The sequence below is a fragment of the Polistes fuscatus genome, unplaced genomic scaffold (assembly GCF_010416935.1).
Source record: "Polistes fuscatus isolate 324 unplaced genomic scaffold, CU_Pfus_HIC Scaffold12, whole genome shotgun sequence".
Classification (NCBI taxonomy): domain Eukaryota; kingdom Metazoa; phylum Arthropoda; class Insecta; order Hymenoptera; family Vespidae; genus Polistes; species Polistes fuscatus.
The window spans coordinates 98,751-164,858 of record NW_025113020.1 but is presented as its reverse complement, the minus strand read 5'-3'; the positions used below and the strand labels follow the sequence as shown (position 1 = coordinate 164,858).

The 66,108-nt window shown below is 31.9% G+C and overlaps 3 protein-coding genes and 1 pseudogene across 3 annotated transcripts; 2 read left to right on the top strand and 2 right to left on the bottom strand.

Moving 5' to 3' along the window:
- The first annotated feature begins 14,951 nt into the window (after nt 1–14,951).
- On the top strand, nt 14,952–15,974 carry LOC122513525. The gene has a single exon (XM_043629933.1). It carries the CDS (start codon nt 14,952–14,954, stop codon nt 15,972–15,974), a length of 1,023 nt encoding a protein of 340 aa, XP_043485868.1.
- A 10,032-nt stretch (nt 15,975–26,006) lies between these two features.
- Nucleotides 26,007–27,491, bottom strand: LOC122526711 (annotated as a pseudogene).
- Nucleotides 27,492–29,651: 2,160 nt separating this feature from the next.
- Nucleotides 29,652–31,313, top strand: LOC122526691 (cytochrome P450 4C1-like). Its single transcript, XM_043650234.1, has 6 exons — nt 29,652–29,721; nt 29,793–29,908; nt 30,484–30,552; nt 30,647–30,815; nt 30,888–31,067; nt 31,128–31,313. Exons 1-6 carry the CDS (start codon nt 29,673–29,675, stop codon nt 31,286–31,288), a joined length of 744 nt encoding a protein of 247 aa, XP_043506169.1. The 5' UTR covers nt 29,652–29,672; the 3' UTR covers nt 31,289–31,313.
- Nucleotides 31,314–38,936: 7,623 nt separating this feature from the next.
- LOC122513524 (craniofacial development protein 2-like) lies at nt 38,937–39,710 on the bottom strand. Its single transcript, XM_043629932.1, has one exon. The coding sequence runs from the start codon at nt 39,708–39,710 to the stop codon at nt 38,937–38,939; it is 774 nt and encodes a 257-aa protein (XP_043485867.1).
- Nucleotides 39,711–66,108: the final 26,398 nt, after the last annotated feature.

Sequence of the window (66,108 nt, the reverse complement as noted above, 5' to 3'; positions counted from 1 at the left end):
AAAAAAATAATTATTATATTTTTGACAATTTTTTATATTTTTTAAATTATTAAATTTTGTCAATGTATCTCAATGGAAAACTTTTCTTAATAAAATGTAATAAAGGAATAATTTTTATTTTTTACCATGTTAGTATTACATCTGTTCGTGGCATGGATTTTCTATATCCAGATTTTGAATACAGTCATGAAGCTGTAATAAAAGTGAAAAGTGGACTGAGAGAGACAGAGAATAGAGAAACTATGTTTATTTCTCTCTGCATAGACTGTTTCGCAGGAAGAGAAGTACCTGTGTACGAATCTGGTACAGAACTTAAAGAGCTCGGTAGCGGCAACTCAACCTATCAGTTGTTGATATCCGTCAAATTTCCTAATTTCCTTTCTACAGCTCAATAAGACCGAAGAATAAAAAATTTACAATAATCATGTATTTATGCACACACACACACACACACACACACACACTATCTGTAATACATTTAATAACTAGAGACGGCTTTTTTTGAAACCTAATTTTTTTTAAATAGTGCAATGAATACATGCATACTGTAATTATGCAACTTTATAGACAGAATATTAAATCAAATTAACGGAATCTTAAAAATAATATATTATTATATATACTTGTTTGTAAGTCACTAAATTGAATTATGCTTAAATGCTCCTCCGTGGTATAATCTGATATTTTATTAAATATTTTTTTAACATGAGCTTTAGAAGCTGCATTTATGATCCGATAAGATGGTTTGTTCAAATGCATGATTATCGTTATCATAAATGTGGACAGAAAACTAACCAATATAGTAATAATGGCTCGACAATAAAAAAAGAAAATTTGTTCATACATGTTTTACCACGTCCTCCAAAACTGAAAGTAATCCTCCTTGATCTTTTATTCTCTACAAGCCCAAAAGACCTGATTTTGGATTAGACTCTCCCAGCATATGTCACACTCAAAATGCTTTGATACTTTTGCCAGCAATTACGACAACATTATTTTGCGTAATCAGATACACTCCATGAATCTTGATTTAGCTCGTTTCCCATCATTGAGGTTGGAGTTTAAGTTTCATTATCAGAATTGGTATTGATTCTTAAAACTTTCAGTTTGATGTCCAATGACTTGAATAACTGAGAAACATTTAAAATTTAGTTTCCATTGATTTACAAGTCTAAAAAATTTCCGTTGCATCGTGGACAATTATCTGAAATATAATTTTTAATATAATACTTATCTCTACTGCTTTAAAATAATTTTGCTGTACTCAATGTTAGAATATTGGCTGGTCGTCTTATACCTCACTGTTATTGTCTGTCAGTTATTCCTACTGTGTTTCTGCACTGAAACATCCTTTTTGTTGCTTTTTTGTTTATCCTCATTTCTGCTTTAAATAAATCAACGTATGAAAGCGAATAATTCTATACCCGATGAAAATGCAAAGCAGCCATTCGAGTCGCTAATAGTTGAACAATATCACTAATTTCGTTACCGCAAATCGATATTTGTTGGAAGCGATCCTTTCTATTTGTTTTCGTCGATTGTGCCACCTCCAAGGTTAGAAAAACCATTACTTCGAAAATGTTGATTAGAAGGGCTACTGTTTAGCAGATGAATATTTGCATTACACCGTACTTTTCGGAGATTTCATCTTGTGGGCCTACAAGAAAAAAGTAGCTACAGACTTCTAAAAAATTTACTAATATTATATATAATCATTTTCTTTCTTTCTTTAACTTGCATTTTAACTACTGATAATATGTACCAAAAGATCTTCTTAATCTAGCGAAATCGACATAATTTACGGTTATGTACTTATACTTGCAAAAAAATATATTTCGTATGTATTTAGCATATTTATATAAGTAGTATATAAAAACACCTTCTACTGATTGTGAATAAAAGATCAAGTTTTGATTTCCACCCAATCTTTCAATATTCCAACGAGCGTTGTCCGATCCCACCAATCTCTCTTTTCCTCTTTCTATCTATCTACGTATCCCTAATATTTCCTCGGTTAACGTTTCTACGATATATTTATTATATTTAGTCCCCATGAAGTAGGTACGTCGCGCCGCCAGCAGCAGCGTAGAGGTGTAAATGGTAGAAAAAAGCGATTGTTAATGAAGGAAATATTCCCGGCCAGCGGTGATCGCATCGGGCGCTTCCGTACGACCGCGAGTGTAACGAAAATTTCAAAATTTAAGAGCTTTTTGTCCTAATCCTATTAACAATCGTAGATGTAAACAGCATAATAAAGATTTCTTACAAGTTTTATTTGAATGTATGCGTGCTTATTTGCACGCATGTTTCATTGAAATGTTCTTTGTTTTTTCTTTCGATTTACAACCGTAAATACGTTAAAATTTTAAAGACGAGATTATTTCGATTTCTTCCTTACGTACGAATGATTAATTTTCTTTTAATTCTAATTGAAATAGCCCACACACATGTTCAATATTATTGAATAATATCTTTATTATATTATGCGTGATTATTTATTATTACGATAATAGATATATTATATTATAATCTTAATAAATTATAGAAATAAAATAGATTTATATCTTCCAGTCTAAAAAAGGAGAGATAGTATAAGAATATTATGTTATATAATATAGGTATAATATATATGTATTGTGTTTACTAATATATATAATAATAATACAAATTATATTACTGTATGAAATTAATAATTAATTTATAATTTTTGTTTATATATATATGTTGATTGATGATATTCATCGAGTATGGGCCGTCTTTAATAGTATTTCGTTAAATATTATATACTGGATTATATAAATATTTGTGATGATTTTAGCCGATCGAACTAAGTGTACTTGTCGATGTATTTTACGTTCATTATGAATTAATTGAAGTTTTCCGTGTATACTTCATGTATATATTTCACTGTATGCTCACGCAACAGTTAAAAATGTTTTGAATTGTTCATCCTCACTTTACTAACCTTCTCCTCTTTCTTTCCACCATTCGGGATGGAACGTAATTCTTATAATAATTCGAATGTGATAAAAAATTAAATTTTTACGTGACAAACATTTACGAATTGGCATTACAAATCGTTTTGAAATTTCATTTTCCTTCCGTTGTACCGTATATATACTTCCGTATATATATACCATATACACATTTCATTCGTAAATACATTCTACATTATATTCGCTGGCTGATGTCGATATAAAAATAGTAGATGTAATTGTGACAAATTTCTGTCGGAAAATTATCGATTTTCAATCGATATCCTTCTTTCCGTATAGTTCATTGACCAAGTAGTTAAAACGAATAAATAAAGGTAACCCCCGAAGAACACGATTATTTTGTTCCGTGTTCTTTGAAACCGTGTTGTTCGAGACTACAAAAACGGGATTCCGTTTTAAGTGTAAAAATAAAAACAGAGTTACGTTTAAAATTTTCTTCTGTTTAATATAAAAAACTAAAAATTTTATATTGTTTGAATTCATATTGGTAAAATCTTCTAAGAAATCTTGTATTACTTAATTAAAATTAATCTTTTAATTAGTTTTGAAAAAACGTTTTATCTTAAATTCTTAATATCAAAATAAAAGTGTCGTATCCATCTAAGATACTATATAAAATATTTATTATCTAATCTCTATGCAAGACTTAAATAACAATAAACGCTTTATTGTTGACAAAAATTTTTAAATAATATACTTACATATACATTTGTAAGTAATGTGTATGTAATGTGTATTTATTTAACACGTTCACGCCGGCGGCATATTTCTTGTTTCTTTCCCATAGGACGCTATAATTAAAGTTTTTCTCTCCATCGGACGGCAGCTAATCCAGAGCGTAAAACGAAATTTAATAAAAAAAGATTATTTTCAATGAATATACGTTAAATTTTCATTATTTTGATTTTCAACTATATGGAAATTATTTCTACTTACTTAAGGATCTAAATATTTCATCGTTTATTTGCATCGTTTAATAGCACAAACAAATGCGTACCACCGGAGGTACGCGCAGGCGTGTAAATGTGTTAACATGTTAAATTAAAATTGAGAAGTCGAAGAAGTGATTTTTCAAATTTCGCGATGAAAGTTATAATTCCCTAATAATTCTGAAGAATTTTGCCTTTGATCATAAGTCTCTACTTTATCAAACAAATGACATATATGGAAATAATTTTTTATATCAATAATATATGTAGTTTATTCTTTTTTAAAAGAATTACTCGAAAATGGAGTAGTTTGAAACCGTGTAATTCGGGAAAAGATATTCGCATTCTTAAAGTACCGTGATTTTCGGGGATTACCTGTATTTACCATAAACGTTTACGCTTACACATTACAATAATAAAAGCTCAGCCAGATGGCAACTCGTATTATTGCATGATTTAATATCAATTACAATCGGTGTAACATTGTTTTCGTCCATTACCCAGGAAGACCTGAGATGGATGACGTAATTCCAAAATCCTGTGATAGAATTCTACCACTTTCAAAAACATTCTCAGCAAATTATGAACCATCCAGTGTTTCTTTTAAAATCTTTTGGGACAATTTCGAATTTTGTTCCGGCTTCATTACGCAAGTATTTTTTCCAGAATAGAAAGAGATTTTACGTTACTCCAAACTATGTCTGGAATGGAATTATGGCTTTTTCTGAGAAGACTGTCTCAAGGACTCGGCGTATCTCTGAACACTTAATAAGCTCAGAGCCTCTTTGAATTGATTTTATTGAATGACCGAAACTTATGTTAAGGACATTGCGTACACATTTTGAATTTGGTGATTTTCAGATTTCAAAGTATTCGCAAAATATTTGTCATCTACGAAAAAAGATGCACTGATTATACTGAAAAACATTTAATAGTTTAATGATGTTTGTTATTGTTGAAAGTTGGACAATTATACGCATCACTGGGATGTACCCATGTGTGTGTGTATGAATGTTCATACGAATATGCGGGAGGGGATGAAGATTAGTAGAAGACTAGAAGAAATTAGTAGTCGTTTTTTTCTGCGGTAGAACATGTGCCCCTGTATGTAGATTATTCCGTTGATATGTTTTGTGTTATGACTTGTGTTTACTTTTATCTTTTGTAGTTGAATAAACGGTAAGTTTTTTTATCACCTATGTCCTTTCTATTTTATTGCTCCTAACGTCAAACTCTCACCATTTATGTATTTATTAATTAATTTAATAATAAACTTTCTAATTCTATGTATATTTGCTGTCTTATAAATGTTTACATTGCAATATTGTTTTTTATAATTTGATTGTTTAGTTCTAAAAATTTATAGGCTTGATATCAAACATTTTTTTTAAATAGTCTAATATACTCTATGTGACGTTTGTTGATCTATAGCTATAATTTTTAATTGGCCTAATTAATGCTTGATAGCATAGTATTTTTTAAGTTCGTTAAGGTAATTGTATTTGTAAAGATTGATACACATTTTCAAGACAATATGTGATATCAAAAGTTAAGTTTATTATCGAAATAAATGCCTAGATATTTTACAACTTTTTTATATGTGATATTGATTCCGGAGTCATCTTTCTTTTCATTCAAAGCAACGTTTTCCAATTTTGCTTTACAGTTTGGTAACAAGTAGATATTAATGGTGTGAATAGTATGTTCTCACATATTTGCCTTGGTTTTTTTTTAGTTTCCACAGATATAGTAAAATTCATAAATCTTGTTAAATAAATTTGGAAGATTAGACTTTTTACATTTGTAAACGTTATCGTTTAAGTCACTGGGCTACTTGGAAGATGACGGAACTTATAAAAATAAACAGACCAACAAAACGTTAAAGGGTTTTTCTCGGAATTGGCAAGCCATGGGTCGGATTTATTTTACCGGGAAGAATACCCTGATGATATACTACTAATATATCAAGTTACATCCGTAAACAGTATTTTGCAAGTGTTGATGCCTCTTTGCAAGAAGGAAAATATTGATTTTTTTTGTCGACAGAAATTATTACTAGCTATTTATAAAAATATGTTACAAATGGTTTCAGATCGATATTCGAAACATCATAATGGAGCTGACTTGAACGGAGCTATTTCTTATGTTTCGTCAAGTTAAAAAACTGAAAATGCGTTTTTATTTAATGCGTGGTTATTTGAAACTCTCTTATATCGAAATTAAGAGACAATCTTTTAATATACACGATGTTTAAAAGTTCGGACGATATTTTTAAAGTGTTTAAAAATTATTCTTTTCATTGAAACTCATATAATAATATTATGATCTATAAGATATCTTTCTCTTCAAATAAACATAGTTTTTAGAAATACTTATATTCCCTAAACCAGCCAATTATTATCATAAATTCTTATAAATTGATCGTGACAAAATTTCCTTTTTTTGTTACAAAAAAATTATTTTACAAAAAGGATGCATACGAAAATTTTCCTTAATTAAAAAAATATGTAATTTAAGACAATTATTTTAAAATCGTTATTATACTTAAAAAAAATGTATAATATAGATTTTTGCTCCTAAATAAATTATTTATAAAAGTATATATTTTCTTTCTTTTGTAAAAAGAATTATTCATTATTCCTTTAAAAATTCCTAGAACTTTATACTAGTTTAAAGCCTTAAGGCTCGCGTTACTTCTCAAGAATACTTAAGAAAAAAAATGGAGTTATATTGATATGGTAAATTATTCTTCTTATAAACACTGGGACGTACATATGCGTACGCTGAGTTTTCTGTTATATTAAAATTTTTCAATGGAAAAAAGGTTTCAATTATTTTCGTATATGTTCATTGATTTCAAATTAATTTCGTCGTCTTACAATCTTATTTTTTTTTAAATAAGTAAGATAAAAAATAGAAAATAATTTTAATCATTTTGTTTTCGCTTTAGAAAATGCTTCGCTCAGTAAGTTAAGATGATTTATTATAATATAATGAAGAATACCCTATTCGGATATTTATTCTTCTGAATTCCAATAAAGAGGTTTCATCTACCCTTATTATTCTCTTCAAAGATGTTTTTTATGTTTATCTAAAGATTCAAATAATACACGATGAGACGATAAAAGAAATTGTTTTCTCTCTAATAAAGTTTAGTCCATCCTACGAAAGTATGGACGTAGCCAAGATATTCCATATAACAATATACAGTTGCACTGCTAACTTTTAAAGCATCCCTAAAATGAGCAGTCGTCCAGGAAGGATTCGTTGTTATTAATTCCGATAAAAATCCTATACAATTACTGCTAGTTAAGGTATTTAATGGATACATATTAGGGTAATAAATATCATATTCAATAAAAATATTAAACCAGAATTCAATTGTCGCTAAACATACGTCAGGAAACTGATAATTATCCAACGACAGAACTTCTTCTGTAGTATTGTTAACACTTATGCCTTTTCTAAAATTTACCCATAATATGTGCAACACGACTTTCAATTTCCAATCCATTTTCAAAAGTATTCAACAGTGACCGAAAACTCATCAATAGAAGCGAATCTTAATATGCAAGTATTCAAATAACTCTCTATATTAATGTTAATCTTTGATTATTTATTAATCTCGTTGTACTCTGTTGCGATCGTAGATAACTTTAAAATATTTCAAATTGGAATAAGTATAATAGTTGTACTGCAGTGTGGAATTGATTTGATAATAGGTATCATTGTTAATAGCACTAATTAGAATTTCTCGTAATACATAAACAATAATATCTTATAAAAATATACGACTTTATCGTTAGTGATGGAATTTTATAAATGATTTGATTGTCGTTATTCTGACTGAATGTCCTTGTGCCAGCTAGTGTTGATAAACATTGATTTCAATATTATTGTAGAAAGTGTCACAAGTTCATTGCGTATCGAAGCGTAACCGTTTACTTCTATTAGTTTTTTATTACTAGATTGCGGATGTTAACGCAAATATTTATTTTAGATGGAAGAAAATAAAGATTTTGAATTTAAACAGAAGTTTATTACATCATTTATATTTATCGAAAATGTGTTTGTTATTTTGCATAATTTCCATATAATGCATATGCGTTAATTTTATTACATATTCCGTACATATGTAACAGCATATGCATTTCACTGTGTACATCTCAGAAATACGTTCTATCCATCATTGAGCTCTTACACGATAACGGAGGTCTAAAGTCACATCCATTCCTAAACTATCCTTGGGAAACGCAAATACAAATGTGCCGGAGTAGCGTGATTCGCACCACTAGTGAAGGGACAACACGACGTGAATTGTACCCCTCAGAATCTATAATGTTCTAGAGACAAAATTTAAAATGTAAATTATAAAAGTGAAAACAATGCCTGAAGAAAAAAACTTCTAGGTTTAAGCGGGAGCGTATAAAAGAACTTAAAGCTTGAGGACTGGTAAAATACGTTGTTATTTTTTCGCGACTTAAAATAAACTTTCCTCAAATTTTCAGGCTAGCACATACACACTCTTGACCGTGATATTTTATTAAAGAATGAAGAACGAGCAGCCTTAATGATAGAGTTATAGGCTAGGCCAGTGATGACGAACTTTTTTGGATGCGTGGGTCAAATTCGGCTTATCGTCGATTGCAGCGCTAATGCGTGGGTCAGCAGGAGGAGGCGAATCAACTTTAGGAACTTAGAATCAAAAAAAGGCCATAAGTTCGGAATAAAATTTTAGTAATCTTATTAAGAAACCTTCTGATGTTTATGTTCGGATAGTTTTTTAAAGTAAGGTTTATACAGTGGTCTTCCTCTAAGATATCCGTCAGTAAGATATTACTTTCCCTCAATTTACTCTACTTCTCTATTCATTTTTCCCACTCTTGACGCAAAATAGTATCCCTTCTTTCTTTCTGTATTCCTTCTTCTTTTATAGCCTCATCTCTTTCGAAAGGAAAGGGGTCCCTCTTACTCTGTGAAATATTTTTCTCGGAACCAGAGCCACGAGCTTGATATATCAGGGGGGACCACTGTATTGCGCATTCATTAGTTTTTCACATTCCCAAGCTTATTTCTTTTCGTCGATTTTACAAAATTCATTTACAAGAATAATTTTTCACAGAAATACGTTGATTCAAATATCGTTAAAAGAGCAAGTTTCTTAATTGATTTAAAATTATTTGATAAACATTCCCATATATTTAATAGAATATTAAAAATTTTTAATATTGGTTGATTATCTACGCGTGGGTCAGCATCGGATTCGCGGGTCATAGGTTTGCCACTCGTAGACAAGGCCGTTCAACGGAACGTGTATGGGTCTGCAACCGATATCTTGAATAAACATACGTACATTAGGTATTTGACCGTATCTTTGGTTGATATAGCTGCTCCATTTATGGTCACAGGAGAATATGTGAGCTTACGCAGCGTGATGGTTATATGCGTCGATTTACTTTTGTTGATATTTACACGCCATTTCTGTGACATCAACTTTCTATTATTCGCATATGACGTTGAAGCATATCAGTCGCGTTGAAGAGATCGCAGTCCGATGATTACAAAGCTGTATAGTCCGCAAATATTGCCGTAGTTACTTCCTCTGAGGTAGGTAAGTTAGCAGAGTAGATTGCATATAGTATGTGTATTGGGTGTAGAATTCTCTAACATGGAGTTCTGTGGCGATTGTGATAAGCTAACGATGAGGAAGAAAAAAGGGTTAAATTAAAATAAAACACTTTTTTGAGCCAATAGAAAGTGTAATACTTCATTGGCTTGTCAGGAAAAAACTTTGCGGCTTAAAAACCCTGGTTGATGGATTCGATACAATAAGGAATGGCGTCCACCAAAGATTGGACACGCGGCTCATCTCTGGCTCGCTTCGTTTGTATATAGATACAATAATGAATCTCACCACTCGCTCGTCTATGGAAATGTAAAGAGTTCTTTTACACTTCGCTTACTCTCTTGATCGATGCGCGTATTTCGAATATAAGCTAAGAATCTACGATCTATACGAATCTTACAGCGAGGGTGGGGGTGGTGCCTTGGGTCTTGCTACGCGTAAGACACGGAGTCAATCGAGTTTGGAACTGTTCGCGAGTAAGATCGATTGTGTGTAGATACAGTCACCCTGTGTGTAGTTTTGTTCTAGTGTTAGTCTTGCGGTTAAAAGTTCAGATTATCACCATTTTTGCTATTGGCAACTTGATTTCATCGTGTAACAAATACATGTATATTAAAAAATATGATACTTTTAGTCTTGTTTTCTTAAAAATGAATTGTTATTTGATATAACTACTTGCGCAATGTATGATCCTGATGGACTCCTTACAACTGTTCAAAGGTTAAAATAAAAAATCTATTAATGTAGGATGAAAGAGATCGTTTCTCGGAAATGCATTTGTTTGTCTAGTTACGCGATGTTGCACCCAAATATCTCAAATATTTCTTATTGAAAATAAATTAATAATCTATAAGTTTTATAGTCAGGAATGGTCGGAAGGTTTCGAAAAGGACGGAAGAAAAAAAAAAAAGAAGCGATCTGTTGTTAGTTAGATCAGTTTAGTTTTGTTTGAATCAGCGATAGCTAATAGTTGGTAAGCTAATAGATGTGTAACATTATATCTGTTTAATTTACATAAAATTACTTTAATTTATTATTCACTATAACTTTTATTATATGTCTATATTAGCAAGAAGAAAAACTGACATCAGAATAATTAGGTACAAGACACTTTAAACGGTTGTACTACCTGCACAAGCATTGTATTTTTTTTCTTCACTAATAACAGTGTTCAATAAAAATAATTAGATAAAACTTTCACAAATCGCGCGAGCACTGTGGTTTCTTAAAATTATTTCTTTCGAAAATACTTTCGCGTGGTTTGTAGATTGTTGAAACGTTGTATGCAACTATCAAGAGGTATATGGTGCGTTAAATATATAATCAAGCTTATGTACTGATGAAATCCAATATTAAAACGGAACAAGAAATAACGTCATCCTCTCTCCCTTGACCCCTGCATTCCCTTTTTAGTCACCCTCGCGTACTACCCCATTTCTTCCCACCACACCTCACCCAAACCCTTTCACGATCTCATCGCCTCTTCCCTTGGCCCTGTGATATCCTTCTCTCCCCTTCCTTCGAAGAGCCCCTGTTCAACGAAGGCATTTTCACAAATCACGAAGACGTGGGATATCCCCCGCCCCCTATAATTACATGATGATAGTTATGATACTCGACGTATGGAGTTTCGCATCACTAAGTGTTACAGAAAAGTTAATAAAGAGTATGCATAATCGTTTACAAGATGTTATTCGTGCCAAAGGTGGTCATACTAAATATTAAAGACTTCAAAGTTATCCGTTCAAATACAACTATAACTATATAATCTAAAGAGTCGTAAGTCCATCCAATATTAATAATATGTCGGTAAGTTTTGTATAATATACTTATTATAATTAATAAAGTATATCATGGCAAATGTTCAAGAACTTTCGTGAGTCACTATATGTTTTAACGAGGAAATCAGTATATTATTTTCGCAATGTTTGCATGCAGTCATTGGCCATAGTTATTCGCCGAATATAAAGGAATGCGTCGTTTGTAAAACGTTCATAAGTTGAAAAATGGTATTTATTTGATCATAACGAGTTAATAAATTATGTGTTTTTTAATTTCGTTTCGTTTTGATGGAGTAAAGTTTCAATGACAGCGTGTTTATCAAATCTGTTATAACGTATCTTTTATCATAGTACACATTAAGAACCACTTTTTGTGGCTTATAATTTATAAGTTTTGTTTTATTATCGGAAGTGATTTTATTTTTAAGAGCATTTATTTCTTCTTTTTTGTTTAAAGTGAACTTTACTTGTATGTCTTTGAACTCTATATTTTTCACAACAACGTTTCTATTTATGCCTTTATTTTTTTAATAATTACGTCATCTAAGCGAATAGCGTACATTTTAGCCCTTAATTAAACACATTCAGTCGAAATTATACTATTTTCTTCTTTCATCGAACCTATTTTTTTGTAATTCGCGCGCGGAATCTCGTATTGATTTTTTCATAAGCATCCACGCATTTTAATTCGTAGATTAAGCTATCCATATGGGTTTACATAATTTTACAATTTCCCGATAAGCGAGAGATCATGTAATCGTAATGAAACTCGTATAAACGTAATTAAGGTATGTCTAATATGTACATTCTTATGTAAGAGGGTTTGAAAAATCTCATTATAATTTTATCTATTTCGACCGCAATATAAAATTTTCGGAAAAAATTACATACTTATCTACTGATAATATAACATAATAAAAATGAATTAAAATTATGTATAGACAAAAAATAAATTCCACGTTTTTAGAATATCCTTTCATATATATCTTGAATTAATTTTATGTGTGGATATAAAATTCTTCTTTTTCAAATATGTATTTAATTTGATAAACTAATAAATTTTTACGAGACAAAAAGTCAGTAATTTAAAATTTTATAAAATACATAATTTAATAGGAAAAATATTTAAATTTTCAATTTCGTCTTAAAGAGAATACGTATTCAATTTGATATACAAATAAATTTTTGTGAGGCAAAGAATTTATATCAATTAATTATTCTAATTAATTTTATGGCGAGGCACAAAATTAATTCATTATTTTTACTCTCAACTAAATAATAATAGTTTCTGTTAAAATGAATTATTTTTTTTTTTACTCAAGTTTCATTATTTTTGACAATAAATAAAGAAATGGCGTGCCATAAGCATCAAGATTCGATTTAAAAATGCCGCGCTTATACGCCGATATATAGATATACAAAACGCTCGACGCACGATGGCCAAAACGAAAAATTCTCGCTACCGAAAGAAAAATAGAAAGAGAGAAATATCGGTTTTCTTTCTCACTCGCACTCGTATACAAAACGCTCGACGCTCGATGGCCAAGACGTAAATTCTTGCTACCGAAAGAAAAAATATAAAAAGAGAAATATCAGAACGCTCAACAATCGATGGCCAAGGACAATAATACTCGTTATCGCATGATAAATAAAAAGAGAGAAATATTGGTTTGTTCTCTCACTCGCACTTTCATTCAAGACCGAGAGTCCCTAAGATTGCCGAAGATCCTTCGTTTGTGTATTAGTGCACACGGACGCTCGCACGCACACTAGCCCGCTCGCGTGTAAAAGCCGACTGAGAGGCGGGTCTTGCTTCCCCACTCTTACAATTATTTTCCCATCTTCAATCCAATTTTATTCGCTTATTTTTGAAAATACGAAGATAACTCATAGAACATTTTTTATGTATATTTTAATTCTCTACAACTTTAGTTTGAAACGTTTTTCGATTAAATGCCTAGATTCTAAGATAAAGCCATTTTTTACCCTTTTTTACCCTTTTTCTCAAAACCTCGGGATCAAATTTAAATAAAATTAGCACCATTCGATTCAGCGTCGTCAACTTACCCTTAGGACAAAGATGCACGCGTTTAGCTAAAAAACTGGAAGTTAGGCCCGCGTTGACTGGCCTACAAGCCCCTTTTACCAACTCACAGCTCAGGACCGTAACCGCGTGATCGGTAACCCGACGCATTATAATAAAAATTCATATATTGAAATCTTCACATTCAACATAATTTAAATTAATTCGCTTTCGAAGAATAAGATAATTAACGTCGATACAAAATGGAATCGGTAAAACGTCTCAGACGGGAACGAAAAATTTTGAAGGACGAATTAACTTATTTAGAAAACAGTCGGGGAAGGGAAATCAAAGACGGACGAACTAGTAGCTCGCTATGAACGTCTTACTAAACAAATAGACGAATACGAACGGTCGCATCGAGAGTGTATAGACTTCGGCCCTGAAGAGGACGAGGAATTTAACGATTTAGAGGATCTTTTTAACCGATATCATTCAATCGGATCTAAAATTAAAAAAAAGAGAACATACGCGGCTAACATCGCGAACGATAGCAGCATAATTTCAAACCAGACTAGTACGACCGAACGGCAGATTAAATTAAAACGTATCGAGATACCTAGATTCGATGGAAAGCTAGAAGAATGGTTGGAATTTAAGAAAGATTTTTTAGCTTTGATAGACGCGCGGACCGACATATCCGATTTAGAAAAACACGCGTAGCTTCGAGATGCATTGCATGGCTGTGCACTCGAAGTGATTAAACTATATTCCGTGAACGGGTCGAATTACAAACTCGCGTGAGAAACATTACTAGAAAAATATGATAGAAAACGCGTACTTCTGGCAAGACTTTTCGACGCGATTCTAGATTTAACACGTTCCGCGGACAATTCGGCAAGAGGGATTCGGAAACTCATAAGAGATACGGAGGCATATCTCAATATGATTGATTCATTTAACGAGCCTCATGCCCTACAAGTGCGCATCATCGAGCACCTTTTACCTCCTAGCGTTCGAGAAGAATGGGATCGACAACTCAATTCGGATGATTACCCTACCCGTAAGCAACTTTACAAATTTTTAAAAGAGATAGACCACCGATACAGTGCATCAGAGAAGCTAACTACGGATATCAAAGACGAGCCCCGCGAAAAACGTAAACGCACCGAGCCGACCGTGTTACGACCGCGAAAACAACAAATTACAAGACCCACGCGTACATTTCTCACGGATATTACACGGAAATGCACCCTTTGCAAAAGAGATTCTCACGCAATATTTCGTTGTAGTCGATACGGACGCATGACACCGCTCGAGCGATGGACGGTAGTAAAATCTCGGAAATTATGTCCAAATTGCTTAAGAAGACATGTAGGAAACTGTCAAGGTCCACGTTGTCAGATTTGCCGCAGACCGCATCATGCATCATTACATCGGACTAATACGAATAATCACGCGGAAAAATATGAAAGCCCGTCTCCAAAACAGGAAGCTATCGCGACCGCGTCTCAAGCCGATTCTAAACCATTATGACTTACGCCAATTTTTCACGCTAACCCGCGAAGTACACCGCCTTAATTACTCATGAGCGCGATGCGTCGCGTGAGAAGGGGGGACGGAACTTATAAGCAGTGCCGCGCACTATTGGACACCTGCGCAGCGCCGCACTTTATAACCGAAGACGTCGCGAAGGAATTACGTTTGCCGATTAGACCGTATTCAATTCCCATCAATGCCATTAATGACACGCGAACTCGATCGACGGGTATTATCGAGATAACAATTCAATCCTTAGACAATCGATATAAACGGAACCTTTCGTTGCTCATCGTACCCAAGATAGCCGACCAAGTTCCAAGCGAAGTCTTTCCTCGCGAACTTATTAAGATTCCAATCGATCGAAAATTAGCAGATCCTCAGTTTCACTTACCGCGACCAGTGGATATTTTGATAGGTTCCGGAGCCACGTTATCCCTCATGTCAGTTGGGCAATTTCGTTTGTCGCGCGCCCGCGGCGATCTAATACTTCAAAAGACGCAGTTAGGTTGGGTAATCGTCGGCGGAATTGACTCGGAAGAACCAAGGGAAAAATACGCACTGTTCGCGACAACAGAGTTGAGGGACCAATTAGAAAGGTTTTGGTTAATCGAGGACGCGATCGTGACAAGAACGGAAGGGACAAGGGAGGTAGATTGCGAAACCCATTACACTCAAAATACAAAACGCGACGAAACGGGACGATATATAGTGCGTTTACCTTTCCGCGAAGAAGGACACGACTACAGCGATCTATATCATATAGCTTTACGCCGCTTCCATAACCTTTGGAAGAAGTTGAACGCGAACCCCGAACTTCGGAAAGAGTACGAGCGTACCATGCAGGAATATTTAACATTAGGACACATGTCGCTTGTCGAGCACGACCCGACGAGCGGCTGTTATCTCCCCCACCACGCCGTTATTAAATCAACCAGTACGACGACAAAGATTCGAGTCGTATTCGACGCTTCTGCAAAGAATAGTAAGGGCATTTCCCTTAATAGTACATTGTTAGTCGGGCCTACGATACAGGACACATTGGTAGAACATCTACTAAGATTTCGTACATATCGATAAGTGTTAACCGCGGATATGGAGAAAATGTATCGACAGATATGGATACATCCGGACGATCGGCAATATCAACGTATATTTTGGATTTATAAGGATCGAATTCGTACGTTTGAGCTTAAAATGGTTACATTCGGTATAGCGTCAGCACCTTTTCTCGCCATTCGGACCATAAGGCAACTAGCGAAAGACGAAGGCGTCAATTATGCCCTCGGAGCCGAGATTTTAAATCGAGATTTGTACGTTGACGATCTCATCACGGGAACAGAAGATGTCGAGACGCTCGGGAAAATACGAGACCAGACCATCGAGATATTAAAACGAGGCGGTTTCAATATGCGGCAATAGGCTTCTAATTATCGGCCGATTCTCGATAAATTAGATACAAAAAACGTTAACGTCGAATTCTTCTCCGGAGAAACATCGATCCTAAAAACACTCGGAATTTCATGGAATGCACATTATGATCACTTGATCTATTCAAGTGCATCTTCGTCTGCATGTGCATAAAGGCCGTGCATATCGAGTTAGTCAGCGACTCGACAACAGACGCGTGTTTGGCCACCTTTCGACGTTTTACGGGGCGAAGAGCGATTCCATGCCACGTATACTCGGGTAATGGTACTCATTTTGTCAGGCAAACAACCAATTAAGGGATATATATGCGTTAATCGAATCGGACGAATTCAAAACAAAGATCCATAATTACGCGACCGACCAAAGAATCTCGTGGCACTTCAACCAACCCCCCCACTGTCACCTCATTTCGGAGGTCTATGGGAGGCCGCTGTTAAGTCGTTCAAACACCATTTTAGTCGGGTGGTAGGAGAACTCTTATTTACATATAAGGAATTGAACACATTCGCGATCGAGATCGAAGCCATATTTCGTCAGATCCGAACGATGCGACAGCTCTAACACCTGCACATTTTTTAGTAGGAAGACCTCTCAATATGTTACCGGAGGAAAACTATGAAAACATACCGACAAACCGATTATCGTCATGGAAGCACATTACAAAGGTGCGACAGGATTTCTGGCGACGGTGGCACATCGAATATCTACGCGAGCTGCAGAAAAGTCAGAAGTGGAATAATTCCCAATATAAACTTGAGAAGGATGCAATCGTCATCCTCATCGATAAGAACCAACCTTGTATGAGATGGCAATTGGGATGGATCGTAGACACTCATCCCGGAAAAGACGACGTGGATCGGGTAGTGACCGTAAAAACTACTCACGGAAACGTCAAGCGGAACGCGACAACCATCTGCCCCTTATTAAATGATAGTTGAATATTTTAAATATCTATGTTAGACGAAATATTGATACATAATGTAATTTGCGATAGATAAGCTTGTACGTACAAGATACATAAGTCGCCTGGACAGCACATTATAACGACGCTAAACAATTTACGACAAACCCATTGTAACTTAAATTAAGAAATTCACGCCACACCTACCTAGGTTAAGAATGTTATTGATTAGTACCCTCTTAACTGGGGGAGGTGGTACGATCGGAATCGATCATAACCGAAAATCGATTGTAACTAAAAAACGAGATTTATTGTGCGCGCACTAATCTATAGAGAGTTGCTAGTAACTAGCGTTCATAACCCCCACCACTCGACCGTCGAGTGAGTGCACCCTGCAGGTCCCATTACAAAAGACATTCGGTCTATTCTAACGCTGGACGCCTACGAGGACACTTGGAAACAAGATACTCGGAGACAACGAGCGAGAGGATTATTAGAGAGGCAAATAATTTACCTGTTAAGACGAATACGTTTTACAAATATTATATCGACGGTGGTGGATCGCAGAGGCGATAATTAAGGTGATATTTATATAATCACGATACCGAGACGTAGAGGCGATAATAACGGTGAGAGATATAATTTCTAATTCTTTCAACGAGATTACCCATCCGGGTTAATCGTGACGAGAAGCAGATCACGGACATAGTCCGTGATCCATCGTCGTCCATTGTATTTGATACCAACCAGGGTTTTTTGCCGCAAGGCTTTTTCCCTGACGAGCCAATAAAGCATTGCACTTATTGGCTCAACTAAGTGTTTTATTTTATTTTAATTCACCTTTTCACTCTCCTCATAATTAGCTTAATCCAATCGCCGGAGGACTCCGTGTTGAAGGAATTTTGGCAAATACAGACATTCAGCGTGTTTTGTGATTAATGAATTACTTTTAATTTAAAATTTTTGTTTTTTTTTTAACAATATTTTTGATGTTTTAAGCCAATACTACTATACTACTATTATACAACTAGTATACTTTTATCTACTTTTAGTGCATTTCAATTACAATGATAAGTTTAATAATAATTACATAATTTTATTTTCTGTTTTGTTTCATTTATACATTCTATTAAACTGTAATTAATGGCCTTTAGGAAGCTTAAGTTCTAGGGTTATTAAAATATAATTAAATAAATAAATAAATAAATAATACTTTGTTGTTTTTTATTGCAAACTTCGATGCGATTACATTAGATACGAAATCAAACATATTAAAGAGTAATAAATGATAAACTGATCGTATTATGGGAAACCAATTTTCATGACAAATAAAAGGAGTTCACCTGTCAATTTTAGATTCTCTTTTATTAGTTCTTGAAATGGTGAGAACATCCAAATTTGCTCAGGATGATTTCTTATATAGAACATACTCCTTAGCTTTAATTCCGAAATGTTAAATCTATCTGCGAGTATAAGAAGTTGAATAACATTGTTCAGGTTCATATACCTTACTGCTATATTCATTAATTCCTTATTCAAAGATTTCATTTTATACTTATGCGTTGCTACTATTAAATTTATAATAAAATCTTCTCCAAGTTTTTTAAAATAAATTTTGCCCGTGTTACCAAGCGAAAGATATCTCAATATGACCTGAAATATCACTGGATCCATTTTCTCTTTGCTCTTATTAAATAACAAAATTACATTAATTTATTCCGTATTCACCACCGTTATCTATAACCTTCTCCCATTTTCCTGGCAATTTATAAATTCATTATTATATATAAAATTTTACAAACATATTTATAGATATCAGTTCGCACTAAATTTAAAGGAGTTTATCGGCATACTTCATGCTTTTCATTTCATGTTGCTATTCGCGCGCATCGTAAATACCGGGAAACTGTTAATTTTGTGTTGCTGTACGCGCGTATAGTAAAAATTCACACTCATCATTTTTTCTTAAACGCGCAAAAAAAAGTATAACTTCAAAAATATTGAAGAAAGATTAGACGAGGAAAAAGAAAAATAAATCCGTTATGGAATTATCGTGGCGAAATTTTACAATTTCAATTATTCAAAAAGAAATCATTTTTATTTATTTGTGTTATTTTTCGTATTTTGTGTCGTTTTAATATTTATAATTATGAAAATAATATATATTCTCTCTCAAAAACAAGAAAAATAACAGATATTTATAGAAAAGTATTAAACTTGTTACCGTGTACCGAAAACGGTGCACTTGTCCTAGAAACGAAATCTTCTCATAAACAGCATGTAAGGGAACGTGTTAAACGAAACGATGGATGATCGAGGACGAATTTACTATTGCTTTTCCCTTCTATTATTAATATCTGTATTATTATTATATTTTGATTATTTTCATTCAATTATTATACTATTAGGTTGGTGCATATGAAATGTCGGATTTTCCTTACATGTCCTCCCCGTTTTCGTTATTATTTTATTTTTGGCATAAATTCATTTATAGTCGTACCGTCGACAGCAAGAGTCACATTTCAACAAAAATGATTTTCTCAAAAATGTTTTATTTTTAAATTTTTTTTAAATTTTATAAAGAATATGAATTTAACCGATATTCGTGTAATTTTTTAATATGAGTATAAACTTGGTAATAATGCTGCAAAATCTGCACGTGGTGAAGACAAACCAAGTGTTGGGGAATAATACTGGTAACGATCGAAAAGTGCATCGTTAGTTTGAAAAACTTCGGTCTCGTGAATTTTACCTTCAAAACGAACCTCGTCAAAGATTCAAAACGTCAGTGAAAAACGATATTTAGAAACGAATTCAACTTTATTTACAAAAGAACTTCCTACCAGAATAAAAATTGATCATACAACAATATTGCGACACCTTTCTGAAATGGGCAAGGTGAAAAAAATGGATAAGTGGATACCGCACTAATTAACCGAGCGAAATAGGCTGGATCGATTAAACGTATTCTCATCATTACTAAGCTAATTTTTTCAAATGAATGAAAATATGAAATTTTGCCGCACCTATCTTATTTATCGGATCTTTCGGTAACTAACTTTAATTTTTTTAAACCTTTACAACAATTTATACGTGCTAAACAATCTAAAAATGAAGACAGTTTGAAAAAGTCTATATCAAAGTTTATTGATTCTGAAAATCAGAATTTCTTTAAGACCGAAATCTTTGCATTATAATCTCGTTAAGGAAAGTTTAATGAAGCGAATGGAGCATATTTTGATTAAATAAACAGCTTTTGAAAAAAAGAGATACGCAGTTTTATATATTCACTTAAAAATCCGACATTTCATACGCACCAACTTAATACAATAATTTGATAGAATTGTAAATGCACATAATCTCCCGAATCACAAATTAATTATCGTCGAATCATGTGTGTGTGCGTGTATGTTTGTACTACTTTTTACGTTATATTTCTAAACTGAACTATCTCTTTCCACGTCATTCTTCTAAACACTTTATCGACCGTTAACCTATTAATCAGCATTTCGATTACCAGCGCTTTTTGACCGCTAGCCTATTAATCGTCTTTAAGATTGCCAACGTTTATCGACCGCTAGCCTATTAATCGGCTTTTAAATATCGACGGTTTTCGTACAGTTGGAAAATTAGCCGATATTGGGAGTAAATGTATCTGCGACTAAGTCGGTACTTAGTGAGTGGCAGCCTCAACTACGAGCGGTTAATAAAGTGTTAACGTAACTTCGCGTAATGCCTACTGTCCCCCTCTATCCTCTATCGTCATTTCTTATCGGAATCCTAACTTTGCGTTATCGCGGATAACAATTAATCATATGACAACATTGTTATTTGTTACGTTCGGCATATGCACCTGCTCAACATACATACTCTCTTGTTCACTCATACTCACACTATTACAACACTAGAAAAAGAAAAAAGAACATTTTCTGTATCTTTTATTCTTGCACAAATATATACATCTTTTGAATTGCTCCTATTCTCACACAGTTTTGTATAGTATAATATTTAATCAAAATATTACGAATATAATTATTATACAGATATTAATAATTACAGGAGGAAAGAAACAATAAATAACAGCCTTGATCGTTCTTTTTTTATCTATGACTCATTGTCTATCTGCTTCTCTTCTTATCTGCACTTCTACATTTTCTATTCTTCACTTATCATTTAACAAATCATTCGCACACATACGCTCATATCAATCCTTTCTCTCTCTCTCTCTCTCTCTCTCTCTTACATTCACGCTCGTTCGTCTCATTTCGTCGACATTTTTTCACGCCACAGTAACATTCGTTGTATAAAAAAAAACCATCATCTGCAGATAATTATTCCACGTGAAATATGTCTAATTCAATGTGAGTAAAAATTATTATCAATTATTTTTTATATTATATAAAATTGTTAAAACTGATTTTGAATACTATATTATTTTGATAATTTATAGAAGGTATTTAACTTCACACAACAATTGCTTAACGGCGCATCGTCATCGGCTGATGCAATCATCGATGAACCGAATACCGCCAGCAATTACCTCGTATTCTTACGAGAAGATATCCCCTTGCTCAAAGTTATAAAATGTATCTAGAAGTGGGAATCTGCGTGTCTCACTATCCTCAATTCATCTAATATTAGGTAATAATGAAGATATGAAATAATTTTCGATATGCATACATGGATAGATTTGATACGTAAAAGATATATAAGATAAATGAGAATAGACCAATCGGTCGATATTGGCAATATGATAACTGTCAAATGTGCACATATAAAAATTCAATTGTTAAAATTTGCTAGTGATTCATCATAATCTACATGCCTATATATAGAGAAACGATGCATCAAATGAGTAATTACGAATGCTGCGTCAATAGCACGTATTATATTTAACGGAAAATCTGACATAGTTCAAGCAAAATTTAATGAATTCGCTGAAATTTTAAAGCAATTAGCCGTGTTTAAACAATCGATAATATTAATTACAGTAAAATAATTATGGCATACAATAAATTTGATAAAAGTTCATTATCGATTGCGAATTAGCAGTCATATGTAGCAAACAATGATGTTGGAAAATTAGAAATATTTTAATTATTTATTGCGGAGACGAGACATTTTCTTGCTAATCGTATCCGGTGGCCAGGCCGCATTAACATTTTCCTTTTCTTTTCATCAGAACTGAAATCGTTCATTTTCATTAAAAACCGCTTTAAAACGCCTCGACGATCATTTAGCAACTGCGTGATATCATGACAATGACCGTTAATTAGGACATATGAAAACGAGATATCGTCGTTCGTCCGTATTGTATTAATCAACATTTTGCACGAATTTTTATAAAATATAATTTATTGGAAATATATACTATTTATAAAATATTCGATTATAAAGACATATTAAATAAGGAATAAATACATTTGTAAAACATCATTTAATATCTGATGAAATAAATTTTGAGTTAATATTTGAAGAATAGTTATTTAATTGAATGAGTTAATATTTGAAGAATAGTTATTTAGCATCGTAATGCCAGTTACAAAATACTAACGTTTCAACAAATGGACAACGTATTAATTTGTTGATGTTAATTTTAACGCTGAAAATTCTGATGTACTCATCAACTGTTTATGTGAAGATTTAAATCTTTTAACATATAACGATTAATCAGTTCCTACAATCCGACATGGTACTACAATTGATGCTGTATTTATACGACATTTAGAAAACGTTTATAGTAGACAATTTGTATCATATTTTAGCTATTATAAGTCTCTTGTAACTCACATGCTTATTGAATCACAATCAGACCAACTAATGCATGTGAAGTAATGAATTTTCAACATTTATAAATTGTATATATAATAATAATATAGTAATAAAAGTTTTTGAAGTTATTTTAATTATGTGAATAATTAACCAGAGTTTTTATGCCATAAGAGTTTACCCTGACGAGCCAGTAAAGTATTATACTTTGTAGAGGCTCTCAACCAAGTGTTTTATTTCTTATTTCTTATTTCTTATTTTAATTAAACCCTTCTTCTTCCTCATGGCATAAATAAATAAATTAGATATACTTATGAATTAAACCTTTATCGAATAATTAACCAGAGTTTTTATGCCAAAGAGTTTACCCTGACGAAGCCAGTAAAGTATTAGACTTTGTAGAGGCTCTCAACCAAGTGTTTTATTTCTTATTTCTTATTTCTTATTTTATTAAACCTTCTTCTTCCTCATGTGCATAAATAAATAAATTAGATTATACTTATGAATTAAACCTTTATCAATTGGATTTAATATCTTAATTATTATTTTATATCGTCTTTTTTACAAATGTGAATATATTCAGTGGCGGGATAAAATGTTTGGAGTTATTTTTTTAAGTATTTTTGAATTTATTGAGGTTATATTTGTTTTGTACGTCAAAGAAGTATATCTTTTTACGTGCGTACATAAGTAACACACACTAGTTTTTTTAATTCAGGCACTGTGAAGGGTCGTCACTGCAGCAGTGGGAAGACTTTTTTGTGGAGCCTTGAAAGATTGGGAATAACTCGCTGAATTTTCATATTTTGGTCCAAAAATTTTATCATGTATGTATTTATTATAAATCCACAAATATCCTTAAAACATTTCATGCATTAGTTTTCTCTACAAAAATTCCCAAAAATCATCTTCTTTCGTCACGCGGTCACACTAATGGTGCCCCTTAACAAGATTTTTTTGTAGTATATCCTGTCATATTGCTAAGGTCCTTTAACATACCTTTTTGTATATTTTCGATCAACTTGTTATAACATCAACTGATTACGATGGCTAGTAATATTTTCACAATTTTTCATCCGTACAAAAATTAACATTAATATATTATTAATTATTTCACAAACGTTAAGCTTGACAACACTTTTTTTTTCTTCTTTTTTGTTTTTCTTCTTGGATGAACAAATGCAGTAGTCATTTTTAATATACTTGTGCATATATAATAATAATTATTATATTTTCTGGTTGATCTTGGCTTTATATTAATAATAATTATTTCTATTTTATTGCTATAATACACTTCGTTCCTTATTTTATATTTCTCTTTCTCTCTATTCGTGTGAAAATTATTATCTACTTTATTTGTTTTTTTTTTACGTGTTTTCATTGATCTTTCATGTTTCTTAATTTTATGTATGAATAATTTTTTTCTGTTTTTGTACGCATAATAAAATATAAAATAAAATAATAAACTTATACTATATATGTGATAATTTGTTATTTCACTTTATTATAATTGTTGAAAATTATTAGAAAAAAATTAGAAATAAAAATTTGTAACATATTTCGCAAATTATAAAAGGAAAATTGATTACTTGAATTACAGTTAACATTTTATTTTAACAGGTATATAAAAATAGATAAATCTTCAATATATACTTACAAATATAACAATTGTAGATATTTTAATTATTAACAATTTTATATATAATATTTTTATATCCATGAGTTTTAACATTTATTGTACATTTAATAATATTTATTAAACGCAGATTCAGAGTGATATTTATCGTAAAAGCATTCAATAGTCCATCATGAATTATCATCAAAAATTTTTCATAAAATGATTCGATATGCATGGTACGCTTCGAAATTATTAAAAAAAATGAAAGAGAAATATTTTTAAACGTTAATCAGGTTTGTTTTCCAACAGATCTTTTAAAAAATTAATGTTTATGTAATAAGTCATCTTTTATTAATTGCGCAATAAGTTAAAAAATTTATTATTTCTAATTTTTTTCTAATAAATAATTTTCTCTTTCCTGTATATATTTAAAAAATAAGAAATATGAAAAAAAAATTTGAAAACAGATAGAAAAAAATTATTAAAAACAACTTCCCCCATGAAGGATCGAACAATAACTAGCGACACGAGAAACAAGAACGCTACTACTTACGCTAGTACGTCACTTGATAAATGGTTGAAATTAAGATAATATAAACATTTATACAACTAAAATCAAAACTTTAAAACCTTTTACCACGATAACACCCTAAAAGTATACTACTAATATACCAAAGCTCGTTAAAATCCGTGAGTATCTCAGTGTAAGGGTCCCCTTGTCAGTATTAAATACAAGATTGAAGTAATAAAATCATTGATTTATCAAAACAAAAAAAGAACAAAAAACAAGAACTGAATAAATTTGGAAAAATTAAAAATTTTCGGAGATTAAGAAATACAAAATATGTTCATAATTTTTTGCTAAATAATTTATCGATTAATTTACCGATAATTCGAAAAGGTATACAACAGTGTAACATGAAACATGCAACATTTCTAATGAATAAGATCATATAAAATTATTTAATTATACAATATTTTGATTTAAATATTTCTTATATTAAATTGAAATTTAATGAATTGATGGAGCAAGTCTTATATCGAACGCAGCGATCAATTCGTTTGGTATAACGTTTATTTGTATTCCACCTTGCAAAAAAACTTATTTAATTAGTAATTATATCATAATGTTAAATAAATGTAAAATGACATATATGAAAAGAAAACAAAAACTACAGATACATATGTAAAAAAATACAGAAAATAATCAATACAAATACTCAATATACATTAAATACTTATGAATCGTAAAAATCCTAATGTAGTAGACATGTAAATATCAAAATATTGATTAAATAATTAAAAATCAAAAAAAATGCTGTAAATATATTCAATACTACTAATAATGAAATAATACATTTTTAATTGTTTCTTTAATATAAATGAGCAAAAAATGAATGGAAAACGGAATACGTTGCTGTATACCTTCAATTGAGTGAGATTAATTGTCGTAACATCGCCATGTTGATATTTTCCAGGGACTTTTAATTTTTCTTTTTCCGACGCTCTTAAGTCCATAAATCGATCAATTATTACTCGGATTTTTTCTTCAACAGTATTATCTAACAATAAGGATTTCCAGTATAATGTACTTCTATGTGCCAAATAGATCTTTCACCGTTGAATATGTAGAATGTAACGATACGAGAAGTATCGATTCCTTCATCGAGAGCAAAACCGATATTTATAGCCTTAAAATCATTCGTGTGAACGAACTCCTTCATACCAAGTTTACCACCAATTTCTTCATCGGGTAAAAAAGGATATATGAATAGTTCTCTCGAAGCGTTGATTAGACATTTTCATACGTCTTACAGCTTCCAAATACTGTATTCCGACACATTTCATATTTTGACTGCTACGTAAGTAGATGTTTCCATGTTCGTCCATGTGAGCGTTGAATGATAGATATGTCCATTTATCCTAAAAAATGCATGTAAGATCTATATTTATATATATATATATATATAGTAATAGTATATATTTATTAGTGATTAAAAAGGTATAATGTTTGAAAATAATAAGAGATAGAATAGTAAGTATCTACAATCTAAACCAATAGTCTAATGCCACGATATATTAGGTGTAACCCTTTACGTCCGAAGACAACAGTTTTAATTAGCGAAGAACACCCGTACCCGACTTTTCGTCGCCTATCGTCGTCTTTTGTCCCTTCGCCGTCCCCCGTCGTCTTCCGTCTTTTCTATTACACCACACACTAGTCGTTTCAACAAAACTATTACGGACCGCCCACCCCAGTCCTTTCCGTCACCTATTTATACCCGACATCCCCTCCATCATCTCTCGTCATTTTCCGGCATTCTTTCTGGAAACTTCCCGATGATTCCCGATCACGAATAAAGGCCTCTCCCTGCACTTTCAAATCGAGAACGTTCGAGAGACTTCGACGTGGCCACACAAAGGTGACAAGTCCAGACGGTGTAACCTTACAACCTAAAAAAATACTCTTGTCTAACGCAACGGTCCCTTTTCCCATCCTCAACCGATGCATTCCTTCATTCCTTTTAACCAATCACACCCATACCATTACACATATGGCAGATGAACGCCCACACAAACATTAAATACTTATTTTTACACTTCCCAAATATTCCCCAACCCTACATGCATTTATTTAATTAGTAAATAATCGTTCAATAATCAATACTAATTGACAAATTTAAAGAGAGAGTCAGTTAATGAGCTTAGTAATCTCATAATATCTTTTCGCAAATTATATTACTAACCTCAAAGACAGGTACTACATCCATATGACTGTTCAAGAGAATAGAAGGTTCCGTTGGCTCCATACCCAACTATGTGAGAATCACGATGTGTTTTCCTGAATGTAGATGATATACTTTAACTGGTAAGTCGAGAGACTTTGTCTGCTTCTGTAAGAATTCAACGCAAGCATCTGTAATCAAATATTAGGTTGGTGCGATGAAATGTCGGATTTTAAAGCGAATATTTAAAATTGCATATCTTTTTTCAAAAGCTGTTTATTTAATCAAAATATGCTCCATTCGCTTCAATATACTTTTCCCAACGGGATTATAATGCACAGATGTCGGTCTTAAAGAAATTCTGATCTTTAGAATTAATAAACTCTGATATGGACTTTTTCAGACTGTCTTCATTTTTAGATTGTTTAGCACGTACAAATTGTTGTAAAGGTTTAAAAAATGAAAGTTAGTTACCGAAAGATCCTAAGAATAAGATAGGTGCGGCAAAATTTCATATTTTCATTCATTTGAAAAAATTAGCTTAGTAATGATGAGAATACGTTTAATCGATCCAACCTATTTCGCTCGGTTAATTAGTGCGTTATACACTTATCTATTTTTTTCACCTTGCCAATTTCAGAAAGGTGTCGCAATATTGTTGTATGATCAATTTTCATTCTGGTAGGAAGTTTCTATGTAGATAAAGTTGAATTCGTTTCAAAATGTCCTTTTTCACGGACGTTTTGGGTCTTCGACGCGGTTCGTTTTGAAGGGAAAATTCACGAGACCGAAGTTTCTGAAACTAACGATGCACTTTTCGATCGTTACCAGTATTCTTCAAAAACACCTGGTTTCCTGCACCACGTGCAGATTTGCAGCATTATTACCAAGTTTAACTCATATTAAAAAATTACACGAATATCAATTAAATTCATATCCTTATAAACTTAAAAAAATTAAAAAATTAAACATTTTTGAGAAAATCTGTTTTTTGAAATGTTACTCTGGCTGTCGACGGTACGACTATAAAAAATGAAGTTATGACAAAAATAAAAGAATAACGAAAACAGGGAGGACAAACGTTCACATGTAAGGAAAATCCGACATTTCATATGCACCACCTAATATATTCGTATATGTTAATCTAATAAGAACTAAAATAGCTCTGTTGCATTAATTTTTACTTGTTCATTTGGAAGAAAATTAAATAACCTCGTAAAAGCTCGAAAAATATAAAAATAGAAAAGAAGAAAATAAAATACTTGGGACGTTATGTGATTCAAAAAATGTGGGAACTAAATAATAAAATTTTCCTATTTACAAAATCGGACCCTTATATATTCTGTAGTTTTCTACTTCCAGCCTGATATGAAGGTAAAATGATTACATGACAGAAGAAGCTAATTTTTTCTTCCATTTTCGCTATATCCCTATACAATAAACCAATAGCGAAATTTGTTCGAACAAAAAAAAAATTTCTTGACAGTTTCTGATGACGAGCACGGAAATATTGATAAAGATGTTTGATTACACTGTGGAGGCCTTGGTTATCTTATGGATTGCTGACAAGTACGGTGATAGTTCAAGAAAATCATGAAAACTTCACATATTTCTTCATATATAATGATTTGTATCATTTGTAAGGTAAGAAATGGCAAAAACGGAGGAAAATGTTGACAACCCGCATTCCACTTTAAAATTCTGGAACATAGTGTTACTACTTTCAACAAAGAGGCACACTGCCTAGTTGAATCCCTCAAACAGAAGGACAAGGAGACGCTATTGTTAAAATTTACAAACATTCATTACGCAACATACACTAAACAATATGTGGTAAGTCGAGAAGTATCTCTTTATTTGTTGATATTTAAAGAAGAAACATAATTATGCAAGCTCACTTGTAGAAACTGCTCTCGGTACCTCTTTAAAGGAAAAAAAAGAATTGAGTCTAAGTATCGTGAAGCTGTTACACTTTCGGAGAAATCGTTAAATACAGGTAATTAATATTTCGGTTACTATAGAGTGTATTAGTCGATTAGGAGAAGGAATGTGATGAAAGGGAAATACTTTTGTTTTGACAGAATATTAAGACCTTGGTACTGTATACCATGTATATTTGGACTTTCTCAGTTGGTCGACTTCACAGAAAAGTATTAAACATTACACAGTTTTTTCAAAAGACGTAAGTTAGTCCCTCAAATCCGCAAAAAACTCAAACTAAATTACATGAATTCTTTAAAATTTTTCAAATTGCTACACTTATTATAGATAATTGCTGAAAGAAAACGATTTCACGAAAAAACTAAGGAAAATATTTACACCAATTTGAAGAAATGGATAATTTCGACACTTCCTTTCAAAACTCGGAAGAAACAAATACAAGTATTTTGTTTATCGTAATATAATAAATGCTTATTTTACGAAAAATTATTATTCATAAGTTCTTTTCACAGATTCGATACATAAAAAGAGACTCTCTATGCTCGATTTACTCATAGCCGCTTCTCTAAATGGTAATCAAATTGATGACGAAGGAATTCAAGAGGAAGTAGATACTTTTATGTTTGAGGTAAGCTCATTATTTAATTCAAATAATAAAAGATAATTAGAAAATGATAACTAAAAAGGGTTATTTCTGTTTTAATTATGTTGTACTTATTTCCTATCCTTATAAATTGTTCTCATTGCATGCAGGTGTTTAAAGCAACATATAACGCTTTGAAAAACTCTTAGGATATCTGTGTTGGATTGTTATCAAACAGCTCTTCTAGCGAAACATCTCCCAACTCACCGTTTTAAAAACATTTGAAAAAAACTCTATCTGCTATTTTTTAAAGATTTTATTTACAAAAGATTCAATTATTAAGCAATGCGTTTTAATTGCGATTTTGTTGAGGTAAAACTATTGAAAAAACACATGTCTGAAACAAGAACAACTTATCTCGCTTCATTTTCAATCGACTGCAAAATCTCTTATGAGTCAAAGGAACATTTATGTGTTAGGATTAGGTCCCTTTGGACAATGTTTAAACTACAAGAAACATTAAACGTTATCGTTGAAACTTTTCTTCATTAAAATCGGTACCCTATAGTAGCAAGGAGCAGAAATTTAGTTTTTAACCTAATGTGAGAAATTTGTTTTAGGGTCACGATACAACGGCAATGGCAATAATGTTTGCTTTGAGTCTCTTTGCAAAACACCAAGATGTCCAGGTATTCCTTCCAATTCAATAAATAATTAAAACATTGATCGGCAAACATTCGCGTAGTATTTTTGTTGCGTAATTAATAGAATATTTATTCGTAGCAACGTATAAGGGACGAAGTGAACACAATTATGCTTAAAGATAATTACAATCTGACGATCGCAGATCTTCAAGAATTTTCGTACTTGGATAGGTGTATAAAGGAATCACTCCGTTTATATCCAAGCGTTCATAGTATATTTCGTACTTTAACTCATGATTTGGCACTAAGTACGTAATATAGTTACATTTTACGTGGATTTTAACTTTATCATTCCAATGAAATAATTAATTCCTTTTTAGATAATTATTTAGTCCCATCGGGAGCGATATGCGCTGTTCACATATATAGCGTACACAGAAATCCAAGATTTTGGCCAGATCCCAATGTTTTCGATCCCGATAGATTTTTACCAGAAAATGTTAAAGGACATTATCCTTACTCATATATTCCATTCAGCGCAGGCCCAAGAAATTGTATTGGTATGTCGTAATTACAGCTAACAAATGTAACTTCCTATTTACGTGTTTATTTTATTACAGGTCAAAAATATGCAATGCTAGAGCTCAAACTGATAGTAGCTCATATAGTGCGAAATTTCTACTTGGAATCAGTCGATAGCATTGATGATGTTGAAATAGCATCAGGTTTAACTTTAAACTCTATCAAACCACTTCGAGTAAAATTTATTCCCGTTAAGTAATTATAATTTTGCATTATATTTTCCCTAAAAGCATGTATTTATATTGGAACACAACTATAGATAATCTAATTGCGATTGTTAGTTTCTTTTTGTTAAGGTTTTAATATTGCGATAGTTAAAGACATCGTTAAAAAGAATTCTTAGAGAGCAGTTAAAAAATCCGAATTCACACCACGAACGCTAGCTTACTAATATTTTATAATAATTCTATTATTATTTTTAATCGTATAAATTAGTTTGATAATTAATACATTTTTTTTAATAATCCTCATGTTTAGTATAATAGTATACACTATTGGATAAAAGTTTAAAATAATAACGTATTTTAAATGAAAATAAACAAGATCTAATTTCTAACAAGAGAGTAATTCTAACAAGAGAGCTATTTTTACATTTTGTATTTTTTTTTAAGAAACTGCGATATTTAGTTTTTCGTGTGTTTCTAATTTAATACTTGTTGATGATTTTTGTAGAAATTGTACGAGTTGTTCGAATAAAAAAGTTCACTTGGAAAATTGCCTTAAACTGGATATAAAAAAATGCTTAAATATCTTAAAAATTAATTCAATTTGTTAATATCTTATTTGATTTAATAACAATAAATTAATTCAGAATCTATTGATACATTCGATATTCACGAAAATTATTAAGTGATATTAAGCTTTTTACTTGCTAAGCTTTTAAGCTTAACCAAAATAATTACAAAACGGAAAGTATATAAAAATAATATAAATTACCTTTAAATATATACATATATATATATATTTTTCCTAGCTTCTTTTAGCAAACCTTCAGAAAATACTTATTAAAACTAATTGTAATGTCTGATGTATTTATCATTAGATAATATATTAAATGAATATGATATTTAAAAAACATCACTACATTTAACCTGCAGTTTGAGTTTATGTGCATTTTAACTGTAGTATACATTTATTTTATGTGTCTTTCTTTAAAACAGAAATTATAATAATATAAGAACTATTAGCTCCAGAAATGTTGTACACATTTATATTATTTAGTATATATTATTATGTATTATTATTATAAATATATTATTTATATATTTAATGGTTTGTAACTTTGGTTGGAATGTAAATAATCGCCAGCAATTTTATAACGTTTAAAGGGGTATTCTGATCTAGAAATTTGAAAAAATCGATTTTTTTTGTTGTTTTATATTTTCAAAGCTTAATCCTTTAAGAATGTGTCTTTAAGAGGATTTTTCAAAATTCAAATTATTTTCGAAGAAATAGCTGTTTTAGTGACCCGGTATCAAACCGGGTCGGCCGGAACGAATCTGACAAAAGACGTTAGGGGCTATCCGTCTACCTGTGATCGTTTCCTCGTAAAACCTTTTGTGCTTTTATATCAAGAAGGGCGGGGGGAACAGGTTTCTTTATCAACTATATTCTATGTAAAAATAATAATAATAATAATACTAATCATGTAATAATAATACCATTAATTAAAAAATAAACTAGGAAAATTAAAAAGTAACAAGGAATAATGATAATAAATAATAATAATTATAATAATAATAATAATAATAATAATAATAATAATAATATTTAATCATTGTGATAGGTAATCTGTAATTAATTATAAAATATGAAGAGTAGCATAAAAGACTGGAAACGTATTGTGCAATGTGAATTTATTGTGATTGTTTTGAAGTTATACTTCTTTTTCAATACTAAATAACGAGCGTAGCCTGACGAGGATTTCCTTCAGAATTCGTGAGGCACTCAACGTAATAAGGATTTATGTACCATTTATAAAGTTATAGATTCTTAGCGTATATTCGAAATACGCGGCTCAATCATTTCGAAAATATTGAAAATATCGAAATTTTGTTATCGTCTCTCCCCACTCTTTAAACCGTTGCTAATCACGCCTTGCTGGGCCTATTAAACAAAGAAACTCATCCTATTCTTCCTCTGGACGCCTACGACGACACGTTTTAAATAAACAGCGAAGAATTTACAAAGAAAGCGACGAACAAAGCGATTTAAGTTAGAAGCGAAATAAGAAAAGTATAAGTATTCCTTATACTTCCATAAACGAGGTGAACCTTTTTGTTAAATCCAATACAAGCGCAGCAAGCAAGAGGTGAGATACATGTTTAATCTTTTGTTAAAACCGCAATTCTTATTATATTTAATTTATCAACCAGAGTTTTTATGCTACAAGGCTTTTCGCCTGACGAGTCAATATAGTATTATACTTTGTATTGATTTAACCAAGAGTTTTTCTTTTGTCTTATTTGTTGTTTTATTTATTAATTTTTTTAATATTTGTATTTTATTTAAATTGTATTTAATATCTTTATTTTATTAAAGTTTTTATTGAAGTTATATTTTATTTTATTTACAAATGTAGAGTATATTGGCATTCGGAAAAATTGTAGTTATTTCATATTAAATACAATAAAAATGGATAAGTAAATGTTGTGTGGCTTAAGTTTTCAGATTCATTAAAGGTTGGCCAGAAAATCGTACAGATAGTTGCTTCGTTCGTTTGGTACGCCAAAGAAGTATAACTTCTTACGTGCGTACATAAGTACACACACCAGTTTTTTTTTTATGTATTCTTGAAATATTTATAAATATCTGATAAAAAAATGCATACTAAAAATATTGTTACGTCTGCACTGACGAAAATGGTTCAAGTAGTAAGTGCTAAGCCTGTTTTGGCCACCCTGCATTCACCGAGCTTAGCCGGGACCAGGTAAGTTCGTCTTCCCAAGATTGAATAGCGATAAAAGATGGAAAAAAGCAAAGATGCGAGGTAAATAAAGGTAAAGAAAGGGAAATAAAGCAAGGTGATAAAAATTATAAATTCCCGTAGCTCTGATTCACTAAGATATTTAATTATAAATTCGTTTACTTACAGAAAAATGAAGGCGTAAGATCCTTTAAGTAATTTCAAATCGGTTGCGATTGCTTCAGGAGTGCTTGGGCTGGTCATTGATTAGCTTCTTCCCCGATTAGCACACGTTTGTATAATACTCAAAGTAAAGAATCAAAAGTCGAAACTAAAATCGGAATGCAGCTAATAACTTGAAAACAAATTACAGCTAATTACTGAAAAACTAAAGTCAGAATGTAGGCGTGAGGGCAAAGTTCTCCTTGTATTTACAGGGACCAAAGATCCTGTCGTGGAGAGGATGGTCCTTTCCCCACCTTTTTGACGGAAGCCAACCCAAGAATTCCTGATGCATCACCGTTTCTAAAATATTCTTATGAAAGCTTACGTATTTTTCTTAACATTTCGTAGATAATTAATACAGTTTCTTATTCTTAAAATCAAAGTCTTATTTAATATTTCTTTTACATATTTTCATTGTTCGTTTCTATAGCATGCAGTAATTTTCCTTCTTTCAATATTCGAATCTTATTTAATTAATTTCGACGATATTCATATAATAATCCTTTTTTAAATATTCATTAACAATATTTCCATAGTTCCCTTTTTCATTTATTTCTTCATCGTACGAGTATACATTTAGGATTCGTATTTCAACAATTGTTTTAGTACTTCTGGGTTTCGAGAATTCAAATCTAAACTATTCGAGAACCTTTCATATTCTTCCTTTCGAATCGTTCGAGAAAATTCTACGCGTTTTTTTTAAGTCAGAATTGTTTAATGTTTATTCTATCGGTCGGGTGACGATTAGTTTTAATTTGACATTTATAAATGACAGTTAGGAAAACTCGAAGTGTCGGCTCTGGTTTATGTTAGGGTTCGGATATCCCGGCATTGACGGCAGTTTCAATGTCTTTCCTGGCGAGAATTCTAACAGAAAGTTCTTTATTAGGTGAATGGCAATGTATTCATGGCGACAATGGTGTAACGAAGACGATAGTAAAATGTTGGTCTTTTGATCTTAGATTTCACGTTCTTCGATCCTCCTGGCCACGCGGTCTACAATGTATTATGGTTAGCACGTGTTGAAGGACAAGAATTGATTGTAGGGGCCACATGGCTTGTCGAATTCTTAGGACATATTCCAGTGATTTACCGTGTTTGCTCTTGTATTGTTAGAAGATGTACGTTTTAATAAAATCAGCGTGGTTTCGAGAACAATTGTTACGCGCTCTTTATAAAGTAGTTTTGATAAGTTAATCCTTTATCAGTACTACTGCTGTAATTGTTTTGGTACTTACTACTAAAAATGATGTCAATTGAATTTGATATAAATCATTGGAATAATGTCTTTATTAAGTAATTTTATTCTACTGTGGAAAATTTAAGAAAGATATGCGTGGCGAGACATCACAATGTTGTTTGCCTTTTTTTTACGGCACTTCAAAAAGTACCTAAAATTCATGCTTCTAGACCAGAATACCCCCTTAACTACTGAAGCTTACAATTAAAAAACATTTGACATGAAATCAATACAAAAACAATTAGTAACCAAGAAGGTAACATATGGCATTGTATATTATCTGCCTTTCAATTAAAGAAAAATGCTTCTGGAGCGGCTGCAATGATATTGTCTGATTTAGGTGAAATTAACACAGAAATCCTGTAAAACATTGTCTTAATAGTTTCGAATTGGCGAGTTTAATCTGATGACAATTTATTTACAAATACCGTTATTTACCGTTATTAATAAAATTAGCTTATTAATTTGTACATCTTGTTATTTGATTAGTATTTCTAATTTACTCAGATTTTCGGAAATATCTGAGTTAGTCTAGATGATTAGCTCCTATGCGGCCCCCTCGGGCGAGACTATTATGCTGGCGCGCAATTCCGCCAACCCCTCTTTTGCATGTTAGTATGTAACATTATCGGAAGGTTTTTTGGTCGGTAGGCAACCAGATCCTGAGGTATATCCTCAGGCAGGCTGAATCCGACACTCCCCTGGGTACCGTACTCAGGGGACCTATGAAGGTTTTTCCTCCTGACAAAACAAACAAAAAAAAGGAATGCTTGGGCTGGTTTATGTGTTGGATCTCCACCAATTGGAACAAATTTATATTGGGATATGGAATCGAAGTGAACTTCATTTCAAAGATACAAAATAACACTTTAAGCAAAATTATTAAGGTTACTAATTAAGAAAAAGAACAAGGATGGAAGCTAATAACTAAGGAAAAGGAATAAGAATGCAAGCTAATAATTAAAGAAAAAAATGAGAATGTGAAAGCGCGAGGACAATGCCCTCCGAGTTTTTATAGGAACCGAAGATTCTTTGGTGGAGGGGATGGTCCTTGGCCCATTTTTCGACTCGCGACAGCACAAGCCCTCCTGATGCATCATCGTTTCTGAAATATTCTTACACGCAAGTACGCTTGAGTATAAATGATTACATAATTAGTTTTAATATTTCTATAGATGATTAATATAATTTCTTTTCCGTAAAGTCTGGGTCTTACAGAGAGACAATCAGTGAGCCACATTTCAGATTTTTTCAAATTTGCACACTTGTAGTACTCCATGAGAAAATTCATTGTGCCTTTAAACTTGGCGTAGATATTCAGCTATTTACGAAAAAACGCGGATTGAAATGCTTTAAAAGACAAATACAAAACCCGGACAAATCTTTAATAGAGGAAGCTGAAGCAGATATTTTAGAAAATTTTATCGAAGGGGCGGACCCAGACACGCGATTAGAATTTCGACATTACGCGCCCCGCGATTTAACCGACGCGATTATTAGGGCAGCGAGCATTAAACGGCGACAACGTACGATGGACTATGAAAGGCCAAATTATAAAAATTACCGAAATTCAAATCTACGGAGGAATCACGTGACGGACCTAGATACCCTGACCAAAACCTATAAGAAAACCGATAATACGATCACTATAAAATACAGAATACTGGCAACGACTACAATAGAAATAATAACCGACATAGGAATAACTGTTACGACGACAGGTACACTAAACAGGAAATGGACAGTGAAAATAGATACAATAACGACTCGAGACCGAAATCTTACCAACATTATACCCTCTACCCCTCTCTCCCTATCGAGAAATCCATACACTCGTTACCCCGAAAATCGATATAACAAATATCCTTCGCCAAACAATTACGATTATAATCGAACTAATAACCAGACAACCCAGCCGAAAACCGAAGTAAAACCAATCCAAGTCCTAACCAACCCTCCCGAACTCCCAGAACCCACCAATGACCTATCAATCCCACTACCATCTGATACAATAAATTTTTTTAAGTGCGGACCAATTAAGCGATACGAGTCATTCCTACATTCATATACGGATGGTTAAAACAAAGAATCGAATTTTTATTATTTGTAGACACGGGTCTAACGTAAATTTATTAAAGTGTGAGATCCAACCAAAGGCGTGAAAAAAAAGGATTTTAAATAATTTTTTTTTATAATAATGAAATTTATTTAATAAAACTAATTACACAGAATTTTTATATTATCTTTCAATTAGACTTCTACAAAATTAAAAAAAAAAATTAATTACTTATAAAAATATCGTCACCTTTTTTTTGTACCCGTTCCGCAAGTAGTGCTTTGCGGTACCATCAGAACATCTATCTTACTGGATCATTTAAAATAAAAGAAAAAATAAAACTCATTAGTTTAATAATCGAAATATTAAAAGAAGTCTTATGCTCGAAACTCATACTTCAACACACGGATTTCAGTCGAACCTCCTTGATAACAACCGATGCGTCGAATTACACGGTTGCAAAGCGACATAAAAAAGATCTACCGGTCGTGTACACATCCTGTTTACTAAAATCCGTCGAAACACGATATTCGACAATAGAACAGGAATGTGTTTGGCAATTTTACATCGTATCACACAATTTAGACGTTATATTATACGGACAACATTTCAAAATTATAACTAATCACCAATCACTAGTTTGACTAGCATCAATAAAAGACAAAACTTTTAGACTATGGTATTGGCACCTAAAATTAAATAAATATGATTTCGAACTAATACATAAACCGGGAAAAGTAAATCTAAACGCAGACGCGCTCTCTAGAAACCCCGTGGCATCCGTAAAACCAATAATTCCGTGGGATATATCTGGAAAAATATCGAAAATAATGTTACGTTACGGTTATAATGAAGGTCAAGGACTTGGAAAAAATTCCGATGGCATTACTGTCCCCATTCAACCGACATCCCCGCCATCAGCCCATAGCACTACGAGACACAACATGGAAATAGTAAAATAGACGCCCCTTTCAACAATCGTTCGAACTGCGACGTTCCATAATCCTCCCACTCCGAGAAGAAACAACGCCTATTCTTCCCTCCACCAGAAAAACCAACTAATGAGAACAAGACATCCGACGAAGGACCCGGCACGCGTGAGTTCCACGATAGTCCCCTCTCCGCCCCTAATCTATCCCCACCAACATAACCACCACCTTCTACATTGCCAAGCCCTTCCTTCTCTAGCTTCACAGACCCGAATAAACCTAACCCATATGCTATCCCCCATCATACTGCTTACAATTCACTATTTAAATTGATTGATTATAGGGATTGTTTGAGAAACAAAAAATCTAATTTAGAAGTATTCATTTCATACCAAGGCAAACTTCTTCATAAAGGTGCTTTGGAACTCTATGAAAATAAAATGCTGCCAGTATATAAAGACATCATGTCCGAAAGAACTAAAGTAACAAACATTACACGAAAAAAGAAACTGATATCACTACCGATAGACTATCCTCCTCTCGTGGAATTAGATCTTTTTGAGATTTTATCCTGGGGAACAGTATTTTCGCTTTTAAAAGATGATAGTCGCTGTCGCATGTTGCTCCTCTATAAACCCTTACATCGTTAATCTTCATTCGGCTCCGTTGTTTTATCAAAAGATAATCAATAATACTTTCCTGGTTCATAGTAGGCTGGGTCCGAGTATATTTATGAATGCATCTATGCTGGAAAAAGCCGCTCATAATTCTTAAATTGTTCTGTTTACACATGTTAATTATTTTTGTTCCATTATCGTTGAGCATTTCCTCGCCGTATCTACCTACTACGTCATCCTGTTTTTTATTACCCGTTCGGCCATTTAGATCTCCTAATAATATAATTTCTCTAGTATTTCCTACTTTTACGATTTCATCGTTCAGCTGTTCATAGAACTCATCTTTGTTAGCTACCAGTGCATCTTCGTTTACACCATATACTCCCAGAATAGTTGTTCTATAGCCATAGATGTTCATGTTGACCTTTATCATTCTTTCATTTATTGCTTCCCACGATGTTATGTGCTTCCTTAATGTTCTGTGTATGAAGATCGATACTCCTTGTTGGGCTCTTATGTGTTTTGGAACTCCACTATAAAAATGATCATAGTAGCCCAATTTTTGTGATCCCTGTCCTTTTTTCTTAATTTCTGTCACTACTGCGATGTCCACTTTCATATTTTTTAGCTCTAATATAACTTCATCCATTCTTATGGATTAATCTTGGAGAACTCTCTCTCTCTATGGAGAACTTATCTTTCTACACACACGTAAACGAGAGCCGTCAGTCAGCTCATCATTCTCATACATACATAAGTGAGAGCTGCCAGATCACTATGTTATGTTCATACACGCGTATCAGCCAATAAAAGCTCATCGTCCTTCTGCGTACAAGCGCGCAAATAACTCGCCTGACCAGTGAAAGAAACTAATATATGTCGTTCAAGCGCGAAACAACAATCGCCTAAACACGAACAATTCGCCAATAAGCGAATTTATACGTAGGTGTGCGAGCTATTTATTATTCGCCACCCTTGTTTGGTCGAATTGATCTAACGTTGTACCAATATATAGAAAAACTGAGGGTCCTTACGCTGTTAAAGTTTTTCCCCAACAAACCAATAAACGATCATATATTTTCATTCAATCACGACTTTTTATTTCAATTTTAATTTTAATTCCTCGTTACATCAGCAATCCAAAACACCGAGAGGATTTCACGTTAGAGGAATCGGGAAGAGTACATACAATACTATTCAAAAACATTCTCATCTTCCCTTAGAAGAACATGGTCGAGTAATCGAACTCCTTACTTAAATTCAAACTCCGCTGTGATTTCAAGCAGGTAATAAAATGAAGCGTATCGACAGCTCATTCATTTGCACGCTAAAATCTGTAATATAGTTGGAATTTACATTTATCGATTGAATTCTCAAAATAAACGAAAATATTTGAGTCAACAATGTTATTTAAATTTATGGCATTGTAAAAAATATTAAAAATACCTAACTTCAGTGGTAAAAACGTATTATTTTCTATTTCATTGCTGATTGAACCAATGACCACCACGGGAGATCTTGCACGCAAGATTTTCTTTCATAATTTTATTAGACACACACAACGGAACGGTCAGAATAAATTCGAATCAAAAGCAAAGCTAAACTTTAGAAAATGATGTAGTTGGTTCTCACACGTGAAAGAGCCTTGGCAGATTAATATTTATATTACAGCTAGCATTTTATAACAGGGTAATGAACTAACGCAACAACTAGTATTTTCCTATATAACTAAGTAGTCCAGTTCTAAGTAACAAAATATAATAAAAACTTAAAATCATTTTCACTGATTAATTATTTAATTTAAACTATTCATAATTCATCAAAAGTCTACTACGAACGATTAACTAATGCGGTCTATTTAAAATTCTTCTAGAAGCCCTATTCTGGGAAACTGTAATCGCAGTCATTCTCAAAACAGTTTAAACGATTTCACATTAATAATTTTACTTTACAAACCTAATATATAATTTTTAAAAAGATAGTTATAATTAACTTATTGACCTAAGTTTTAGTTAAATTGTAAAAACGGCGTCTTTTATCTTTTTTGAGAATGGAATTAATATTTTTGTTATACAGCTAATAATATTGTAATTGTTACTATTATTGGAATATATTATATTTGTTTTAATTAGTATATCCCGTTTTGTATTTCGCGACACATTATAATCACGAGTTTCGACAACCTCTTTTGCATACTATTTCTTTTTACTATTCCTGTAGTGCTCGATTCCCATATTTACGCATCTCATTTTGAAGTATTGTATATTCGCTTAAACTTTATTAAGTAACCAAAAGTAGATCATTATAAATCTATAAGTTAACGATTTTAGGGCCGTTTACAGTAAGTAAAACGTTGTATAGGCAGCATGAACAGAACAAACTGTTTCAACAATTATAGTTCTTAAGAGCAAATAAAGTTTATTTGAGATGATCCTAGACATGACAAGGTGTAGCAGAATTCGACAATTTCTTGTACTTTATATCAATAAATATTCTTTCCAATATTTTATTCACAGATTATTATATGAAATACATTAAAAGGTAATGCGTAAAATTTTAAGGCGAAAACTTTATTACACTTTACTTTTGGTCTAAAGGAAACATTAACTGTGATAATGTGATTTCAAAAACAGAATAAGGAACATGGAAAGAGTAAAATATCGATTAAACAAATATTGACTAATAGAATAATTGCTATTTTAAATAATAACAATTAATAATAAGCTTTGTCGGTTCGTAGCGGATAAAGTAAACTAAACATGCTACCGGATACGACACTTCTGAAAATGCAGTGCTTGTAAACACACATCAGCGCACATACAATAACACTGCATTATTTTCGGTCTCCGTTAGTCTCCTTAAACGTTGCTTGGAACTTTCGCATTATTTCATACGAAAATAGCGGAAATAGCGGAAATAGGAAATGTCTCATTCCAATGGGGGAGGGGGGAGAGAAGAGAAGAGGAAAGGTGAAAATATTCTCTCTCCCTTAGTTACACTAAATTTGTAGTATTTAAGTATACAATGCCATAGATTGGCCCTTACTACAGAAAGTAATTCATGCATAAGAGAAAAAAAGGAAAAAAGTTACCAGCATATAATGCTGGTATATATAAATTATAATTTTATGACAGTGATAATTATTTAATAATTTTTATAACGGATTATTTATTTCCACGAGTCCAGCTCGCTACCTCTTTTTCTACTTAAACAATTCTTAAGCTTATAGGAGTAGAATCATTAACACAGTTTCAGTGAAAATAAATAGAACCTTTGTCTAAATAACTATTATAAATCCTGATACAGCTCTGTCGTCGTTACACCATTGATAATCATTTTGTATGGGAAAGTCAACGATGGTTTGTTTTAAAATATTAGTTTAACATTTAAATAAAAATATGTAAAATAAAATAAACTACTAAAACGAATATTTTACATTTTTTCTAATTATGGTATACATTTAAGTTTTAAATATTTATTGAAACTCGTACCATTTATCTAGGACAGAGATCTTTTCAAGAAATGATACATATTTCATTTTAATTCTCCCATCACTTGTTAGTAAAAATTTCAATTTTTTATTATTGTCATTTTAATAAAAATATATAATCAAGGATCCAAATTACTGACTCAATACTTCTTGTAATATTAATTTTACTAATATACGTTGCGATTTTTAACAAAACAGAAATTAGTTGGGAAAGCTGTCTATTATAAATATTTTTCTTTAAAAAATCTATTAAATTGTAAGAAAATACATTAATGTAACCAAGAGTTGTTGCGAAGCTCGACGTGTCGGCTGTAGACGAATGAAAAAGTTGTGCTTGTTATCTTTGCATGATCGAACTATATTCTTTAAATGGAACACCTGATTCAGGTCATGTTTTAAAATAAAAGAAAACGGTGCAATAATTATGAGGACTTATGCAAAGAGAGTAAGTGATTACTAGTGAACACGATTCTGGTTAAATCTTTAAATCTGATACAAGTTTCTCGGTTATGCTGACCGATCTACTTAACTGAAAAAATAAAGAAAAAACGTACTATTATCTTTCTCTCATAACATTCTGATATAACGATAAAACGTGCGTAATATTTTTATATGTTTATGTTTGCGCATACAAAATGAGAAAACTTTTGGTTCCATTTCATTTCGAAGAAACTTTCTTCTCAAGTATTGTGATAAAAACATGAGTTTTTCTATTTCCCTTTGAAAAATTGTTCTATTTTCGTAAAAAAAAAACTTTCTTTTTTATTTTGAATGTAATCATCTCTCTTCGATTAAAACATACAAACAATATATTTTCAGGAATAGTTTTAAATTTACTGGACGCTATAAATAATTTTAAATTAAAAACGAAACTTCACAATTTCACAACCGATGATTTTAAACAACCCAAAGTCATTGAAATAAAAAAATTTCTACGCTAGCACACGTAGGTTGGTTTTATTCATCTGAGTTTTTCAACAAGTGTAATACACGTTTGGTAGACCTTTTTTGCTGGTCTATACAAATACTACATAATTATATAATTATATATATATATATATATTACATATATACAATATATATATCTATAATACACGTGTATCTGCTCTCGTGCACAAGTGTCTTACGACTGTGGAAATATTTACGAGTATTTCATTTTTGTGAACTGTATGGACATGCGAGTTTCATTCAATGAAGATACTTAGTCTTACCCTTCTTCTGCACGACTAATATAAATTAGAAGCATGTTCTTGTTTCATTGAACTTTCTCTGCACGCATCACCTTCCCGTACAATAACTTCCGTCCGATGAACATTATTTACAAATACTATCTCGAAAGTTCACATATGCGGAAGAAATCTATTGTAAATATATATTTTAATACAACTGTCGTGCGGACATATTCCTAGAACAATAACAGTGAATTCTCGACATTCAATTGGTGAATGATTAATCACTAAATGACACGATGACCAGTTTCTTTCCTCGCTACAATTGCATCATGATACTTTCAAATTTATAATTACCTACCTAACGACTCTGATTGATTGAATAAATTAGAGATAATATTTTTGTGGATCTTTTATACGTGTACACCTTTCAAAACTACCGATTATTCAATCGTACAGATGACTATAGTGCTGTTAAATATGCTAATTAGGTAATTATGCAATTAAAATAGAAACCAGTGGATAAAAATGAGTAAAAATCGATTATGTATAGTGTAGAGGTTCAGCAAACTACTCTAATATCAAACTAATCGAACTCTTTCATACGTTTACTTATGCAAAACAGAACATTGATTTTCCGATTTCAAACACGGACACTTCGCTTAACTTACTATTTGACTTGCAAACATGTTTTCCTTAAATATGCTTTTATTATGCCTTTTTAATTATACGATTACTATCAGAATAAAAATGAAACAATAATAAAGTTTCGTTAGATTCCGGTAGAAAAATGAAAATAAAGACGTAGACGAGACCACACATACAAAATGTTTTAAACAATTGTAACAATTGTTAACTAAAAAATTATTACTATTATTATTATTAAATTATTATTATTTCTAAAAATATTCTAATTTGCGCGAAATAAATAATATTTAACCATTCATCTTGATTTAATGAATCATTTATTAACATTGTATTCTCATAATTTTCCATTCGAAGAATCAATTTATGAAAAAAAAAACCATAATATTTCATTCATAAAAAATACCTATCATCATCTTAAAATCTCGTAAAAATTTTACGATGAGAAAATATTATTTTTATTATCTGACACGACCCTCCCTGGTAATAAAAACCGCTGGAGTACAGTTTTCTAATAGCAAAAAAAATATATATCACCTCTTGATCGAAAATGAAGATCTTTTGATGAGACAGCAATTCAATCTTCGATTTTTTAAATTATGCTTGCTCGTCTCGATTGAATGCACAGTACTTGTAAATTTAATATTTTTAAGGCTCTCATACCTAAAAACGACATTAGCATGAAGGATTGAATATCCGTCTAAAAGGTTATATTTTATTTATAATATCCAATGTTTCTTCTATCTTACAAAATCTTAATTATGTTTATTCCAATTTATTACTAAACGTTTATAACTCATTGAAATCGTGAAATACTATTTCACTTTGAACGTAATTTATTGTAAAGCAAGTTACAGAATCGATTACCCTATTCTACTTCATGCAGGATGAGTCTTATAACTATTACGAACTGAAAAAACTCGTTTATCTTTGGTTTCGTTGATAAATATATTAAAAATAATACAAGTAATTGTGGAAAATTACTCAACAGCAAGAATCGCATTTGATGATGTAAAGAATTTTTCTTTCAAATAATGTTTTTACCATATTTCCAGATCGTCCATATTGTTTTTTTACAAAGCCCAAAAAATCTCTTCACCCACACTCTCGCGGCTGTTTGAATAAAAAATTATCAAGATTTAATATCAAAAAGTTATTGGTACACGAAAGTATGGTGAAAAAAATATCTCGTAATTTTTTGGTTAAAGTTAAAACAGAAATTTTTGGAATAAAAAAATGAATGATTCAAGAACTACATATTTACGATCATATTTTTAACAAATGTGATAATGCATATGTACGACATTTAAAAGAAGTAGAATTGTGTTCCTTCTGAACAAATTAGCTTTTAACATTGTGTCCTAACACTTTACCATTTAGTGTTACGAAAGGATTAAAAAAAATACAATTAAGTATAATTTAAATAAAAAAATACTAATGACTTTAAAATCCTGTAAAAAAATTTATTTTAAGAAACAATGTCTCCTATCAGATACAGCCTTTAAAATAGTGTAACATTATCCCAAGCATTTTTTTCGTAAAATAAAAAATAATTAGGTTATATTACAAGCTCATAATTGTTATAGACAAACCTTGTATTTACTTATAGATTACGTTAATGTTATAGTTAGATTATATGTAAATGTGAAATGTACAACAGATTTTCATTTCCGTTAAAGTATAATAAATATAAAATAATTGCAAATATATATATAAAAAGGTATCAACGTTACTTAGGTTTATTTGCGAGGAAGAAAAAACAAATGGAAAAGTAAAAGGGTAAGTCACATACCAAAGACGACCGTACATGCTATGCCTTTACAGTATAAGTACCTACGTTTTAACTCTTGCGACCCCTTGCGTCGCGTTTACTTCAAAGTAAATAATTAAGTAAGTGTCAATATGTTCGTGATTCACATTTTCAAAAAGAAGCAATTTAAGATTCTTATGTCACAAGTCTACCAAGTAGAGAAGTGAATAAAATTATAAAAGGTCGAATAACACGTACTCGTTTTTTTTTTTTTACTAAATGATTAGGATTAAATCTACATTTATTATCATTATTATCATTATTATCATTATTACTATTTACACATTATTTTACAATTATTAAATAATTATTTATTTAATTTCAATTATTTATACTTAAACAACATAAATGATTACCGTTATAATCTCGTATTATTATTTCTATTTCAAATTGCCGCTTTATTTCCCTTCCATTTTGGTAAAAATAGAACACTAACGCCTTTTTATTTTTATATCACATTTGTATACATGGAGTTTGTGCTCCTTATATTTCTACCAAGGAGGTAGGACCAATCATCCAACCAGCCCAACTACATCGAACGAGACAGAACCGAGGTCAATGTAGCAAGGTAAGGTTAACTCGTGATCTGATAAAATAAGACCCATAAATACTGCCCTTCTACTGCCCTACTCCACTCTTTTTCAAAAAATTCACACATAGGTTCTCAACTAAGAATTTTCTTGAGATTAAATCGGATATCATCTACAGTAAGACAAATGGACATGAACAAGATTTCTGATTAATCCTCATGTCTCTTATATCAAGTGAGAAAGAAGTTAGATTAACGGAATTTGGAAAATTTTTTTCCAGAGGATAATCAATGAGGGGATATAGCTGCGCATCTACATTTATTTGACGAGTGACTAGAAGAAACCCAACTTACTATAACACTTACTGCTCAATAAATCAATTAAATTCTGAATGTATTTTCTCTATGAAACTGTATCTGATATCATATACATATGTGATGGGAGTTGAATTAGTCAGTAAACCTTATACCCCTTCCTACTGGAGGGCAACTTATCTGTAAGGATAGTTTAACTAATGTAACGGGACAATTAGATTTAATTGTTACACTCCCAGTTACAACATACATTTTTCCCGATCAGCACTGGAATTTACGAGGGGTTGCTACTTATTGTATTATATTGGAAGTAGGACCGGAGAACTTGTTAAAACAATCAGATTGACTGCCTTAGAGGAGGTGAAAGCTGATATTCTGAATTAGCAGAAGTTTTCGGACAACGATTGACTTCTTCTCGGCTAAAAGTCATACTTTTCCGGCGTAATGCTTTGGGAGTGATGGGACAATCAACTTACTCCTAGTGAACTTTTGGAATGCACTTATCACAGCAGGATTTGCAGGCCAATTGTAACGACTCTCCAATAAGGTAAAAGACCTAACCATGAAACATATGTCCCCACCGATGAGACATTCCAATAGATAGAAAATATTTTGACTACGCATTTATTTAAATTAAATATAAGTATCACTTTTGTAAATTGAAACGTCTAAACAAGTAAATACAACAATTTCACTACTTTAATAATCACTGTGACTTTTAAGAAAAAATTAATTATTATTCGTTCACTTGAAATGCATAGAAATTCCTTTCATTACGTTAAATACATAAATTGCTTGCAAATTTTGCAATTTTGTTTATTATTATCTACACAACGAATTTTTCTGATAACTTTTTATATTTATATGATAGTTTATTAGTTGACAATCACTTAGTTGCCTACCCAATATTAATAGTGTCTAAATAATACGTACTGTAAATTTTGTATTGACCGTGCTTATAAGACAAAAAAAGATCTATTCTATAATTACTTTTATTATTATTGTACGGCTTTATGAGACACGTGTTTTATTAATTAATTTAAACAATAAAATATAATAAAAATTACTTTTGAAAGAGTATGTAATCGTTTGAAAACAACTTTTTATATTCTTTTTTGCACTTTAAAAGTTAATATTTGCAGTTTATTTAATTTTAATGTAGGTATACGTATGGTTATATTAATCTTACCTAAAATATGGTCATAGCCATTGTCGCCTCTAGTCATTTAGAGAATATCGAGGAGTGTCAATAGTCGCCCAACCCCCCTCTTTGAACCGTTGCTAAGCACGCCCTGCTATGCCCCCTAACAAAACTGCACTTGCTATTCTCTTCCGCTGGTGAGTACACGCCCCCTGGAGAACAGATATTATATGACAAGAAAACAATATTTTATATTATTTTATTTATTTATTTATTCTTACTCCGCCCCTTTCGGGTTTGGAGGACTTCCCTTACAATCTCCCTTCTACAATCTCTTATAATACTTTGCCATTAAACCATGAACTTATTACCTATAACATCCTAGATACACTATATTACCAACATAACAACTTACTACTAACAAACTTAATAACTGACTTAATATAAAAACAAACAAAAATTATCTTAACACTTTTCTCTCAAACCCTCTCCGCTTCCCTTCTCTTTCCTATCACTCGTTTTAATATTTCTGCCTCCTTCGCATCCTGACTTAGTATCTCTTCTATTCCAACCTCACTCCTCGTTACTTCACATGTTCCCAGTATGTGCATGTAATCTTCCTCTCCTTTATTGCACAATCTACACCTCTTCTCTTCCTCCCCTTTCCAAAACTCTCTGCTTTTGCATTCATTCCCGCATCTGAATCTTGCTATTATTTTCCTATCCCTCATTGACATATCCTTTTTCAAATATTCTGGTTCTTCCTCTACTCTTATATACTTGTATATCGCATTATACCTTGAATTATCTATCTTATCCCTTCTCTCTTCCTTGAATTTCCTTTCCATGTTCAATAATATCTTTTCTCTTACCTCCTCTTTGAACTCCATACCTCTCATATATCTTGATTCCTTTATTCTCTCTCTTCTTATTATTCCGACCCTCATCTTTGACTCTTTCCCTATTTTCTCTCTTTCTCTATCTCTATCCCTTTCTCTTATACATTCCTTCACCAATTTTATATCCGAATCCCTTATCTTCTCTTCGAATTTTAACGCTCTTCTTAATGCTTTAATTCTCATTTTTTCATATTTACATTCTTCCTCCACTATATAATTTGGCGTATTACTATCTAACCCTAAGGTCCATTTCATATATCTTCTTTGTACACTTTCCAGCCTCTCATCTTCCTCCCATCCCATATTTCTGCTCCAAATAACGCTACACTCTCCACTAACGCTGTAAACAATTTCTTTCTTCTTCTGTAGCTTTTTTTAAATATCCTTTCTCCTATACTCCACGCATTCTTCATTACGATTATTGCTTTCCTCTTCCTCTCCTCCATGTGCCTCTCATTCCTTTCATTCTTCTGTAATATATAACCTAGGTATCTTATCTCCTCCACTTCCTCTAATTCTCTATCACCCCACTTCCACAGTCTATCCTTACCTTTTCTTTTTTCAAATACCATAATTTTCGTTTTTGTATCACTTAATATCATCTTCTTCTTTTCCAGGTATTTCTTAAACCTTCTTATCATACCTTTCAATTCTTCTTCTCTATCTGCAATTAATACTATATCGTCTGCATATGATACGCTCCACACCTTCTCGTTCCCAACTCTACATCCTCCTTCTTGCCCTTTTCTCATCTCCTCTTCTAAGTCCGCCATATACACATTAAACAAAGTTGGACTTAACGGGCATCCTTGTCTTACTCCCTTTCCCGTCAAAAATTCCTCCGCTTCTTCCTCTCCTACTTTGATTACATTTATTGTTTCTTTGTAAATGTCCATAATCCTCCTACTTAGCTTAATTCCCACCCCCATCTCCCTCAACCTCTCTTTTAATACTTCTCTATCCACCCTGTCAAACGCCTTCTTAAGGTCCACAAAACATGCAAAAATTTTTCTTTCGGTTTACATAATTTCTCATCTACAATATGTTTAACCGTATATATCGCCTCTACTACTCCTCTCTTCTCTCTAAAACCAAACTGGCTTTCCGCTAATTTACCCTCTATCTTCTTTTTCAGCATTTCATTCAGCATACTAGCATATATTTTATATGCTGTACAAGTTAAAGTTACTCCTCTGTAATTTTCTATACTATCTTTATCCCCTTTTTTATAAATCATGCACATTGTCCCTCTTCTCCACTGTTCCGGTATTTCCCCCTCTTTCCATATTTTCCTCAACAACTCCCACAGCGCTGTCTCCACTTCTTTTGGCATATATTTCCACACTTCATTTTCTAACTTATCCTCCCCCGGTGCCTTTCCTAACTTAAGTTTATTTACCTGTCTCAAAAATTCTTCCTTGACCAATTCTTCTTGCTCCTCTATCTGCTGTTCTACCTCTTCCCTCCTCCTTCCCCTCTGTTCTCTTCCCCTTCTTTCCTTTCCTCCTAACTTTTCCATGAAATGTTTTCTCCAATGTTCTATCCTGATCTTTTCGCTTATCTCTTCTTTCCGCTTCTTTCTGAACCTATTAATATACCTCCATACCTCTCCTTCACCTGTTGCACTTTTTAACTTCTCCTCTTCTAAACTTTCAAACCTTTTCCTTTTTGCCTCACACCAATTCCTGTACTCTCTTTTTTTGCCTAAATAAAAACTCCTTTGTACTTCCTTTTTTCTCCATGACTTCAGAATTTTCCTTAATTCCCTCTTTTTTCCTTTCCATTCCTTATCATACCATTTTCTATCTCCCAACTTCCATGCCTTGACTCGCTTCTTCATTTTAGGTACTGCTCTTTCTATTACCTCCTTTATCTCTTCCCACCTTCCCTCTATCTCCTCTTCTTTTCCCAACCAACCTTTACACCTTTCATGATACTGCTCAATCACCTCCCTGGACCAAATTCTTCTTTCTATCTCCTTTTCTACCTTCTCTTCCTCTGCCTTTAATTTTACTTCTTCCTCTAAGTATACTTCTAACGGCATATGATCTGCCTCCGTTCTATGCCCTATTCTCATTTCCTTTATCTGGTCAAAAGCCTCCTGATTCCCAATTGCATAATCTATCACCGATTCCCCTCTGCTACCAATAAGAAAACAATATATAGGGTGATTTATTAACTCTTGCCACCAAGATAGCTCTGAAAGTATAATAGTAGCAGAAAAGTTTATAGAACAAAAGTTGCATGAAAAATTTGAGAATATAATATGACGTCACTTTTTTTGCTAGGTTAAGTCGCTTCCGAGATTTATGAGTAAAGTTTGTTTTTTTTAAATGGAATGCTATGTTTCAGCACTTATTTTCTGATAACGACTGTCGTGGCGAATCCAACGATATACCAATACGATTCCCAAATACCTATCGTAATTCCCAAATACCAACCTAATTTTCTTATGCTTACTTACGTACTATATATGTGCATGTTAGAAGTTAGCATGCGTTACTTTTATCCAATACTTTTTAAATAAAAATAACAAATTCAAAATTTCTTTCTTATAGATGCTCAAAGAATTAAAAAATCAATTGTTTTTACTTTTACTTTATTATAAATAAACTTCTTTTTTTATATTATCATATTGATAATAGTTTCTTAATTTATGAAATTTTGTAATATTGCTGTTTATTCAGTCATTCTATCTTTGTTATAGTTTGTCCGTAAGAAACACTTAACAAGTTGTTCTTTCTATACCTTTTAAATTAAAAAAGCAAGTTTTTGAAGTCTTGCATTTCTATTATTGGGTACGGAAACAATTTTTCGCTAATTTTTCAATGGAAGAAAAGTCTTTATATACAAAAATACCTATCGAGTTTATTAAAAATACATTTCTACGTAAACTTCGAACCATGAATATTTTATTTTAAAATTGATAGATCTGTCAATTTTGATATTACCTATGCTTCCAGACATTTAGAGTTACAGAAGTAGTTTTAATCACAATTAATAACAATTTAATGCAAAATATAATATATAATATATTTTCTTTTCCTGTATATCTTGAATTAATTTTATGTGTAGATATAAGATTCTTCTTTTACAAATATGTATTCAATTTGATATACAAATCAATCTTTGTGAGGCAAACAATTTATATCAATAAATTATTCTAATTAATTTTATGGCGAGACACAAAATTAATTCATTATTTTTACTCTCGACTAAATAATAACAGGTTTCTGTTAAAATGAATTATTGTTTTTCTTTTATTCAAGATTCATTATCTTTGACAATAAATAAAGAAACGACATGCTATAAGCATCAAGATTCGATTTAAAAACGCCGCGCTTATACGCCGATATACTTATGTAAATCTTTAATTTTCTTAAGAAACAGAAAATGGACTTGCATCATTTCCAAAATAAACGGTCCATATATAAATTAACCGACAGGAATGTTAATAATAGTAACATAAGATTTCTATGCTCTACATAATCAAATATCAATACTAACGCTATAAAAATTTATGTAAAATAAAAAATCTCCATAATTAAGTTAATCGTAATTAAATGTAAAAACTTTCTATTTGGTTAAATTAAAAAATTATTCGCAGAAAATTTATTTAAACAAAAGTTGTCTCTTTATATTTGCAAATTAGAAAATAATTAAGACGTAGTTTTATCGGGTTAGGATAGAAAACGGAGTATTAATTCGCGTCTGTTAATACTGGGATACGTTAGTAAAATAAAACGTTTCGCCGTTAACCATGTTATCAACTTAAGTGCAGGTTTAATCGCGTAAAGAAAAAATTAGCTCTCGGCAAATATATCTGAAATAATTTTTTACCTTTTTTCTTATAAAGTTTGCATTAAGCTGTTATTAACTGAGAAAAAACAGTTAAACTTCTCGTACAAATTTTACTTCCGTTTTTGATAAAACAAGAAATAAATCATCTGTTTTTTTTACTTTCTTTTATTAAGATTTATTATAGCATATATCTTATATAAATGAATATATATATTTAAGATATAATATTTATATTGCAATATATAGAAAATATACCTTTCAATTATTTTTTTTACGCACCATAAACATGTTTTTATAAGTGGTATAAGTTTAATTGAAGAAAACCAAATTTAAGACTGATTTCAGTCAAGCATGCACAATGTCTTTTCATATTGTTAACTACAAAGTAAACACACTAAGCCATTATGAATTTATCAAAAAAAAAAAACGTTACACTATAAAATCTAAAGGGGTGAGGGGGTTAATTCGGTCGAAAAATGGCATATTTTTGAGTTTTTATTGAAGAAACAGTTAATATAAAGGATGTTATTCCAATGGGGTATTGTCAAGTCACATTTCAAGAATACTCTGTGAAATCTTCGTGAGAAAATATAAAGATTTGAGCCACTGGCAGCAACTTTTATCAGGCGACGCGGAAAAAACACGTTTTGCGGTGAACTTCAGAACTGAAGACTGGATCATTGAAAACAAAAAAACCCCAATTCTGTTAGTTTATAAATTTATCTAGGTATCCCAGTCGAGACAAAAATGTTTTTTCATTTTTGGATTTTTGGTAGCATTCTAAAGTCAAAAACCCGATTTTCGACAAAAAAACCAACATTTAAGCCCCTATAAAAAATACTTAAAATTAAAAAAAAGAAAAAAAAAGAAAAAACTCGACAGCGTTACTTCGCTAAATATGTGTAGAAAAAGGTTGCAAAAAATCAACTCAATCGGTTCAGTAGATTTTGATTGACAGTGTCCCCTTACTTTTAAAAAGCTAGTTGTAGGAAAATCGATATAAAGTTTGACATTGAGAAATTTCAAAATTCATCCTAAATAAAGAGGTATTTTTTTTTACGTTCATAAAGTCGTCAATTCCGGGTCTGTACATTATGGAAATGTCATCAGAGGTGTCCAGAATACGTTGTTGCTCTTGTCTATGTCTACCCCGATCTTCTTTGCTTTGAAGCGTTGTTTTGATTTCAGCTCGATTAATCCTTTTTTTGTAATATAAAGCATACTAAAAATGCTGTATCTCCATCAATTTTTCTCGGATCGACTTGAAATTTTCACAGAATATTCCTAAAATATGATACCTCCGCCTCAAAAATTTTCAAAAAATCGAAAAAAAAAATTAAATGCCCTACCCCTCCCCCTTAATGCAAAAATTTTTTATTTTTTACTTTTTTCCCCTGAAGAAATATAAGTTTTAGAATTTTATTTTTCATTACTTTTTTTTTATTATCGAATAATTAAATTAAACATGCTGGTATTTTATAAACATTACTCAAATTCATGAAAACATTTAGCAATATTTTTAATTCAATTCAAACTAAAACTCTTAAATATCTCGAAATCGGAATAGGTAAGTGGTCTGATACTATTAAATAAAAAAAAAAAAAAAGAACGATTCATACCCAAAACACATTTTATGTGTTTATTTACGTTTCATTTTTGAAGATATCTTTTATTCGACGACGACGTTTACCGATCGAGAATTAGAAAAAGATTAAAAAGAAAATGTCCGACGTACATAAAAATTTGAAAACATAAAATAAATAAAATAAAAAAAAATATATTGTATCTTATATGTATATGGATGTTTTATTTATATATATAATATTATGTAGGATGAAAGAGACTTTTTCTCGGAAATGCATTCGTTTATAGTAAATTATTATATTTATTAGTAAATGTCGTTTCTTCTCGTTACAGGTAAGAAATGTAAATATTAGTCACATAAGTTTGTAAATAAGAGTTTAAATCTTCTCGTTACAGAAACACAATTTTGTTTTTAACTGTATTCTACCTACACCATAAATAGTCTTATGAAACAACATTTACTGGTCGTTATAAACCGTATCGTCGCTACTGTTCAAGTAAACGCTCGCGACTGATCTCGCAACTCCTATTTATCCCCCTCTCTTTTACAACAGCTGACTTACATGTCAGTAGTATGTACCGACGATTTTGACTAACGCGGTAAATTAATTAAAGTATATTTCTTTACATAAATAAATATAGAAGTAAAAGATTTGTCGATGATATATCAGAAGAGTGGTAGTCAACTATCACAACTGAACCTAATTTATGGAAATAGTTGTGTAGCTATGATGAAAAAACTAATAAACAATATTAACGTTTCTAATAATTTGACAAATGATGCGACGAGAAAATTAATTTTAGTTGACGACAATATAAAGCGTATTATATTTATATGATATAAGATATTTCATATAAATCAATTTTATAATAGTAAATAAAATAGTTTCTTAGGAAATATTTTTTTCTTCTTTATTCTTTGATACAAAAATACCACTAAAATTCCTAATACGCAAAAATGTAACATTTCTGTACTTACACACGCAAAAATATAATTACATTTCGGAATATAATTGACTCTTATCCTCGAATATGTAATGGAAGAAAAAAATACAAAATCCAGTTTCTTAGTAAACTTTAAATTCGTGAGAGTTTAATGATAAAAATGTAACGAGTATATAATATGCAAAAGGATAGAAGAAAAAATGAAAAGAAAGAGAAGAAAATTATGTACAAGCGAGAAAGATAGAAAAGCTTGAATGATATGAATACAGATATAAAGAAAGAAAAGGACGGAAAAAAAAGAAGGAAGAGCAAAAGAGAGTAAGTACGTTCCTGTTTTCCGCAATAATATCTGTACACGTAGGAGGCTGGAATTTTTCTTAACAGTAGCTGCAGAAAATACAGAGGATGCTTTTTCTTATATACTTCTTTTTTCACCATTCTTTCGTTTACCCGTCATCTCACTTTTTCTTATTTAAAGAAAAGGACTTGCAACCGTAGCAATAGACCTATTGTTGCACACTGGAGTGCAATTTAAAGGAAAAATGGTTATCATTGTCAAGAAAAGAACAAAGCGCATCGCAAACAGAATGCAGGATCTTGATTTTCACTAAACTTTAACTCGTTTTATTCACTTTCTTTTTCTCTATTATTATTTTCTACTAATTCTCAGTTTTTAATTAAAAACAGTTAAGCACGCAATAACTTAATCGATGGAATCTCACCTTTCCAGGAATACAAATCTGTCCGGTATAAATCTACAAACTTTTAAAGCCCGTATATTTTTTTTCGTAATTATAAAGAAAATTATGCAACCTGAATTCAAGAAATATGAACCTTTAAATAGAAATTGCAAATAAATTTAATATTTTCAAAAATATTAAATTCACGTCTATATTTTAAGTTAAAATCGATTATTGCAACATTAAAATCTTATTGGTTACCTATTAAAAATTACAGAATAAAACGTGTATATCGAATTTAAAAATGATGAAAATTTAATTAAATTTAAAAAAATATTTAGTATAAAAAAAAGAATATAAAGAAATTGTAGTTACAATGTGTTTCTTTTTATAAAACGTTTTTTCTCGATATTAATATCCACCATAAAGGTTACTTAATAGATAAACATTAAATTCAATCAGAAGAACTTTCATTAACATAACGATATTGTTGTATTAGTTTATTTTAAGTATATTGAACCGTCAGATTCTAAGTTTTCAATACAGGTTTTACACAGTTGTATTCGGAGATTTTCTTCGGAATGACCTAATAAAACATGAAATAAGAAATCTCGTTGAGAAGTATCCGGACTAAATCTTGTCTCAAGAATCTCTTTCAAGTATTCTGTCCGCATGACTTCACTTATTCCAACACTCCAACTATTCATCGTTAAAAGTGATGTTGAATCTTACTTTCAAAATTACGAAATATTACGTAATCTTGACCGAATAAATCTTTGAAATTTAAAGATTTTTACCATTTCTACAAAATACCGAAAAAATATGCTTCTTGAAAAATCCAAAATATTTGCAAATTTCTGTATATATTGTGTATTAACCTCTTTAAAGATAAATTTTCAACTTTAACTATTAAAAAAAATTGTTCATTTTTCTTCATTTTATTTATTAAATAATAATTATAAAATTATATACATATAAATTATAAAAAGTTCAAATTTTGTAATTTTCCAAACAATTCAAAATGAAAAAGAAGCAAATGCTTTAGCAAATAAAAAAAATATAAATTAAATGTTCGCGTACAGTAAATATTCCAGAGCGAGGTACATTTATGGAAATAATATTTCAAATACTATTTTAAATAGTAAATTCTAAATTCTCTTTAATTGAAATAAAATAATTCAAGTAACAAATGAAATTTCACAGTAAATTAAATTTTATATTAATAATCTAAAACATGAAATCAAAATTTTTATCTTCGAATTTAAGGTAAGTATTATATTTTTAACCTAATAATTAATAATGTAATCTATTACAAAATAAACATGCACAAATTATTTCAAAAATTCAACAACTTTCATATCAGAAAATGATTTTCTCCATTACAAATTCATTCGATGATCAATACCTCGAATAAGTATAAACGTCTGTCAGTGGACTTTGAATTGAATACGATGTATTTCGGTTAAGCAGGTCTTTATTACTCTCCCTCTTTAACCGGTTTGAGGGATCAGTACTCTCTACAAACATTTATTATATCCTTTCATTTCTCCGCGTTGTTACACAATCAATTAGATAAATAAATAAACGTTGGTAATAAAATTAATAATTCAATAAAAACAAAAAACCATAAGTCATTTGATTAAAACTTAAATAATATAACAGCAATTAATAACCTGTATTAGATACTTTTCTAAAAGTTCGCCGCAGCAAATTGATTGAAAACAAAAATGAAAATCTTACTTCCATCTAATTGCGATAGTTTTTTCCCCTAAAAAATGACCCCCCCCACTCCTCGAAAATGTATCTATTTCTTTCTTCTTCATAATTGACATCTATATAAAATGTGTCGTTTGCCGTCTACTTTTGCAGACCCTGTCGTGACTACAAAGTTCGACGACGTTCGAGAAATAATATTATCAAGGAGAAAGCATAGAAAGGCGAACGCACCATTATTGAATCTTAACGAAGAAGAAAAGATAAAAAAAAGAGAAGAGAAGAGAACTCCGCCGATAGAAGCAACCTTATATAAAACTTTCCTAACGAAAGAAAAAGATATAAAAAAAAAAAATTAACCTTAAAAGCACTTGTTATTTACGCCACTGCGCTTCTACGAGCAGTTGAGCGCAAAAAAATTGGCATAAAACCTCCAGAACTAAGAAAAATGAAGAAATACATTTATTTGCTATCTATCTGCTAATTCGAAATCCATATTTGTTATGGCTTTTAATGAATTATTTAATTATTTGTTGATAATTAAAAATTCAAAAAAATTGTTTTTTATTTCTCAGTAAAGCAACGTAGTTGGCCACAGCGGAAAAAAATGAATAAGTGCACTAATTTGCTAACAAAATTTTTATTTAAAATACACAACTTATAACTTTATTAATTAATTATTTAATTAGTTATTAATAATTAAAATTCAAAAACGTCATGAAAAGGTTATATGTTATGCGCATGCGCAACAACAAAGTCAAGGTGCAAACGCACTATGAAAATATAAAAGTAAAGTTGGTAAACCTGCAGGGGATTTATTTAAAGTTGATTAAGTTTCCTTTCCAAAGGAACAACCACGGAGACTATAAAAAGAACACGAACTCTATGTATACAAATGGGATATAAAAATAAGAAGGCGCCCGTGTTCTATTTCGTTTATATATCAGAACATACCCATCATATAGGTTAAAAGAAGTGTTCCTTTTTTTTTAATAAACATACTTATATAACTTCAAAAATATAGTTCTTAATTCTTTCTTAAAAAATAATTAAGAAATGCTTTCATACCGTAACTAATAATAGATTGCTTTATAATCAACTTTATTTATATCTTTATCTATATATAATCTATATCTCTATATCTATATATAATCTTTATTTATATTATATTTATTAATCAACTTTTAAATATATCCCCTGCAGGTTTACAAACTTTACTTTTATTTTTTTCAAAGTGCGCTTGCACCTTGAATTTGTGGTTGCGCATGCGCATAACATATAACCTTTTCATGACATTTCTGAATTTTAATTATTAATAACTAATTAAATAATTAATTAATAAAGTTAAAAGTTATTTATTTTAAATAAAAATTTTGTTAACAAATAAGTGCACTTATTTGTTTTTTTCTGCTGTGGCCAACTACGTTGCTTTACTGAGAAATAAAAAACAATTTTTTTGAATTTTTAATTATCAATAACTAATTAAATAAGCAGTTGTCCCCCCTCCCACACATCTAATTCGATTTTGCCTAGTATTTCCGTTAGCCATATGAACTAACTTTCTTTTATCTTTCTCCCCCTTCCGCTTACTTCATCTAACTCATCTAAACTTTAACAATTACAAGGGAAGCAAGATATAGCTACCTACAGTCTATCGTGTGTAAAGAAAATGCTCTTATATGAAAATGTAAATATTGAATTGAAACAAACATTCGTGTCGTTTTTCTTCATTTGGAAAAATATTTTTCTTTTTAAACTCAAAATAAACATTAAAAGAAAAGAAACAATCGTTTATCGAGAATAAGGAAGTAGTAATCTTCTACTTGAAAATAAATAGTAGATTTTAACATAAATTTAACATATATTTTAGTTTTTCTATTATAATATTGAACAGATGACTTATTTATTTATTAGGATAATGAACTAAATAAAAAAATTCTAATAAATTTATATTATAGAATAAAACAAAGTCAAGTTTTTCGATCTAGTATGACTCATATTTATCTTGTTTTATAGATTTGACAAAATACAAAAAACAAAACGTTTTCTTGTGAATACAAATGTAAAAAAGAGGATGGTCACACACACACATTGCAGTTGTTTTATTATATTAATTACAGGACTTCTACTAATTGTTGAAATGTAATATACATTTTTCGCGTTTTCTCTACTTGAACAAAAAATATAATAAATAATATAATAAAAATATATATAAAAAAATAATAAAAGAAGAAAATAATATTGAACGTATTTTTTTTTCAAATTTCTCGCAAGAAAAACATCTTCAAAATATTATCTGAAAGTTACAGACTAAAATTTAAAATATTTTTAAAGTTATAGCCAAAAGAAGAGAGCGCGCCGTACGTAGTGTGTATGAAAGTGTTTAAAAAACTTTGAACGCGTTCTTCTCGAAACTACATTTTCAGTATTTCGGTGAAGCATTGATTTTTAAAACTGTTCAACTGATTTGGCTACAAATTGAACCAGTTATTGTCGACACACGTAGCTAAATGCGTAACATTTAAAACATTAAATTTTTTAATAATTAATTAATTTTTTTTAACAATTTATCAAAAAAAAATTCAAAACAATTTTTGGTTTTTGTTGTATATATTTAAAAATTGTGAAATTCTTCAATTTACTGTTGAATGTCGAAACAATTTTTAATTTTTCGTAGTTTATATTTAAAAATTATTTAATTATTTGAATTATTTATTTTTAAGTTGAAAATATATTATAAATTTTTGTAAATTTTTAATTTATATTATTATTATCATTATAATTAGAATGAATTAATTTAATTTTTAATTTAAATTAATTTTCGATTAGAGTTAAATATTAATTTTGTGTTTATTTTAAATTATTAATTTAATTTAAAATAATTTGATTTTTATCTATTTTATTTAGATTTTAAAAATTGAATTTTTAAATTTTAGTGGTTTTTAATTATGCTGAGATATTAAATTTTTAAAATTTGTTTTAATTTTTGATAATTTTACACAGTAAAGTAGATTAATTTACTAACTATATATATATATGTGTGTGTGTGTGGGGGGGGGGGTTTGGAATTATTTAAGAAATATAATATGAATGTGTATAATGGTATGAGTGTGAATGATTGAAAGTAACGAGAAAGAATGCATCGGTCGAGAATAGAGAAAGGGACCGTTGCCTTAGATAAGGATATTAGTTTTGGTTTAGGGTTACACCGTCTAGGGATAGAACCTTCCCAAGGTGGGATACGAGGGCTGTGGACGAGGATAGACTCGCCGCAGCCCTCGTGTCCGGTAACTGGACACGGGACAATGGTGCCAGTGTAGAAAACTTAGTGGAGTGGGCAAATAAAACCCTACTGAGGGCATGTGAAATAGCCATGCCGAGGGTTAGATCTACGGTAAACTGGGGACGTGCGGTGCCGTGGTGGTCGCCGGAAATTGCGGCCCTACGGAGGGCGGCTACGGCGGCGAGAAGGCGCTACCTAAGGGCCAGGCGTAGTGGGGATCTGGACAGGATTGGTGAGTGTTTGATGGACAGGAGGGAAACTAGGAGGAGTCTGGTCCGTGCCATCAGAAGGGCCAAGGCTTCGGCCTGGAGGGACTTCCTCACTACCATCGAGGAAGATCCCTGGGGAGACCTTACAAGCTAGTGATGAACAAGCAAGGGCTCGCGGTGTCCCCCCCCTTACTGAGGCACTGGATCCTTCTCTCCTGATGGGATTGTGGCGGCACTATTTCCGGGGGACGGGCGTCCAATTGCCCCAAATAACAACGCGGAAGACACGGACGATATCGTCGTCACCGTTGAGGAGGTGCATAGGGCCGCTCTAAAGGTCGGTCTCGGGAGAGCACCGGGACCCGATGGGATCCCTGGCCTGGTGATTAAGAAGGCAGCCATTCACTGCGGTAGCGGCCTGGCGAGGTGCTTCACCATGCTCCTAAGGAGGGGAGTGTTCCCACGGGCGTGGAAGAAGTCAAAACTCGTCCTCATTAAGAAAAGGTATGACTGTAGCGAGGACACGCCCGGCTCGTACAGGCCGATATGCCTGCTGGACGAGGTGGGGAAGCTATTTGAAAGAGTTATCGTCACCAGGGTGAGCGAGTTTTTAGAATTAAGAAGTGTCCTTTCGCCCCGTCAACATGGCTTCAGGGTGGGTTACTCTACCCTCGGGGCCATCGGCGAGGTGAGGGATTATATACAGGAGTGCGCGAGTAGTGGACGGGTGGGCGTCCTAGTGTCGTTGGACGTCGCCAACGCTTTTAACTCGCTCCCCTGGGAGACTGTGATAGAGGCTATGGAGGGAAGTGGCTTCCGCACCTACCTTGTAAATATCATTAAGGACTATTTTCGAGATCGGCTCCTGTCCTTCATCGGAGGACAGGGCAACGTCTATAATGTAAGAATGACGTGTGGGGTCCCACAGGGCTCCGTCCTCGGTCCCACACTTTGGAACATCGCCTACGATCGGGTCCTCCGGGTCCCGCTGCCGGGGGGGTCTCGTGTGGTTTGCTACGCGGACGACACGGCCCTCCTTTCAGCGGGGCGGGACCTATCTAGTGCGGTGTTAGCGTGTGAAAGGGACCTCGAGGTCCTTGTGAATGAAATCGAGAGTTTGGGCCTTAAAGTGGCGCCGCAGAAGACGAAGGCAATGACCTTCCCTGCCTCTGCCTTCCACAGACGCAGGATTGCTCCCCCCCCCCTGTGATCAGACTCAGGGGGGTTTGTATTGCAGTGAAGCCCAGCGTTAAATACCTGGGCATAGTTTTAGATTCAGGCTTGACATTTAGGCCCTACTTCGAGGCCTTAATCCCGAAAATGCAGGGGATCCTTCGGTCTATTGGGAGGATCCTTCCGAACCTCCACGGGCCGAGGGAGAAGAAGCGACGACTCTACAGCAGCGTGATCCATTCCGTGCTCCTCTATGGTGCTCCGGTGTGGTGGCGCGCTGTTGCGGAAGATCAGAGGGTCAGGCGGGCTGTTCGGGCCTTGCAGAGAAGGGTAGCAATCAGGGTGTGTTGCGCCTATAGGATGGTATCCTTCCATGCGGCAATGATGGTCGCGGGAATCATTCCCTTCGACCATCTGGCACCGCAGCTGGCGGATGTATACGCAGCGGTCAGGGAGACGGAGGATCCCGTTTCCCCTAGCACAAGGGCCGTGCTGGGTGCCATTGCCAAGAGGAGGGCAATTGCAGCATGGAAGGAAGAAGAATTAGGTCTCGTTGGAACAATCGGAGCAACGGGGGTGCGCGTGAGGGCAGCCATCGCTTCCGGGTTGGAGGAGTGGGTTGGAAGGCCGTTTTCTTTGGAAACGACCTTCCACACCACTCAGCTGATGACTGGCCATGGCTGTTTTCCCGCGTACCTGTATGGTATCAGGAAGACAGACTCCCCGCGGTGCTTTCACTGCGGTGCGGATAATGACGACGCGGAACACACCCTGATCGAATGCCCTGCGTGGACGAATGCGAGGGATTCCTTGGTCAGGGAGTTGGGGGGGTGCAGCTCACCATCCCCGGGATAGTTGGGCTGTCCCTGGTTACCCCGGGGGCGTGGGCTGCATTCCAGTCCTTTTCAGGACTAGTAATGAAGGTCAAGGAAGATGCTGAGAGAGTGAGAGAAAGAGAATTTCTCAATAGGAGAAGAATGTATGCTGGACCGCAAAGGAGACTAGCTCCTAGGCGGCCCCCCCGGGCGAGGCTCCGGGCAGCTTTGGCGGCGCCTGGCCCGGTCTAGCGCGTCGCTTCCCCCGAGATGAGTGTTGCATGCGGATGCATGGGATGCGTGAACCCGACCAGTGCATCTTGGGATGGATGGTCGGGTTTGTACATATACATATATAGGTAGAGTAAGTTGCGCCTCCGGAAGACCGTGAGGCGCAGTAGTTAGTTAGTTTTAAGGTGTGAGTGTTTTGTATGAATGAAGAGAGCATGGCAAAACACCGGCCAGGCTCATCGGGATGGGAGAGTGGGTGTGTTTTTGTGACATATATCACGGATCCGCCTCTCCCATCCAGCGAATGAATGATTTGCACCAGGTGGGCTTTTTAGTCGGTAGAAATCCGACACTCCCTTGGGTACCGGGCCCAGGGGGCCTTTTGAAGGTCTTTCCCCCTGACGAAAAAAAAAAAAAAAAAAAAAAAAAAGGGTTACACCGTCTAGACTTGTCGCCTTTGGGTGGCTACATCAGAATCTCCCGAACGTTCTCGATGTTGGAATGCAGGAAAAGCTTTTATGCGTGATTGGGAATTATCTGGAAGCTTCCGGAAGGAATGACGAGAAACAACAGGAGACGATGGAGGGGATGTAGAGTATAGGTAGGCGACGGAAGGGACTGGTGGGCGCGTTCGGTAATAGTTTTTTGGTTGAGACGACGAATGTAAAGTGTAACAGAAAATACGAAAGACCACGGGGGACGGCGAAGGAACAAAAGACGACGATAGGCGACGACGAGTAGGGTTTCTGGTGTTCCTCGCTAATTAAGACTGTTGTTTTCGGACGTAAAGGGTTACACCTAGTATATCGTGGCATTAGATTATTAGTTTTGATTATAGATACCTACTATTTTATCTCTTATTATTTTAAAAACATTATACCTTATTATTTATTAATAAATAAATACTACCATTATAAATATAAATCTTACATATATAATAAATTTAATATAATAAAAATATAATTAATAATTAATGAATTTAAATACTTAGAATATTGGTTCAAAAGTAAAAATTCGGTTTGGGTGCATGGGGAAAAAACAACAGGGAAAGCACAAAAAGCGGCGAATATGGTATGACGTATATGAAAGAGAGCAGGGACGCTATGGAGGATAGGCTCTATATCTTTTGCACTCAATAGTGAAAGCAGGAGTAATGTGTGGAGATTTAGGGTTTGGGAGAAATAAAAATATTGGAAAGGATATAGAGCAGATACTGCAAAATGGCATTAGAAGTAAGCAGGATAACGCCGAATATTATATAGGAAAGAGAGCTGGGAATCCCAACGATAGAATTTATGATAAGAGAAAGAGCGTTAAAGAGGTGTGAATTACATATTTTTATTAATATATGATAATTTAATTTAAATTGAATTAGAAATTGGATTTAATAGTAAATTTAAATAATTATTTAATTTGTATATAATATATAAATGTGTACAAATTGCCCGTCACTTTAAAATAAAATGAAATAAGTCGAAACATAGTCTAAATACTGGGAAGTGTTTATACATAAAATTTTCATTTAAATAAAATAATTTATTTACAATAAATACAAAAATATATAAAAATTTAATATTAAAATTTTAATTTATTTGAATTTTATTTAAAATTTTTTTTTTTTATAAATAATGTTTTATTTTATTATTAATTTATGTATATATAAAGTTATTTTAAGAATTTTAGTTCGATTAAAAATTAATAAATAATTTTTTAAAATTTTAAAGATAGTAATAAAATTGAAATTTTATTATAAAATTCAAAAGTAATTTTAATTTAATTTACTTTTTGTATCATGGTGATTAATAAAATTGATTAATAAAATCATTTGAATTTTAATTTATCTTGGATTTAAAAAATATAAATAAAAATTTTAAGTTAATGTTAAATTATTATTATTAATTTTTAAATGGAACTGAAATGTTAAACGATTTTAAATCTATCTAAATTTTCAGAATTGAATAAAATTCATCTTTAAAATTTAAATTTTAATTAACATTAATTTTTTGTAAATAAATTATTTAAAAGCAAATATATTTGGGATAAATTGAATTTATTGGTTATAAATTAAATTTATTTTTTTGGTATTTAATAGTAATTAAAAAATTCTATTTCTTTTAAAAAAATGTTTTAATTTATAATAAGATGAAAAAATATTTTTGAATTTATAAATGTAATTTTTATTTTAATTATTTTTAAAAATTAAATTATTTTTTAATAGTAATAATGATTATATTAGTAAATATTATATAGTTTGATTTTTGTTATAATTTGATAAAATTAATTTAATGAATTAGGGCAAATTTATATAATATATATTTACATGTTTATCAAAAACATGTCTTGTTTAATTGTAATAATAAGTTTATTCCGCCCATTGAATAAAATTTAAAAGGCTGCAGTATATATTGACTCTACAAAGGTAGCAAAATCAATAGTTTTTTATTTGGAAACTTGAATGAAAGAATTAATAAAATATAGACTGTCTCAAATTAATTGAATTTGAATTTAAATGAGAAAAGTTAAAATGCTTTTATGAAATTATTAGACGATAAGACCCTCTAAAAATTTGAAAATATTAATTTGAATATTAAATTATATAATTTTTTAATTTATAA

Coding starts and splice junctions, on each gene's coding strand:
- LOC122513525 (XM_043629933.1), top strand. CDS start 14,952: ATGCGTCGCGTGAGAAGGGGGGACGGAACTTATAAGCAGTGCCGCGCA.
- LOC122526691 (XM_043650234.1), top strand. CDS start 29,673: ATGGATAATTTCGACACTTCCTTTCAAAACTCGGAAGAAACAAATACA. Junction 30,553..30,646: donor CAAAACACCAAGATGTCCAG/GTATTCCTTCCA, acceptor ATTTATTCGTAG/CAACGTATAAGGGACGAAGT. Junction 31,068..31,127: donor AGGCCCAAGAAATTGTATTG/GTATGTCGTAAT, acceptor ATTTTATTACAG/GTCAAAAATATGCAATGCTA.
- LOC122513524 (XM_043629932.1), bottom strand. CDS start 39,710: ATGGATGAAGTTATATTAGAGCTAAAAAATATGAAAGTGGACATCGCA.